We start from the raw sequence: 63189 nt of genomic DNA, 5'->3' as shown, positions 1-63189 counted from the left end.
ATGGAACGCTACAGTTCTTCATGAACATTATATATTTGATTTCAATGTATTTATATTTCAAAGGGTGCTAGTATTAACAAAAATAAATGTCCAAATGATAATAATATCATGATTATGTCTCTTTTGGGACTTAAGGAGTGATATTAAAATTTTGGGAAAAAAGTTAATATCATGCAGACATCGTCGTGAAGATTGGACTTGATTAATTGAACCGAGACTATGACAATATTGAATTTCTCCTCCACGTATAATGGTCACACATTCAAACAGCCGTCAGAGGCAATTTGGCGACTAGCAACAAAATGATCTGAGAATAGATTCTATGCTCATATTTTTAGTGTTTCTTTTGCAAAAGATTAATTATAAACTGTAGCTCACAATAAGCTCTATAGGTATGTAATCATTCCAGCGAATTTAGTAAGGATTGACACAGAATCTTAAACAACAGTGTTGAAAGTACATTGGTATATAAGAATGCTGTCAGTGAAAGGTATAAAGTTTACTGATTTATATGAAATATTTATGCAAAAATATTTACTTTTTCCAAAATTTTATGAATATAAATATGACAATTCCAAGAAATATCCGCGCGGGCTTATATTTGAAATTACATCAGAAGGTTTCTCTTATACATATTGAGAGGGGGGGGGGGGTAGTGTTTCAATTGGTCTTTTTGTTATTGCTTTTTTTTTTAATTAATTCAAATCTTAAACGAAGGAGAGATTTTCATCTCTTGATAGTAGAAGATATATTTAAATGTCATTTACAAGAAATTTACAGAAACTTTAATTATAATTGTCATTATATGTACTTACATTTAAATGAGATAACATGCATACTTATAGCACGCCAAATTCACAAAAATGGGCTAAACATAGTTTCACAGTTGGTAAACTAGATTTATCGACTGTAAATTATAGTATACGGACCGTAAACCATAGTTAACGACGTTAATCTACATGTATATTTTACATCTCTAAACCATAGTTAAGGTCACGATCTATTAAATGAAAGGTGCCTTCAGATTTCTGAAATTTGTTATACAAGTTCTTTCAATGATCCTTTACAAATATAGCTTGGCGAATTTAGGTGTATCGGGGCATAATTTTTAGGTACACTCAACGAAAAATGATACTTTAAACTGTAATTTTCAATGAAAAATGAAGAAAGTCAGGTAAAAATATGGGAGTTTTTTCCTTCCTAGAAAAAGAAAATGTATCAATATTGCCTACAGTCTCTTAGAAAACAGTTTTTCATATCTTCTTGACCTCTTCTTTAAAATGATATTAATTTGAATATAGGTATCGGGGTTAATTTTGACATGATTTCAAATTGAATTCCATGAAAATGTTTCATTTTCTAGGTAATTCTATAATAGCCGTAAAGTACGGGAAAAATTAAGTTTAAATCAATTATGACGTCATAATGGATCTAGCACCAAAAAGACAGTCTAAACTCATTTACTAGATCTTGACCTTAACGCCTTAATCTATGTTTCACAAGTGTAAACTATACTTTAACACCGAAAACAATCATTTGCGATTGCAAAACATAGTTTATCTGATAAATACGGTTTCACGATTTGTAAACTATGGTTTACAACTCTAAACTATAGTTAACGTGTGTTAATTATAATTTACAGTTGTAAACTATAGTTTACAAATATTTCAGGCGCCAAATTCACAAATTTATGATAAATATAGTTTTACAGTTGAGAAACACAGTTTAAGGCCAGAATCCATGGTTATGTATCAGAGATACACAGTTTTCTGTAAAACTATATTTCACGACTCTGAAGTATAGTTTACGATCAAAACTGTATAAAACAATAGTTTTGTCCGTAAATAATAGATAAGTTAATGTAGTTGCAAGATAAGATTTAGATGTAGTTGCATGATAAGATTTAGCTATACAATGATTATTTTCATTGGTTTTTAAATATATATATTTCTTGTTGACATTAAAAGTAAATGTTCTTTCATTTTAAAGCAAATCTAGTTGGAAATAAAAAGAAAATGACAGGAAAATTATTGATTAATTAAAATGCATGTTTTATTTAAAAGAGAAAGATAGGAAAAATTGCATTTTGACGGTTTGTAATCAAATGTTTCTTCACCAGCAACGAAATAAATCACTGACATTTATCCTTGCCGTCTTTCCAACCTTTTGCGCTGATCAAACAAAAATGACTGAGCATTGCTGGTATCAAAAGAGTTGTTGAAAGCTTGGCATAAATTTAAGATTATCAAGAAGAGAAATTACTCAAGTAATTATGTTTAAATGTTTCGTTTTTATATAGAACTTACGGCAATGACACACATTCAGTAATTTCATTTAGCGTTTGGTGCCGCGAGATTTTGAATTGAAAACTATCATTAACAGTTAACAAGTGTTTGGATTCATAAACTATATTTAAAACTCTAATCTTTAGTTTACGAGTGTGAATTATAGTTTATGAAGATACATGTAAACTATGATTGGCAAATGTGAATCACAGTTTAACTCTCAAAACTATAGTTTACGATCGTTAAGTAGAGTTTACGTCTGTTAAATACAGTTTATGAGTATTAATGACAGTTAAATATGGTTTACGACCGAAATCTATAATTATCGAATGTAAAACATAGTTTATCTGATTCTAATTCACGATTTGTGAAACTATGATTAACAACTCTTAATGGTTAACGAATGTAAATTATAGTCTACAAATGAGAATCTATATTTATCAGTAAAAAACTATTGTTAACGTTTATTTACAGACAGATAAACTTATATATAGTTTACAGATGAAAACTACTATAGTTCACAATCGACAAACCTAGTTTATCAACTGTTAAACTATGTTTATCTAATTTAATTTGAATTTGGCGTGCCATACATACTATCATTCTCTCTGATAATCAATAAACGGAACCCTGCGACTATCCTAGGTCGTCTAATCACTGTATAATGTGAAGAGCGCCAAGAAGGTTTCAATACAAACTTTAACCTCCACTAATTAGCCAAAGTTTAGCGCTTGATGAAAAATGATAGAAATAATTAATGATCGAATGAAACCGAGTTTAACACTGAGGATCAATTCAGTGCTATAAAAAGCGACGCTAGTCAAACCTGGAGCCGTTATCAGAAGGAGATCAGGCGTGTCCGCTTCAGTACTCCAAACGTTCAGCCTTTCCGACAAGTTTCACTTATATAAATTTTGTCAATCTTATTAAAATCTGTATCAGAAAGGATATACTATTTTTCAGTGATCATAAGACTATGAAAATGTTTTACTATGGCAACGATGATTTCAAGGAGATTACGTTTTTTTCTCTGATTTTATCATCATATTGATTTCAGGTTATAATGATTACAAGATATTAATGTACGGAAAAAGTCCTGTACCAGAAGCAGCATGGCCAACCTCAGTGCCGAGAACAAAACATTCTATAATGAAAGTCACTTCAGTGAACTGGATTACTTGGAGCAGAATCTCGGGGTCCGGCATCTGGACACGCCCTCTCTTGTTATTCTGACCACTGTGTATTTAAGCATTTTTCTATCAGGGACTGTTGGGAATATATGCACGTGCATCGTGATCGCCAGGAACCGTCACATGCACACGGCTACCAATTACTACCTATTTAACCTATCCGTTTCGGACTTAGCCACGTTGATACTAGGTACGTTTACTTATAATCCCCTGATTTGTTTTTGTTATTTTTGATAGATTGATACAGCAAACAATAACTGATCTATATTAGTATATAACCATACATGTAAGAAATATTGGCATCAAAACAATTCAGCTGATGACCAAAAGGTATATATGCTGACGCTGGATATATACATGTATATATTTTGCGAATATTTCAATTTAATTTTGCTCCTTTTCTCTTTCTCTCTCCTACTCAAATATAACTAAAATGGATCTTTATTCAGCAAATGGATGAATTATTGTTAAATGCCGTCGAGTTCTCTATCAATTTCCGGAGGTTGATGTGATTATAATTTACCGTTACATCTGTGTCAGATCTGAAGCACGCCGCGAAACAGCTAGGACATGCAATCCAAGTATATCAGGCATCGGCACATTCTTTTTAATTATTCAATTAAGGGATCGTTGCTAAAGATTTGATTTAGCACTGAATTTATCTTTAAAATTAAAGTTCATTACTTTATAATAAAAGTGTACTATATGACACTAGGTACGCCATAATAGATTTTAATTAAGTTGTTTGAAAGCAGGATAAGATGCAAAAAATAATTAAATGAGAGTAAAATATTGACAAGTGTTGTTGCTTTTATTATTATACATGTATAATGTCTCCACATTACGAAAACCTTTCTTACAAGCTTATTAGCAATGCCAAGGGTACCTTTTGTGTAGACGAAAAACACCAAATGTATATTCACAAAGTAAACGTTCTATTTCTTGATGCAAGTAATGAACTTTTCAAGCACTCTCAAAGCTCTAGCCATAATTTTGCCGGCTAATGTTTCAAGAACTCAAAGTAATCTATATACATATAAACACATGATGCTCCTTATTATTAGTGTCATTTCAACATCAGAAAGCATCACCTGTAAGCTCTTACAGAATCTTATGTCTTTAGTATCAGCCATAGCTGCTATGTACTCTGAAGCTAATTTTAAAAAGGCACTGTCGAAAATCCTATACCCTATACAAGTATTGCTCTATACCACGAGTATCCTCTGTCCAACGAATATCGCTCTATATCCTGAGTATCCTCTGTCCCACGAATATACCGCTTGATATGACCTATCCTACCTGAATCGTTCTGTCCCAAGAATATTGCTCTGTACCATGAATATCCTCTGTCCAACAAGTATTCCTCTATACCAAGAGTATGCCCTATCACAAACGTATCGCTCTGTCCCACGAGTATTGCTCTGTCTAACGACTATCGCTCTGTCCCACGGGTATTGCTGTCCAGTGAGTATCATGCTGTCCCAAGTGTATCACTTTGTCCCACGAATACCGCTCTGTCCCACGAGTATTGCCCTGTCCCTATACGACGTCAACAAACATCACAACAATAATAAAAAATCCTCAAGACACCGACTGACAATTTATTTTTCATCTCAGGAAGAAAATAATGTGTTTTTATCATCTGTTATTTGTGTACGCTTTCTTCACAATCTGTTCACTTTTAGAGATATTTATCTGATTTGTATCGTGGATTAAAATTAAGATGGCTGCGAGTGAAGGAATAAATATTCCTGGCTGAGCTAGGAAAACGAAAGACCTTTATTACTTTAAACTTTCTTCTATTTTGTACATATTCTCAAATCATTCTTGTTTTCAAAGGAAAGATGCCTAGTTTCATTTTAAACTGAAGATTAATTAAATATGTCAACCGATGTTTAGGAAATAAGTTATTTTTTAAATAGATCATCATTATGAGACAGAATGAGAAACATTTGTTCGAGTTTAAGAAGTCAGTGATCGACATCTATTGCAAAAGTGCTAAATCTCCGATACTAGTACATATATTAAGCACTTATTTAATTCAAAATTTAAAGGAGAAAAACAAAAAGAGCAAATTTTCCCTTTCTAGATTAAGCAAGCATTTGTAATGAAAATTTCTTTAAAATAATAGAGTATAAAGAGTGAGTTTATTGACACTGCATATGTTGTTAATATGTACAGTGGAACGAGCAACGGATGTTGATCATATTACAAGAAGTTACACTTACAAAACTCGAGTTTCATAATTGATAAGTCAAATGTAAAGCTATTTTGTTTTGTTTCATGTATCCCGCCTCCTATCCTGTACCTGTCTATCTTATCTGTTTCTTTTGCAAGTAAGAGACAGGAATTATATACAGCGTAGATGTTAATTTTTACAAGATCTTAATTACCAGGATAACTGACCCTATGACCTTGAGCGTGATGTTTGATTTATTCTAAGATTAATCTACATTTTCAGTGTAAACGGTTTCTTTGATCAATAAGAGATGGGTTTTGATATCAAGCATGAACGTTGCTTGTCATAAAGCCTTTCATAAAACACCACGTCGATGACTTTGTGACCTTGACGTTAGACCTACACTGAAATAAAATCATTTTGCCATAGATATGTTGTACCATGAGAGGAAGAAATCAAATATTTTGAGCAGTTTTATTCTGAAGACTATTTAAGAAATATCAGGGAAATCGACTTTGTGTCCTTACATGTACGTTGACCCATTGAAATTATAGACCTTGAGAAACATCAGAGGTTAAATCAAGTACCACTGAGTAAGGATTCCGTAGACCGGTCACACCGGCCCTGTGCCTATTGTTATAAATCGGATAAACAGAGAAATCCGTCATTATACCCCACGCAACAAGTTGCGTGAGGTATAATGTATTTGACCCGTCCGTCAGTCAGTCAGTCAGTCAGTGTGTCAGTCAGTCAGTCAGTCCTTCAGTCCTGTTTTTTTTTTTGTCAGCGCAACTCCTCTTAAACCGCTGCACATGATTTCGTCAAACTTGGCAGATATTTAGGACACAATGTGTAGATGTGCATATTACCAGGAAATTCCGATTCCGTTATTTTTCTGGGAATTTCGGCACTTTTCAACTTAGATTTTTCGCCATATCTTGAATATAGAGATGAACAGTTTGTTAGTGCAACTCCTCTTAAACCGCTGCACAGAATTTGGTCAAACTTGGCAGATATTTGGTACACAGTGTGTAGATGTGCGTATTACCAGGAAATTCTGATTCCATCATTTTTCTGGGAATATCGGCACTTTTCAACTTAGATTTTTGGCCATAACTTGAATATAGAGATGAACAGTTTGTTAGTGCAACTCTCTTATACCGCTGCACAGAATTCGGTTAAACTTTGCAGATATTTAGTACACAGTGTGTAGATGTGCATATTACCAGGAAATTCTGATTTCATTATTTTTGCCTTAAGAGTTTTGCCTATTATTGAAGAAATTTTCCAGCTAGGTAATAAGGAAATCCACTGGAATCAGCTTTTGTAATGAAATTTTATGTGAAACATGACCTTAAAAGACCCCTATTGATTTTGAGATCAAAAATATTAATGATTTAACACACATACACACAAAATCTTCGATAGTCCCCCCCCCCCCCCCCCCCCAAATTGGTGCTTTGCCTTAAATAATTTCATATACAGTATATAAACAAATTCATAAGACTACATCATAATTTTGTTTCCATCAATTATTTAAATGTGTAAATTGTCATGTGTTGGACATGGACTTACATGTACACTCATTAACAAATCGAAATCACTGAGGAATTTAAATAACAGTTTGTCAGCATAACTCCTGCACTGAATTTCCTGAAACTTTGTAGGTATTTCAGACATAATGTATAGATTTGTATATTACCAAGAAATTTGATTCCATTATTTATCTAGAAACTTCAGCCCAATTAAATTTGTAACATACAAAGATTTGAATGTCCTTATATGCAAGAAGTTTTGATGTGATGATTTTTTGCAAGTAATGCACCTTTTTGAATTATACTGTGTAGTTAAAATGCACTGTGCCATTCATTACGTGTTGCATTGTCGAGTTTTGGGGAGAGCGTGGGGTATGTGAGCTTGCTCATTTTTTCTTTCATTACGAAAATAATGGTCTAAGAATTTATGTGAAAAACGTCTGTAATATTTGACCTAATGACAGATTGTATTTGAAAACAAGGTTATTGTACCATAAAATTTACAAAATGTTGACTTTAAATGCGAGGCCCCTGAATCTTCAACTTTTTTGCCAGCAGCCTGCCTCGATGGGGTCTTTTATTTCGAGCTCATGGGATGAAAAGCAACTTGTATGTGCTTTTGCATGACACAACACCTTTAGATCTTTAAATTTTACATCATGTATTCTGAACAACAAGAGATTTATAATTTACATTTATTGACTGGGTTCGAGGGCAACATGCGTTTTGTCGGACCCAAGAACCAAACTGTTTGCCTGAAGCCGTTAGGCCGCAGGCAAACAGTTTGGTTCGAGGGATCGACAAAACGCATTTTGCCCGAGAACACAGTCAATAAATGTTTTGTTGTACCTTTTACTTTTTATTTTGACATAACATGATGTAAATTTTGTTTACCCGCACCGCGGTTTAAACTTGGTAAATTCCGTAAAGTTCTGTCAAACTCCAACGAATGCAAATAAGATACAGCTGACCCCGCCCATACTGTGACGTAAGCGGTCCAACATCTCATCGACAGGTCCAATATATCGCTCTGCGGTCAAACATCGATTTTTTCTATGACCGCTCAGTAAAACATTGAAAATGTTAGACTTTTTTAGTATAGAATTGTATAGGAAACAATTTTTAATGGATAACAATGGGTATTCTTTTCTACTGAATCTTTTATAACATACATAGTAGGCCTAATAAAATGTGACCTGGCTTCTAACCCTTTTCCAGAAAAAAAGTTGCCCTTTGTCTTTTAATCACGAGTTTTATTCCTTGATATTTATCATACGTATTTATGTCTCAAAATACCTTTTATTTTTAGTTAAATCAAAATTGTTAAGTTCTTAGAACCTTGGTACATTATTTAGCTTGTTTTCCTTGCAAAAGATCTGTTAGAAAAATAATAGAAATACATGTACATGACTGTACTTGTTCTATCCTATTCAAATACAAAAGTTAGATCTACAGAAACGGTGTGTACTTTAGAACATTCGTTTTAATTTGGCATACCAGAATATACTGTAGTACTTGAACAATTTTAAATGCATTTACACTGAACAAACACTGTATTGTCAAAATAAATACAGTTAATTATAGATTGATTTTTTTATAAGTAAAAATAGAATTTAAACTTAAAATATAAATACATTCAAAAAGGTAATGTTTCATTGATTAAGAAAATACATAATTATGATTGTACACGTACTACAAAAAATGACGTCTATATTTGAAAGATGTGGCACATTAAGACGTCTTCAAATATTAAATAGGGCAGATAGTTCCAATATGTATATTGGAGGCTAGGGGGTTCTTTAAACCGCTAAAAAAAATAATCAACTGGAGTAACTCGACAATCAATTGATAAGTTTGATATAATAAGTCTTGGTTCAAGTTGAACACGGTAAACGGAGTAGAGAAAACCAAATAATTTTTAAAAAGTTTTATGTCGGGCCACCTTTAAAATAATGTTCGTTTGCCTTCTCTAGCCTCAGGATAATAAAAAAAAATGGGGTTGGTAGGTAGAAATTCTCAACATCAATGCTGAATTTTCAAAATCTGTTAAAACTGAAGGTATCAAAACAATTAAAGTGGTTGTTGACGGGATGAGAAAATTCAGGAATGATTAAAAAACTATCCTTTCCTGGAGGTTAAAAAAAGTTTTAAGTCGGGTGATTTTTAGTCAGTCGGTCGGGAGAGGGCAAACAAACAATATTTTAAAGATGGCTTCGTGTGGAAGTCTTTTATCTAACTATGATTATTACACTTACATCTTTCATGCGCATTTTATTTACGTCTTTGGTGCGCTTTCCATGCCTTTAATTACATTTTTGTAGTTGATGCGTTTTTGAGACGCGTTAATATATTTACGTCCTTGTTGCACATTGTATGCCTTTTTCAATTTCCTTTTTGATGAGTATCTTATGTCCTTTACTCTATTTATGTGTGTGTACATTTTATGACATTATACTGTCATGTAAATTAGTTGAATCTGATTCGTCGAGAAAGATTTGTTTAAAAACACGATTACCCGCTAAATAATGAAGCTACGCCCTCCAGCATAGCAACAGTAGACATTTTTTGACGACGGATGATATTCCAAAAAATATTAACTGCGCAGAATTTATGCGCGCAAGGTTCACTGTAATATGTATTTGTATAAAACATTCAGTATAATATAATAAATACTGAATGTAGTTGAGTGTCCGTTTAACACATAAATCAATCTTTCAAAGTTTTTCCTATATTATTTTTTAGCGAAACAAATTATGGGGACAAGCACAGTCTTTCAATGTTGCACTCAACTGCATGCAGTATCTATATACTGTTACATTTTTGTTTTTAATGGACATTTTATGCATTTTCTACATTTATGTCTTTGGTGCACATTGTAAGCGTATTCTAGTATTTACGTCTTGTTGCACATTGTATGTTATTACTACATTTACGTCTTTGAATTGGTGCACTTTGATGCGTGTTACATTTTCGTCTTTGATGTGCATTTTATGCGTGTTGCATATTGTCTTTGATGCGCATTCTATGCGTGCACATTTTCGTCTTTGATGCGTATTTTATGCTTGTTTCTATATATATGAAAGTCTTTGGTTTACATTCGTTTATTTGTGTTATGTTTTTTCATGCCAATGTGCACTTTACGCTATATATATATATATATATATATATATATATATATATATATATATATATATATATATATATATATATATATATATATATATATATATATATATATATATATTTCTCTTTGGTCTTTTCAATAAAGAATCGTTTTAGACAGCTAGGCTTCCGAAAGATAGAGATAATACTTGAGCCAGTTGACACAATAATGGATAGAGGTATTGACCTCCTGAAATCACTGTCAGCAGTTGTCTTTCATTGATTATTTTGGAGAAGGCGAAGTAAAGAGCACGTACTCCCTCAACGGCCACTACAGCTGATCACAGGAAGTCTAGCTAAAATGGAGTCAAATGAAAATAATGCTATATTCATGTTAATGTTTAATGCATTAGTGGTTTGTTAGTGAGAAGATTCTGTAATGCAGTCCATCAAAAGATCAAGCCTATATACATGGAGTATAAACTTTAAAGGCTCATCAAAGAGAGTTAAAATTTAATGAAGATATTCTCGGATCTTTTGAAAATCATCACTGTAAAGTGAATTCAAAAGAAAATGTCGTTAAGCCTCTTTCAGATGATGCTCGATAGATATCAGCTAGTAAGAAATGAGAATATGCATTTGGTTTATATTACATGGAATGTTTCAAAGTTGTCATATAAACCTTAGTTATTAGAACGTGCAAAACAATGCTAAGGCCATGGTTAGATTCTAGAGTACAATATTTACAGTAACTGTACGAACTACTTGAAACAGGATAAATAAACATATCAGACTTAACTAGATCCCTGGCATGTTAAAATACATTCATTCAGGCATCCTTAAAAAAATCCAATCCTAGCCCCAAGATTTATCAACCAAACTAGATTTTGACACTGATTTGACGTGTTACAAGTAGTACACTTAAGTACACTTGCTACAAACAAAAATTGGATGCATGGATTGGTAGACATTTTTCGATTTTATTTTTATCGTAAATAATGCAGATATAAAATTCCTAAAATTGCAGTTTTTCAACAGCTCAGAAGTCTTAAACAGTAAAACGCCCTGATCTCATCCACAAAATGTGTACAAATTAGGTGTATATTGTCAGATCTGAAAAGCTTAGAATTGTGCTAATCTGGATGTACGTCGTTGATGTACGTTATAGTATTTGCCTGGCAAGTCGAATAAAAGGCCGTGGTAGAGCCAGCGCGAGATTCTAATTACTTAACGAAATCGGAACTTCAATGACAGCGCTTTTGGACGTTTCTTTTTCACTTGAGCGAAGATCGTGCTTATTTCAGATTGCTGGGAGGACTAGGTTTAAGTGTTGATTGGTTTCATTTGTACAAACTGTCAAATTTTAACACTGTGTGGTTGCCCAACAAGCGAGATTAGCCACGGGAAACAAATTTATACTTAAAACATTTCATGTTGTTCATTTTTCAACATATGCTTTTGAAAAGAACAAACGTGATTACCATAATTTTGGTATGAAGGTTCAAGTACGACGGTAATACCATTTGATGCTAATAGTTCTGACACGGGTGTAACCTTCTTAACAATTATATGAGATTATTATGACATTAATTCTAAGCAGCAGGTCATGTTTTTCTTAATTCTATAAAAATCCATCCATGTAGATTTCGGTTATTGGATAATGTGTTTGATGTAAATGGTCTATTTACCTCAAATAAGACGCTCGAGCGAAGTACTGATAAACTGATATAGACACTCTGACAAATTAAGAAGCAGAAGCGTTATAATGTATATCTGATCCTGTAATATTTATTGCCTCTCTGGAAATATGTGTCCTGTGAAATTCAATTGACATAATGTTAAAGAGTAAAACCGTGAGATAAAGCCCCCCCCCCCCCCAATGCAGCTTTAATTCATTGAATATAATAAATCAAAGTAACGATGGGAGTTTATTCAATGCTACGATATCAAATTAATCGGACTGCAACTTAACCCTATTAACAATTTTTGAAGTAAACAATATGTAGACTTTGTATTTGGTCTGATACCAGCAAATGACTCTGTGATATGCAAGACCTTGATTCAAGGTAAAAGTAACAAGGCGTCTTGTCATAGCTATGGAGAAAAATTAGGTCAAATTTGGCACAAAGTTAGCCGAAGCTTTTGTCCAGAGTATTGGTCATTTCCCTAAGGATAAATAACACTTTTTTTCTTCTAAAATTTAAAATATTTCAGCTTAAATAAGTGCCTATTTGACTAAGGAAATGATATTTATCTACTTAAACAACTTTAAGTTTGACCAAGAAACATGTTTTGGTTAAAATTTAGAAATTTAAAATAATTTTTGAAAAGCTTTACAAATATATTAAGTGTTGATTCTGAAAAGTTTCTGGGAACATTTTCACGAGTCTATGTTTACAAACTACACAGTTAAAAATTTTTTTCATTAGATTTCAATTGAAAGAAATATTGAAAAAAATACATGTAGCAATGTAATTCTTCTGTGTGGGAGATAAGAAAATTTGTTTGTGGTATGTATCTTTAGAACAAGGTTCTTTAATTATAATGGATAAGATCATCTGATTAGATGTTAAAAAATTATGTTTGGTACATTATATGTAACAGAAGATCACAGGAAGCGCCTAGTCTGTATAAAGGTTGTGTTTGTATGGTCAGCAAATAGTAAGCTCTCTTTCGGTCAATGAAGACTCCTGAAGGTTGGTTCCAGAATAAGTCAAATTTTGAAAGTCACAAAATTTACAGTATTCAACGCTTCAAACATGTCCTTTTTTGAAACATGTCCTCCCGATCACGAAGCGAACGCCCTACCACTAAGCTACTGTGACCGGTTATATAGCTGTAGTTTGTTTGTATAGTTGTATTGTCCAGTTAGTATATATAGCTGTAGTTATTTTGTATAAGTCCAGTTAGTATATATAGCTGTAGTTATTTTGTATAAGTCCAGTTAGTATATATAGCTGTAGTTATTTTGTATAAGTCCAGTTAGTAGATAAAGCTATAGTTTGTTTGTATAGTTGTATTGTCCAGTTAGTATATATAGCTGTAGTTATTTTGTATAAGTCCAGTTAGTATATATAGCTGTAGTTATTTTGTATAAGTCCAGTTAGTATATATAGCTGTAGTTATTTTGTATAAGTCCAGTTAGTAGATAAAGCTATAGTTTGTTTGTATAGTTGTATTGTCCAGTTAGTATATATAGCTGTAGTTATTTTGTATAAGTCCAGTTAGTAGATAAAGCTATAGTTTGTTTGTATAGTTGTATTGTCCAGTTAGTATATATAGCTGTAGTTATTTTGAATAAGTCCAGTTAGTAGATAAAGCTATAGTTTGTTTGTATAGTTGTATTGTCCAGTTAGTATATATAGCTGTAGTTATTTTGTATAAGTCCAGTTAGTATATATAGCTGTAGTTATTTTGTATAAGTCCAGTTAGTATATATAGCTGTAGTTATTTTGTATAAGTCCAGTTAGTATATAAAGCTATAGTTTGTTTGTATAAATAAGGTTACTCGGCTATGTTATGGAAGACATTAGTTCACATTTGTGATGCACCGAATGGTAAGTAAAAATTTGACAAGTGACAAAATCAACTTAAAAAAAACTTTTTTATTTAATCAGTTGTTTATTAAAGCATGCAAAATCTCACACCATTTGAGAACAATACTGCCGAGTAATGAGAAGCATATCGTGTCAGAAATGAAGTCACTAGCCTTGACTTGACGAAGTACAAGTGATCCAGAGGAGTGGATCCATGGCTTTAGTAAATTGTTTGTTTGTTTGTATGTTGTTTAACGTCCCTCTCGAGAATTTTTCACTCATATGGAGACGCCACCACTTGCCGGTGGAGAGCTGCAAATTTTGTCCTATACTCGGCACTTACGGCCATTGAGCAGTGAGGGATCTTTTTCGTGCCAGCACCTACTGCGACACGGAACCTCGGTTAATACGGTCTCATCCGAAGGACCGGTCTCCACGTCCCACAGTGGGATTCGAACCTGCGACGTAAGGATCAACTCCTTACTCCGCGACTCTAGAGCAGACGCTCTAACCACTGCGCCACGCGGGCGACGCTTTAATAAATAAAAATATGCTTAAATAAATTTGAAGCTATTTTACATGACTATAGATTGTTTGTATAAGTCCAGTTAGTACATATAGCTATAGTTTTTTTTTCTACAAGTCAGTATATAAAGCTGTAGTTTGTTTGTATAAGTCCAGTTAGTGTTAATATACAGCTATTGTTTTGTTTGTATATTTCCAGTTAGTATATATAGCTGTAGTTTGTTTGTTTAAGTCCATTTAGTACATGTATATATAGCTATAGTTTGTTTGTATAAGTCCAGTTAGTGTTATTATACACTAGACAAAATTGCTAACGCACCACTTATTATTCTTATTTGTGAATTGACCATTTTCCTGATTGGTACAAATATATAAAATATGCCATCTTTTCCAAAACAGTTGGATTGACAAATGTCTTGGTGTCACGTCAAGACCCTTAAAGGACTTTCTTGTCCGAAAACCAATTTCCCGACATGCACTGCGCACCGTTTTTGCCAAGATGTGAAGTTGGTGATTACCGATGGTGGTCCGTGAGGTTGCGACGGGAGCAGTCTCCCACTTAAAAATCAAATGATATACCCTGATTGACTAGCATATCGCTTGGTAGTCATCCAGTGCCTAGGTGTCTCACTAAATCCACCCAACTTCCGGTTGCCCCAATTTTGTGGAACAATCTTGAAGTTATTGTGTGGTGCTTACTTAATGCCGTCTCTATCTATTGTAAACATTTTTATGATTGTTTATTTATTTTCAACAATTTTTCATCAGAGAAATGCATAATGTTTTAATTGTTTTAATTTTTCACGAATTTCTTCAAAGGAACCCCCTGCAGATACCATACTGGCTGCCTTAGCATGCTCCTCTAGAGTCAAACGCCGCATACAGTGTAACTTTTTTCTGAGTTTTTAATTAGTACAAACATAAAGAACACAACCACAAAGAAAAATATAGAAATTTATTCCACCAAAAACGTATGGACATCATTTTAATTTTTTCTATGAAGTGGTTACGCTTCAGTAAACACTGTTGTTATTTGTCAGTTAAAACATTTAAATATCTCATTTTTTATTAAAGTAACATAATTATATATCAAAAACATCATAAACAATTTTTGAAAAGAAAAATGTAAGTTTATTTAGGTGGTGCGTTAGCAATTTTGTCTAGTGTACAGCTATCGTTTTGTTTGTATAAGTCCAGTTAGTATAAATACATGTAGCTGTAGTCCAGTTAGTATACATAGCTATAGTTTTTTTTGTATAACTCCAGTTAGTATATATAGCTATAGTTTGTATAAGTCAGTTAGTACATGTATATATAGCTATAGTTTGTTTGTATAAATCAGTATATAAAGCTATAGTTTGTATAATTCAGTTAGAATATATAGCTTTAGTTTGTATAAGTCCAGTTAGTATCATTATTTAGCTATAGTTTGTTTGTACAAGTCCAATTAGTGTATATAGCTATAGTTTGTTTGAATAAGTCAGTTAGTATCATTATATAGCTATAGTTTTTGTATAAGTCCAGTTAGTATATATAGCTGTTGTTTGTTTGTACAAGTCAGTATATACAGCTGTAGTTTGTTTGTGTAAGTCCAGTCAGTATTATTATATAGCTGTAGTTTACATGAATAAGTCCAGTTAGTATATAAAGCTGTACTTTGTGTAAGTCCAGTTAGTATATATAGCTATAGTTTGAATAAGTCACTTAGTATACATAACTATAGTTTGTTTGTGTAAGTCCAGTTAGTATCATTATGTAGCCTTTGTTTGTTTGTATAAGTCCAGTTAGCATATATAGCTGTAGTTTGTATAAGTCCACTTAGTATAGCTTTAGTTTGTTGCTAGAAGTCCATTTAGTCTGTCACAAAAAATTAACCCTGGTCATCACTTCTTAATGAGAAAAAAAGGTCGCTCATATTTGACGCCCCAATATATAAGTTGAAAAACTTTTTTTTTAAGTGGGCACTTAATTCGCACTTCATTTATCAGATAAAGACTAGAAATACAGTGATATGAAATTATTGCAGTGTTTTTTGTGGGTTCGACCACGATTGAATCTGATATAATTTTCTTAACGATTGCAGTAACTGAATATAATCAATAAATTCAGCAACACAATGTTTTTATACTGAAGTATTACTATTATTTTTCTGTGTATCGAGTTTGGCCTCTTGTTTGAAAGTTTCAGACTTCAGGTTCTAAACGGCTTACAATCATCCGTGTAAAATAATTCGAATCCTCTGATAATCAGTAAACAGTTTTGACTCAAATGGACCGTCTGCAACATTTTGAGACGTCATTAATAAATTATCGAAAAGTTGCACAAGCGTATTAGTACATGTACCACGTAATTTTATTTTAAAGTTGGTAATTCCAACTTTAATCTCGGATTCTCCAACTTTAATCTTGGCTTTCCCAACTTTATTCTTAGCCTTTCCAACTTTGTAAGGCGTTATGCGTTGTATTCATATACTTTGTAACCGGACTCGTGTTACCATTTTATTCGAGGGCTGTCCGGTAAATTCGTGGACATCGCGTTTTTATCGGAACATAATGCACGCACTGAGCTGAATCTTGCAGCAAATGTTTATTTATCATATTTTTTAATAAATTATATTTCAAAATTAGGATTTCATTATGCTTGATTTGCACAGGGTATGGCCCTACGGCACATGACCAAAAAGTCATGCTTTTATTTAATTGATAGGACTGAGGTAAAAATTAAATTATTTTTATTTCCCTACCTATAATGTCGTCATTTGGAAAGTTTCGAGAAATTTGCTTAATTTTTCGCAGTGGTAAACGCAGTACACGAAAATGGCGACGTTTGATGACGGTACGGCGTACCTGAAAACAGTTCAGTTATATGTTGATTGCGTAATGACGCCTTAAGAGACTTAAATATATAAAAAATATCCCTAAGACATTAGAATACAAGCGGAATGGGAATTTTTTTCAAAAAAGGAACTTTTGGCTCGAGTCCCCCGGTAGATCAAAACATACAGAAAATCAGCTATTGGCAATGGCGAAAGACGTTATCATTGCAGACCAAAAAAAAAATTTCCTAAATAGGCAGTGAAAGTGAGAGTACCTTCCATAATTTATTTTTAAAAGTTTTCATAGGGCCCTGTTTGTGTGTGAGATTGGTCCCTCGAATGTTTCTGGAACAAGAAAGGGGAATTTAAGTATGAGCGTCAGTAAAATTGGCAGAATTAAAGTGGGACTTCTCAAACTTTTTATGCAAAGATGAAACGTAAAGTTACTTCAGAGATTGTGAATTTTAGAAAGCAGTGTTGATTACTTTTCACTCTCGACTACTTGTCCACGATTTTACCAGACAACCGTCGTACATAAGCAACTACGATGGAAAGAAACTATTTAATTATGAAATTTTGATGATTCAAGAAGGAATAATTTCATTGTGTTTTCATGTACAGAATATTGATACATTAAGTTCAGTTGTATTTGTAGCATGGAATATAGTGTTGATTAACCCTAATATACTGTACTTGTACATAAATTGGCGTATTCAAAATTTAGCGCAGTCACTAGGTATGGAGTTGTTGGCGTAATCATGAATTAGCGCTATACATGTCCGTGCTGTGTATTGTATATATATATCAATGATTTCTTAGCGTTATTCATAAATTAGCGCATTGTTGTCTGCACCAAAGCCGTTAAAATATGAAACCCACTTTATTAAGTACTTTTATCTCATAATATTAGCGGCAAAATGTTTGATATTATTTTAAATATGTACAGCCAGATAAAATCCAGAATTGTTTATAACCAAGAACAATCAGATTTATTTCAATGTGCAAATGGTGTTAGACAGGGTGAAAATATGTCATCATTTTTATTTTCTATGTATCTAAACGATTTACATGATTTCCTGAATACATCCAATATTGAAGATTTATCAACCATGTCGGAGATATTTGAAAACAAGTTAAATATATTCTTTAAATTATTTGCAATTCTATATGCAGATGACACTGTACTGGTGGCAGAATCTTCTGAAGAACTACAAAAACAATTAGATGCCTTTTATAAATACTGCAAAAAATGGAATTTAAAAATAAATATTGATAAATCGAAAATATTAATATTTAGTAAAGGTAGACGTACAGAAAATTTGCAAATGCAGTATGAGGATAAGTTCATAGAAGTAGTAACAGAATTCAACTATTTAGGAGTTATATTATGCAAATCCGGCTCTTTTAAAACAGCAAAAAAGAAAATAGCTGAAAAAGCAACAAAAGCATTATATGAAGTATTAAAGAAAGGAAGATAACATAACCTATCAATACAGTGTCAACTTGATTTGTTTGATAAAATCGTTCAACCTATATTGTTATATGGATGTGAAGTGTGGGATTTTCAAATAATGCAATCATAGAAAGGGTACATCTAAAATTCTGTAAACTTTTACTCCATTTAAAAGATTCAACCCCAGATTTCATGATATATGGTGAGCTTGGTCGATACCCTACGGAAAATCAAATAAAAACACGCCTGATATCCTACTGGTCAAAATTAATTACTGGCAAGGAAACAAAAATTGCAAATTTATGCTTTAAATTAGGCTTTATTATAAATCAAGAAATAGGAGGAAAAATCAGCTGGTTTGAAAATATTGGAAATATTCTGAATGATTGTGGGCTATCTAATATTTGGCTTGAACAAAGCTCAAATAATACAAAATGGTTAAAGGCGAAAGTTAAACTCACATTAATTGATCAATTCAAGCAAAGTTGGCAATCAACTCTTCAAACCTCACCTAAAGCATTAAATTATAGGATATACAAAGACGAATTAAAGTTTGAAAACTATTTTAATATTTTATCAAAAAAGGATTCAACTACATTTTGTAGATTCCGAACTTGTAACCATCATTTACCAATTGAAAGTGGACGTTGGCTTAATATACCAAGACAAGACAGAATTTGTTCCCATTGTAATCTAAAAGAAATCGGAGATGAATTTCATTACATACTTATGTGCACTTCACTACAAAAAGAAAGAATGCTATGCTTAACAGAAAAACACATAAGATTTAAGAATATAATTAGTTTTAAAAACATCATGAATAGCAATAAACACTGTTTTCTGAGAAAAATGTGTTCGTTTATAAAGAAAATAAATAAAATATGCTCCCCGGTCTATAATTCCCATGCTTCACATTTATAGCAAGGTACTAGTTTTTGTTCTTTATTATTCACGCATGCTATTGCTATGTATTAAATAATCCATTTGTTGTAAGTCTAAATATGCTATTGTAAAATGGTGAAGAGATTCAAATAAATGATTGATTGAGTACATATACAGTATATCAAACACCTAATCACGGTCTCATTTGTTTAAGCTTATTCTCTTATACCAGATATATGTCTGATCTCTCTCAATAGGTATGGTTGAAATCCTGTCATGCACGAAGTTTATGAAGTTAATGAAGTTATCCTCTATAAAATCATACAAGATGGACCAAAAGTAATATAAGGACTTTTAACGTAGGAAGTTATATGTAAGGTCATACGGAAGGTCAAGGTAAAAAAAAAATATACACAGTTCAATTGCTCACCAATTTGTTTCAGTATATTACGTTTGCAGAAACAAAGTTGGTAATAATTTAAAATGAAGGGAAAAAGCTAAGGAAAAAGGTAGAAGAGCTCAAATTAAAGTTCGAATTACCACTTGAAAAAATTTTTACGAGGTACAAATACGCTTCCGTAGAAAATGCCTTACATTAAAGAACATAATTATTCTTCTTGCAACTGCTTAACGAACATGTACTACACGAAAACAACCGACTTCCTTAAGATCTCCTGATTTAGCTTAACATCAACAAACCGTTTGAGACATTGTTCCAAATACAGGAAATATGGATTCAACATTGATATCCTAATTTGCATTATGTTAAGATCTCTATTGTTCAACCGAGGGATAAGTCTACAATACAGTTCGACTCTGAAAATGAAAATAAAACAAGCATTATCTCTCGTGCAATAAAAATTCAAAGTGAGGCACTTGATGCATTTGAAGAGAAGGAGAGAATAAATAAAAATCACTTTTGTATATTTTCAGCTCTTCCTCAGGAGCTTTACATGGTGTGGGAGGCCTATCCCTGGCGTCTTGGTGAGGGTTTCTGTATTATCAAAGCCTTTGTCACTGAAATGTCTGCTTATGCATCCATTCTTACCATTACTGCCTTTACGTTTGAAAGATGGGCAGCTATATGTCATCCAATGAAATTACAAAAACTCTCCAACTTGTCCCGAGCCATAAAGGAGATAATAGTGATATGGATTCTGTCCAGTATCTGTGCCCTGCCTTATCCAATACATACTCGAACGTTTTACGCCTTGGTACATCCTGTGACGTCAGAACCGCTTCTGGCTTCTGTAGTCTGCAGCTTTCCTCCAGAGTGGCGTGAATTGATGCAGCTGTTCCTTCAGTTATCATCTTTTGTATTTTTTGTGTTACCCATGACTCTCATAACTCTCATATATATCCGCATCGGAGTAACTCTTTACAAATCGGAGGTGGTGGGGGTTCAGCAGAATTCTTCAGGAGCAGAATGCCCAGCACGTAAACAAAGAAGAAAAGTGTACAGTGTAACACAGGCTCGCAAGTCCGTACTTAAAATGTTAGGTATAAGAATTTACAGTGAATATTTAAATTATTTATTCTCTTTCAAACTATAAATGCACAGAATGCAAATGACTTGATTTTGGTAACTGTTATTTTAGTTGCTGTGGTGATAGCGTTTTTTGCTTGCTGGGCACCATTCCACGCCCAGCGTCTCTGGACTATCTACATGAATAAAGACCACTGGACACCCGAGCTTCTGGACCTCCAAAATCACGTGTTCTTCCTGTCAGGTAGTACCTATCATAAGAAAAGAAAGGAAGTCATTTATTGTTCTAGATAATAATTTAATTGCGTCAATTTGTGATTTTTTTTTCGTTGTAGGCGTGTTGTACTTCTTCAGTGCTACCATTAATCCCATCCTATACAATCTGATGTCGAAAAAGTACAGACAAGCATTCAGACAAACCATGTGTGGTCGCCTTCGTCGTCACGATCCCCGCAGTACCTACGCTTCCTCTTACAGCCCCTCCCGACAGAGAACGCTCAACTTTGGTTACTCTAAAGTAACCAAGTCCACAGCTGCACAATTTACCATTGAAGAAACGGAAAATACATTTGCAGAAAGTCGTGCATAATTAATGATATTTTTTATTATAGGAAATTAACATAATGAATTGAAACGAAACATTGATTTTTTTAAAGGTAGACTGTCTCTTTTCCATGTCCTGGGGCCCGTTTTACCAAAGAATTTATGACCAAGATCAAAAACTTAAGATAATTGCAAAATTTTGCATAATTGATGATTTTCTTTAAAATTGCTAGCGTAAAAATATCTTACTATATTCCTTTTAAAAAGATTAAAACCATTTTAATATAATGTAAATTAAAAATTTACAAGCAGAATTAAATTTTGGTCTTAGTCGTAAGTTCTTTTGTAAAACGGGCCCCTGAATCGTTTGTTACTGTGAAAACTTGTAAATATGTATCTGTTATTACTAGTTAAGACAGCTATTTTGGAAACTTACTTTTTAATGGAAGTTTCAAATGTCAGATTTAATTAAACTTCACTTTTATTCATTGAAAAACTAAAGGTGGCTTCCTTTTATTTATTTTACAAGTTCAATTTTATAACTTTTGTACTTAATACTTTGAAAGAATTTAAAGACGTCTGTTTTTTAGCCTTTTCATTAGGATTCACCGCTTCCAGCTGAGTCTAAATGAATACAGATATTCATTCAATTTTGAAATATCAACACAATGGTGTATTTTAAAATTCTATACGTACTACTTTTATTTTGACTTTGATATGACCACCATCCCCCAAAACAATATTAATAATGATACCCCTAAAGGCGACGAGTTACCATTGTACGTGTAACATAACCAATTTCTGATATGTATCTCCATGCATAAAATTATTAGTCGAGCTATGCAATCATGAAGTAATATTTTCAAGTACAATGCCATTGTTGGATTCCTTAATGATCATATAATAAAATGGATTTGACCAGTGACAATGAAAAAGGTTATGTGTAATAATATGTATTGTTATACTTATATATAACTAGCTCCTATGTAAATCAAAGTCTAACATTCCTTATGTTTTACTGAACAGTCATAAAAACGTCGATGTTTGACTGCAGAGTGAGATATTGGACCTGTGGACGAGATATTGGACCGCTTACGTCACATTGTGGGCGGGATTAGCTAAATCTTATTTGCATTCGTTGGTATGGAAGCCAGCGGCAAAAGATACATGTATAGCAAAAAGAAAAACAAACAAACAAATAAAAAAATTAGATAAGTAAATAAAAGGTATAACAAAACATTTATTGACTGTGTTCTCCGGCAAAATGCGTTTTGTCGACCCATCGATCCAAACTGTTTGCCTTCGGCCTAACGGCCTCAGGCAAACAGTTTGATTCTTGGGTCCGACAAAACGCATGTTGCCCTCGAACCAAGTGAATGTATGTATAATGATATTACTATAGTAGTAGAAAAGACACCTGACTTATTTTTAAGTTTATTAATTCCCAGTCGGTCAGAAATAGAAATTATGTTCGTGTTTCAATCTGTTATCTAATGCTTTTTTTTTCGGAATAAATAAATGCAAACTGAAGCATTTGATGGGAGTTTTCATAAATCTAACATAGTGATTGTTGCGAGAACCTGGATCAGTTTCTGATATATGTTCCATACTATCTATATGTTATTGCTCTGACGAGGAAGATGTATTGTTTTAGCCTAACTTCTATTTTCTGGATGATATTCGTTTTGTTTTTCTTGTTCTTCTTGCACAATCGGTCTAGCGCGCTGTTCCTGCACTGCTAGGAGACAGATTCCGTAGGTCGAGAGTTCAACCCCGGGTTTGGGCGCAAGTGGGTATCCTTATAAAAGTGATTTCTTTGTGCTTTCTATATTAATATTTCTTCACTGAGGGCAGTTATGTTAGTTTAAGAGTTGTTGTAAAATGTGCTTTATAAATAAAAATTAATTCATTACAATATGTATCGGTAACGATCCTCTAAAAAATGTCCTAATTAACTGTATCTCACTTCCATTTTCACTGACCGTGTAGTGAAGGACAGCGCTGCGAGAATTCCATCGGCATCGAAAGCAAGTTTTTTGACTTGCCTAGATGGCCGAGCGGTCTAGCGCTCTGTTCCTGCACTGCTAGGAGACAGATTCCGTTGAGAGTTCAACCCCGGGTTGGGGCGCAAGTGGGTATCCTTATAAAAGTGAATTTCTTTGTGCTTTCTAATATTTCTTCACTTAGGGCAGTTATGTTATATATGTATATGTATATATATATATATATATATATATATATATGTGGGTGTGGGTGTGAATTTCTTTGTGCTTTTTAATATATATATATATATATATATATATATATATATATATATATATATATATATATATATATATATATATATATATATATATATATATATATATATATATATATATATACATGTATATATATATATATATATATATATATATATATATATATATATATATATATATATATATATATATATATATATATATATATATATATATTGTAGTAATGATTCATTACAGAACAAATCATTACAATAAAAAAAAATCATCATTTAATAATTTAATACACTTCTCAATTTCATCATCTAATATTAGGTTCAGTAGTAAAGGTGTTTTTTCGACGTTTGCCTCTGCTCAATATATTTCTACTGATAAAATTTTATTTACATAAATTTAAAACCGGATCTGTATCATGTAAACATTTATTGAGATATACAAATTAAATATTATATACATATATTTCATAGTTCATACTGATTTATAGATTTACATAATTTTTTGTTCTTGCATTTACATGTATTATTTTCCGCAAGTTTCAATGACTTAAAGAAAAGTTTTTTCTTCACACATCAAATTTGATGTTTGTCAAGCAAACTAAGGGTTCTCAAGATATTGAACGGACAGCTCTTGTTCTACTGTTCGACCGGCGGACAGAGAGTGTAGAGCAATATGCCCTTTTTTCAAAAAAAAAAGGGGGGGGGCAAAAAAATGTTAAAAAACAAATCAAGCTTCTCATTTGAAAAATCATACAAGAAATAATTAAATTTCAATAATCATACAATGTATATATATGTACCTGATAGATATATTAACATCTGTACTTACAAATGAAAAATTATTGCCAATGACCTCTCCAAGGCTGGCAGTGTCAAAAAGTTCACCATTTGCTTATCGAAAACTAAAGAGGGTTTTTCATTTTACGATTATAGCTGATCATGTAAATTTCAGTTATCATCTCATAGGCAATGCAATACTGAAGATGCAAGCAGTAACTCTGTAAAGTATTATATACTGCCAAAATTGGTGGAAAAGGGGGAGGGGGATTTATTAACAATATTTTGTTATTTTTTAACATTTACTGTATGGACCATGCACTACAAAAGATGCTTTTGCTTTTAGGAATAAAGCGAATCTATCACAGCTTGCCAGATTTCAGGAAAACATGCATCTGCACTGTTGTTATGTCATGTGCATAGTAGTTGGTCGATTTAATCAAATCCAGGATACTTTTTGAATGATTAGAAAAAAATCTTTCCAATGAAATTTTTACATTTCCCATAAATCCCTTTATCTCTCTTAACCCTTTAACTACCAGAGATTTTGCATTTTTTTCTGCAAAACTGCCTAAAAATTTCAAATTGAAATTTTAACATTTTCTAGTCACTTTTACATAAAGCAACCTATACATTTTCTGAAAGGTAAAATCTTAAAGTATTTAATTATGCAGAGTAAGATGACGTCGTGGTTGCCATGGCAACGAATGAGACCCATAATTGCCAAAATATGTGTTTTTCTCCCTTTTACATCACAGAAATACAAACAAATTTACAAATAATGTTTCCATAACAGAGGATTTAGTGATACTATTAAAACAAAGCATGCAAACAATTAGTTTTTAGTTAAACTGGCCAATTTTATTTGATAGAAAGAGTTTATACAATTACACAATGTCCGTCATCCTTAAGACTTTGGCTTTACAGCTGTCTGATTGTCGTAATTATATAAGCAATTTACAAATCGCTTTCCCTCCTACAGTTTTTATCTGACTTCAATAAAATTTGGTACACTTTTAGGGTGTACTAAGATACACAATTCTTGATTTTAGTTTTTTTTTTATTTCAATGAACAGTGTTGCCATGGTTACAAAATAGCAATTTTGACAATGGGACTTCCTAACAAAACACGAGTATACTATATATTTAGCAACTTTCAAATCGCTTTCCCTCCTACAGTTTTTGCCTGACTTCAATAATATTTTAGTATTTTTATTTCAATGAACAGTGTTGCCATGGTTACAAAAATAGCAATTTTGAGAAGGGAACTTTCTATCAAAACATGGTTATACTATATTCAATGCCATGGTACACATTAAAATTACAAATATCAACGTTACAAAAATTGACATATATTTAACGTTGGTCGAAGGGAGAGGAGGAGAGATATTGCTGAACATTGTCTCTAATTCGTTTGTTAAATGTTGATTTGATGTCTGCGGAATCATGCGAGAAAATATCTCGCCTTAAATACCCGATTTTTTTCTTTTTGGAAAACCCATGTGTTCTAGAAGAATCAATATTAATGCCCAGTCGTTTTTGACATCAAATGCCCCCCCCCCCTATTTACTTCCAGAAGAGTTTTTTTTATCACTGAATAAAATTACTTGCCTAGTTTCAGAAACTTGCATCTGAGAATTCACAACACCCTGATATGTACTCGAACATACAATATCACTAGTTCATCATTAAGTTTTAAAAGAAGGCCATGGGGAGAGTATGGCAAAGAACTACGCACACTAACTCTCGATTCCAGCCTATATTTTGCACCCCTTTGTTCAATAAAAATGACAATTTTGCCATTAATTTTTTTTCATATTGCAAACAAGATTGAATTATATTACTGTCATATTGTAATTTTTGAATTTACCGGATGGAAGTAGACACAAAAGTACAATATTACAACTTGTCATATTGTAATTTTTAGCTCACCTGAGCCAAAGGCTCAAGTGAGCTTCTCTGATCAAAGAGTGTCCGGCGTCCGTCTGTCGTCTTTAGTCCGTAAACTTTTCACATTTTCGACTTCTTCTCAAGAACCACTGGGCCAATTTCAACCAAACTTGCCACAAAGCATTATTGGGTGAAGGAAGTGCCGCGCCCTCTTTCAAGGGGAAATAATTAAGAATTCGTGAAAATTTGGCTTCTTTTAAATATCTTCTTCTCAAGACCAACTGGGCAGGAAAAGATGAAACTTCATGACATACTGTAGATTCAAATTTGTTCGTATCATGACCCCCGGAGGTAGGGCAGGGCCGCAAGAGGGGTCGAAGTTTTACATAGGAATAAATAGGAAAAGTCTTTAAAAATCTTCTACTGTAGAACAACAAAACCATGATTAGTCATATTATAATAGAAGTATCCTCAGGTAGTGTAGATTCAAGTTTGTTCCAATCTTGACCCCTGGGGGTAGGGCAGGGCCACAACAGGGGGTCAAAGTTCACCATAGTAATATATTGGAAATATCTTTAAAAATCTTCTTCTCAAGAACAGCTAAGCCATTATTAGTCATTATTAGTCATATTAATATAGAAGTATCCTCAAGTAGTATAGATTCTAATTTGTTTAAATCAAGACCCCCACGGATAGGGCAGGGCCACAACAGTGGGTCAGAGTTTTACATAGGAATATATAGGTGTAATGGTTAAGGGGCATTCGTATAAAATGCATTGAAGACCTTAAATAATGGAATGACCTGGCAACCCTTGGAATGGACTAGCCAAACCAAAGAGTATATAAGTCAAAGCTTTGGGAAAGTCAGGCATTCAGAAGTTAGCAGAATAAGTTGGATGCTGAATCAGCAATAAAGAAGTTAAGGTATTCCATCCCTAATAGCAAAAGATTCAATGAAATTGAATACACGACAGAAATGTAGGTGTTTAATACTCAGTATATTTAGACATAATTCACATTTATTACTATTAGCATGTAAGGGTGGGATGTGTCCTAATTTATGACCTTGAATTTTGGTAAGGGTTATCTCCATTTGTTTTTATTTGAAAAATTCAATTATAAAAAAATTATCTGGTAAAAAAAATCGTTTTCAACTGTCATTCTATTTCTAGTGTTTTAAGCATCTTTCCACCACAGTATTTATTAGTATTCTTTTTATTTGAATATTTATTTTTAAAAGAAAAATTCACTTGTCTCCTTAGACTTCAATGCAATCTTTGTTAATTAATTACTGCTTAGTTAATTACATTTTAAATCTTCTTCTCAAGAACCACTTATTATTAGTCATATTTTTATAGAAGCAACCTTAGGTATTGTAGAATCAAGTTTGTTCAAATCATGGGGGCACAACAGAGGGTCAATTAAGTTTTGCATAAGAAAAAATATAGGAATCGTCTTGAAAAAATCTGCTCAAGAACAGCAAAGCCATGACAAGTCATATTATTATAGAAGCATTCTTTGGTCGTGTAGATTCAAATTTGTTCAAATTTAGGGTGGGTAGTGTGGGGCCACAATGAGAGATCAGAGTTTTACATAGGAAAACATAGGATTAATTGATTGTATGTTGTTTTACGTTCCGAACAAGAATTTTTCACTCATATAGAGACTTCACCATATACCGGTGAAGGGCTTCAAATTTAGACCTTTACTCGGCACTTAGGGCCATTGAGCAGTGAGGGATCTTTATTGTGCTTACACCTGCCGTGACACGGGGCCTCGGTCATTAAGGTCTCATCTGAAGGACCCGCAACTTTCACTTCAAAGTGCCGAGCGCTTGGCGAAGGAACAGTTGCTACCTTTTTTTTTTTATCGAATTAGGTCAGTCGCGGCCGGGGCTCGAACCCCTTACCTTCAGATCACGAAGCAAGAGCTCTACAGAATGAGCTATCATGACGGTCGAAAACATAGGAAAAAAATCTAGAAAATTCTTCTGTTTAAGAACAGCAAAGCCAGGATTAGTGATATTGATATGGAAGCATCCTGAGGTAGTTTAAATTAAAGTTTGCCCCCCCCCCTCCCCCTTCAATACTGAACTGATTACTGCTTCTTCCTAGCCAGTGAGCTGAGGTGAGCGATGTGGCCCAGCCTCTTGTTGTATTTACTACCACCCGGTAAATTTAAAAATTACAATATGACTGTCAAATTGTTCATTGCTGTTAATCACAACTCTTTTTATAAGGGGTCTAGAAGATGTATATCCATTGAAATCAGGCTTTAAAACATCAAGAGATTTTAAAATAAATCTCAGATTTTAAAATACTCATAGACATGGATAAATGATCCTTCATTTTTTCCATATGTTTAACTCATGTAATTTATTTGTAAACATACCCCCCACCCCCACCCTCGGGAACAACAAGAGCTTTGGTATGAATTTGTTAAATAATAATTCAAAATTGCTGTAAAAAGGAAAGGGGGATGTTTTAAAAAATATTTTCCGTTGATTTCTATAGTGAAAAACACAAGTTTTTCCAAATTTATAGAACGTAGGCATAGTTTCCGAATACTTCTGACTGTACTTTCATTAACATTTAGAAAATAGTAAAATGGCGGTTTTAATATTCAAAAGCGCATTTTGCTATTTTCGCGCGATGTTCTGGCAAATATTTTACATACTTGCTAGGTTTTATTTTTGTTGTAGCAGTAGATTCCACTTTTCAGTTTCTTCAATACACATGTTGTAATCCAGGCTAATCTGTAAAGGATTAGGCAATGAGGGAGAATTTGTTAGTTTATCCCAAGTTTTCCATTTTTTTATGCCAACCAATGTACTTCTACTTTATAAACAGCCGGAGTCCGAGCGAAAACTGGGTAACATCTACAAAAACCAATTAAAAGCGCGCATTCCTACATGTAGGTATGCAGAATGATGCAGAGTTAACTGCGGCTGACAACTAAAATTTACTCGCATTGAGTCTTGTTTTATTTCCGGTTATTAAGTATGCGTAAACTGTAGATGCTTAAGTTGAATAATCAATATGACAAAAATACAATAAAAAACTGATATATAATCTTGTTGTCATAAATTATTTTATATTGTTCATAAAATCAATTATCCAGTTTGATATAGACTTGTTCTTAACTCTGTGAAGACTGAAAAATGAATTTAACACAAACAAAGAAACTTGAGTTTCCTGTTTGTTTATTCAGAAATTATTTCTATTAATCATATCGTCTTCCTAAACAAGAACTATAAACCATTTCTAATTAATGATGCATTAATTGTTGTCTTTTGTGTTTATTTGAGAAAGAAATTTTAGTGGAAAAAAACATTTTCGTTTTCTCGATAAACGATTAAAAAATCAACGTTGGGGTTCAACAGGGCTTAACTGGTCGCAATAAAATTAACATATTTTTATTTTACAATTTTACAGAGTACCCGGGTACTCGATCGGAAAATCGTCCGAATAACCGATTATCAAATATTGACCGATTTGACATCCCTACTATTAATATAGCAATCTGATTAAAATCAGCTGTTTGTTTGACTACGTTTACGACGTAGTACTTTCGATATATTTTTTCATTGTGACAGTTTTTTTTTTCATCTTTTAATCATTAAAAAAGGATAACTATCTATCCTGTCGCTTTAATAAAAATGCACTTTTCCTTTCAAAGTACACCAAGTACTAAAAAAGAAAGATTTTTTTTTTCATTTTTCAATAATAAATCTTAAGATTACGAAAATGGTAAGGATAATATTTAATTATTTGATTAATTATTTCTACTACATGTAGGACTGACACGAAATTCGACAAGGATTTCTGCAATGGGTGCACGCAATCGGGGTGTTGGGTGAAAGACTATTACTGCATGTATATAATATATCTCCCAGAGCTATGGAAAATTCCTTTTGTTACATGTTTATGGCTCAAAACGTGTTTTAACTCTTCTTTACAAATAATTCATTTTTTAAAAAATCAAAAGAGCCAGTTTGTTTTACACTGAGCTCATGAACGATTTCATTGTGCATGTAAAACGTCAAATGACGTCATAGTGCATTCTGTGTTTTACTCGTAAAAGCACCAATATTCAACAACAAATATCTCTGCAACGGATTCATATACCTTATAATGTCCGAAATAAAAAAAATATAGGGCATATTCCCAGCTTTCAGGTTATAGTATTAATTTTTTATTTTATTGTGTTTGTAATTTAGATAAAGCCAACAGAAGATAGCACAAAATCAGTCATTTATGCGTAGTTTTATCAACTTCCTGCAATGATATGCAATATTCAATTCAAGTTTATGATAATTTCTCAACATCGCACAGAAAAATTTTGAGTAGAAAAAATGTTTAGTTTCTTCTCTAGTTTCAGAAAATATCAATTGTTTTGTTGTAACCCGAATATTTAGAAAACGCCAACAGTTAAATATCTGTGATGCTGAAAATGCGTCCAAATGCGTCTCTGGGGGTTAAAGGGTTAACACCCAAGCTGATTTCCGTAAAATGAGTTTCCATAAACGTATTAACGTGATAAAGATTGCAGAAAAGCATTTATAATTATATGTAAGATTTCGTAGATCTAGAGTTTTTATTGAAAGTGTACAAAGCCGAATCTTTCATCCAATTCTGACTAAGTTTTGTGCAAGAATTTTAAGATGAGGGGCGACAATTGCATATACTAGTATGTCCCTGTGTTAAAAAGGGAACAACTTTAAATTTAGAATGTCTGTAATGATAGTGAAAACAAATGGTCATCTACTAGTCAGAGGCATTTTTGATACTATAAGACCGTAGTATCATAAGAGGTAATTAACTTCTTAGAGGATATCAGTGTATCAAATTTATGTCTGTAAAGCTAGTGGTTCTCAAGATACTAAGCTGAAGTATCTTCCCATGTCTAGTGTTTGACCCTTGTGTGACCGCAAAATCAATAGGGGGCATTTACTCCTTACGGGAAACCAGTGTATCAAGTTTGATGTTTGTCAAGCATGGGATTATCAAGATACTGAGCACTCAAAATCTTCCTATGTCCAGTTTGACCCTTGACCTTTGATCTTGTGACCCCAAAATTAAAAGAGGTCATCTACTCCTAAAGGTACACCAATGCACCAAGTTTGATGACTGCCAAGCAAAGTGTTCTCAAAACAATGAGCAGGCAATATCTTGCTATGTCTACAGTAGTTTGACCTTGGAACTTGGCCTAAACTCAATAGGAGTTATCTACTCCTTAAGGGGTACCAATGTAACAAGTTGAATTTAATCTCTGTCAAGTAAAAGAGTTCTCCAAAAATTTAGTGGCATCGTTTCTTTTCTTTCTTTTCTTTTTTTTTTTTTGGTTTTTGTTCAGTTTGCCCCTTGGACTTTTGACCTCAATATTAACAGAGGTCAACTACTCCTTAATGAGAATCAATGTACCACGTTTGATATCTGTCAAGCAAAGGATTCTCATTATTTAACGGACAATATCTTCCTATGTCAAGAGTAGTTTGATCCTTAACCTTTGACCTTCTGACCTCAAAATCAACAGTGGTCATCTTTTTCTTCAGGGGAACCATTTTACCAGATTTTGTCAAGCAAAGGGTTCTCAAGATATTGAGCTGTGAATATATTCCTATGCCTAATTTGATCCTTGACCTTTGACCTTGTGACCTCAAATCAATAGGGGTAATCTACTTCTTCCGTGAAACCAATGCACCAAGTTTGATGGTTGTCAAGGAAAGGGTTCACAAGATACTGAGCGGTAAATATTTTCGTTTGTCTGGAGTAGTTTGACCCTTTACCTTAGCTTTGACCTTGCAGCCTCAAAAATCCACAGTGGTCGTCTACTTCTCAGGTGCCAGGTAGCAAGTTTGATGTCTGTCAAGCAAAGAGTTCTCAACATATTCAGCGGTCAATACATTCTTGATTCTTGACCTTTGACCTTGTGATCTCAAATCAATAGGAGTTATATACTCCTTAAGTGGAACCAATGTATCAAGTTTGATGTCTGGCAAGCGAAGGATTCTTAAGATATTGAACGGACAATATCTTCCTGTGTCTACAAAAGTTTGACCCTTAACCTCGACCTTGTGACCTCCAAATTAATAGGGGATATATACTTTTCAGGAGGTACCAGCCTACCAGGTTTGATGTCTGTCAATTAAACTAAGGGTACTCAAGATATTTAGCGGACAACTTTTGGTCTACTGATCGACCGACCGACACGTGTAAAGCAATATACATGTACCCCTTTTTCGGAGGGAGGGGGGGCTTAAAATTTAAAAAAAAAACAAAAAAAAAAAACAAGCTTCTCAATTTGATAAATCATACAGAAAACAATTAAATTTCAATAATCATGCATTGTATATACCTGAAATGTATAAACATCTGTACTTATAAATGAATAAATATTGTCAATGAACTCTGATCGGCCGCGGGAGCAGCCGCCAATCTATTTGTGGTTGCACATGGGGAAATGAGACATTATTTTTTAAATGGTTCGATGGAATAATTTCTTGTTGATAACATGCATAAAAATTATGAATAATTTTTTAAAATTTGCTTAATAATAACTAAATGGTTGTAATTACGTTTCAATTTGTTTTTCATTTCTCATAAGATATTTATTAATTTATGATTTTATAAAAAGTTGTTACATGAACTGCTCCCCAACATGGGAGTGTGTAAGATATAAACACAAAACGTAACGAGTTTCTGGATATCAATAAAAGTGACAAAATGATGAATAAATATTGAGAAATTTTAGAAGTAAATTTTGTTTTTACACTACAGTTGCAAATGACACAACGATAATTTTTTCTGCAATTTAGCATTTCTTGTGAAACATATCGATCACAACGAAAACATCGGCATTACCACGTGACAAAGTGTATCAGCACGAGAAAAGTGTGTACGTCCTTTTTGTCAGAAATCATTGAGACATTCATAATTATTAATCTTAGATATGTTATACTTGTAAAAAAATAATTTGTTGATGATAATCCTATAATTCTATTTCTATGACTTTAATAGTTAACAATTCACTGAAAAGTGGCATTTAAAAAATACACAGAAAAGTAAACTATGTGTATAGTTTTGCAAGAAAATTGTATCAAATACTTTTTCTACGTTGAAATTCATTTTCTTTGGACTCTTTCACATGGAAATACTTTAAAATGCTAAACATTTCTGCGGCCGATTTGATGCTTTGCATCAAATTCACTTGTCATCATCTCACATGCGATACAATATTGAACATGCAAGCAGTAACTCTGGTTAAGCCTTTCAGAGTTTATTGACAAAATTTATTCATTTAAGAGTATATATACTGCAGAAGTACATACTGGCAAAATTATTGCGAATTGTTTTATTTTCTACATGCATAGTAAAGTTCTTTATATACTGGCAGCCCTTCTCCACCCCGGTTCCAACGGACCTGTAATCGACTAAAAATGATGATATAGTATCGAATGGCATTCTACTTTCTTCTTTTTGTCCCCCGCTTTCACTGAAAGTGGGACATATTAATTTGGGTCTGTCTGTCCGTCCGTCCGTCCAGCCGTCCGTCCGTCCATCTGCATTTCTGTCTGTCTGTAACACTTTCGTTTCCGCGCGATATCTCAAGAACCCTTTGAGCTTTTGCAATGAAATTTGGCATAGCAACTCCCTATGGCCTAAAGAAGAACCCTATTAATTTTGAGGTCAAAAGGTCAAAGGTCAAGGTCATAAATTCATAAATTCTGTCTGTTTTAACACTTTCGTTTCCATGCGATATCTCGAGAATCCTTTGAGCTTTTGCAATGAAATTTTACTAACTCCCTGTGGACTAAGGAAGACCTCTATTGATTTTGAGGTCAAAAGGTCAGAGTTCAAGGTCGTAAATTTATACATTCCGTCTGTGTATAACACTTTTGTTTCCGGGCGATATCTCAAGAACCTTTTGAGCTTTTGCAATGAAATTTCATACCATAACTCCCTAGGGCCCCTCTCAAAGTGTCCCGCCCCGTTTTTTAATTATTATTTACATCTATTGTATTAAAAGTCGCGTGGCACTATTTTTAGCACAGGGGCTTGTGGAGAGTTATTACGTATAATACAGGTTGTGATCGGATATTATATTCTTATTACATCTATTAGAACTGTTTAGTAAAGGCTAAATTAGACATCATGTATTGATTAAAATTTTGACAATATAAAATGTCAATATAAACATTATATGCGAGTTAATAATCAAGTGCCTCCGTGGTCTAGTGGTATGTTGCTCGCTTAGCAAGCGAGAGGCCCGGGTTACATGTAAATCCCTGGACGATTCTCTTTTTCTTTTTTAATATTTTTTTTTGATTTACTAAATGATACTATTCAACATGTGAAATGAAAAAGTTATGATGTCTGGCGTGTACAAACTCATAAAATCATTATTACAGTGTGATAAATATTCTGTATATAGTATATAAAAAAGAATCTTCTATACACATTTTAAAGAATAAGCAATCAAATCTTTATATCCATATTGGCTTTTTTATAATTTGCTTCAATAATTTATACATTTAATAATTCTACAAATACAGGGGGCAGTGTGACCCCCACCCACCCACCCACCCCCCCCCCCCCCGAACTGCGCATGCTCTTCTTTTTTCCCCTAAGCGGGAGACACAAATTCTCTGTATTAGCTTGTTTAGCCTTTACTAAACAGTTCTAATAGATGTAATAAGAATATAAAGTCCGCCGACAACCTGTATTATACGTAACAAGCTAATTCAGAGAATTTGTGTCCCCCGCTTAGGGAAAAAAGAAGAGCATGCGCAGTTCGGGGGGGGGGTCACACTGCCCCCTGTATTTGTAGAATTATTAAATGTATACATGTATTTTGAAGCAAATTTAAAAAATGCCAATATGGATATAAAGATTTCATTGCTTATTCTTAAATATGTGTATAGGAGATTATTTTTAATATACAGAATATTTATCACACTGTAATAATGATTTTATGAGTTTGTACACGCCAGACATCATAACTTTTTTTTTTGCATTTACTAAATGAGAGTATTCAGCATGTGAAATGAAAATGATATGACGTCTGGCTTGTACAAACTCATAAAATCATTATTACTCATGTGAAATGAAAATGTTATGACGTCTGGCTTTTACAAACTCATAAAATCATTATTACTGTGTGATAAATATTCTACATAAAAAGAATCTTCTATACACATATTAAAGAATATCAAGCTATCAAATCTTTATATACATATTGGCATTTCTTATTTGCTTCAATATACATGTATACATTTAATAATTCTAGAAATACAGGGGGGGGGGGGGTCCGACCCCCCCCCCCCACCCCCACCCCGCCCGAACTGCGCATGCTCTTCTTTTGTCCCTAAGCGGGGGACACAAATTCTCTGAATTAGCTTGTTTATAAATACTCATAGTCTTTATTATGCATACAGTTGTACATTCCTCCAATCTCCTGCTAGCCTGTAGGAATAGTTGTACACTCCTCCAATCTCCTGCTAGCCTGTAGGAATAGTTGTACTCTCCTCCAATCTCCTGCTAGCCTGTAGGAATAGTTGTACACTCCTCCAATCTCCTGCTAGCCTGTAGGAATAGTTGTACACTCCTCCAATCTCCTGCTAGCCTGTAGGAATAGTTGTACTCTCCTCCAATCTCCTGCTAACAGAAAAAAAAGAGAAGAATGTTATAACATAATTGCATGCAGTTCAATTTTACACAGTTCCTTATAGTCCTTGGCATTGTTTCCTCTGCATAAAGCATTTATCTAAGTAGATACATAAACGTTTTGTAGTATTATATTCACATGGGTTAATAATTTCTATAATGGGATCAGTACCACAGTATAATTTATCATCAAAAATATCACAATATTGAAATCGAAGATTGTCATTCACAGGACAGTAAAGTACAAAATTTTTTTCATTTTCAACCAATAATTTACAAGCATAGCATAAACGGTTTTCCTTAGGGATTATTGGTTTACAGTATCTACCTGTTTCAATGAATAGTGAATGTGCACTGATTCTTAATTTTGTTAGCTGTGATCTTTCATGCTTTTTTAAAGGAAACTTTAAGTAATCCTGCAATTTATAATCAGTGCAGTTTAAGATTTTACTATAAAAAAAAGTTTTCCTGAGTTAGAAGATGAGATTTTGCTCAATTGTTCAAAGGTCATATCAACAAAAGTTTTATTTAACTTAAACCTCAAATCCTTATGGGAAATATTATGGGACGCAAACAAATAACAAAAAGAAAAATGACAAATCAATGATCATTTTCTTACATCGTCGCAAATCTGGGGTTTCGTGTCCATTCTATTTCCTCTGTGAGGGTGTGTGTGTGTGTGTGTGTGTGTGTGTGTGAGGGTGTTTGTGTGAGAGTGTTTACGTGTGTGTGTGTGGAGATAGATCATAGAATTGGACACAAAACCTGTGGAAAGAGAGGTAACTCTAAGTTTGCCCCCCTTCCCCCTTCTTTAGTTTGTTACTTATTAAATAATGTATAAATCAGAATATATCACAGACTTTTTTTACGGAGAGTTATTTTGGTTGTCTTTTCACACATAACCATATGGGGTCTTACAGTGACATACCTTATAAATGTTCATTGACGCAGTAAGTACACGGCAAGGTTCTTTGTTTACCTAGTTACAACGAGAAGTGATCCGGGCTATACATAAACAAGGGTAAGTTTCTGATATATTATACCTTTATGATGTAAAAAAAAATACTCCCGATGAGGAAATATATTCTAAACGAAATAAGTAAAATTAGTTCGAAACATGGAGCCCCCATGTGCGGGGAACAACTGATAAATCAAGCACAATAGTTAAACCAGTTGACGGTTTTAAATCCTCATTTTGAATTTAAAGACTGCATGAGACCAATCTGATTTGTAATACAATCACGGCTGCTTCCTAGTGGCGTTATGGAAAAAGTTTTGACATTGTAACTATCAAATTATTTAATAATTAGATCAATATACAAATATATATATATATATATATATATATATATATATAGTATACAAGACTCCTGTGTTTAAAATGGGAAATGAATTCTTTTTAAAGTAACAATAATTGATGAGAAATGATTTATGTTTTAAAATAACAATTATTATCGATGAAAAATGATTTGTGTTTTAAAATGACAATAATATTATTGTTTGTAGCTTTATGTCAAGCAAATATTAACTTTTTAGAAGATCGTTAACAAGGTTAAAAGAGTTGAAATTATCGAACATATCAATATGGTGATACAAAATTTGTACCACAAAGATATCTATATTTGAACTTAAAATTTTGCTCTATAAGACATTCATATTCTGTTCATTGCTGAATGAACCCTTTACTGGACGAAAGTGAGTGGTGCAACTTTTTCAATATATTTCATAGAAAAGCATTTTAATGAATTTTATGTGCATGTACATTCATATATCGATATTCACTTGAGGTGATGAAACACTTTACGACTACAAATACAACTATAAAAATGAATTTATGTGTAGAGTAAGATTTATTTTGGCAAGGGAAAGTAAAAATTCTATTATAATCAATGAAGGGACAGAGGAAACCTCGACTCTTTTACTTATAAGACTGGGAAACTCGAGTATCAATTCTTGCTTGTATGCAGACTGAGAAACCACTTTACTGAAAAGACACTAAAACTTGTTTTTCAGTTACATCTGTACCACAGATGGGACAAGACAAGCTTCTTTGTCTGGTTAGAAGACACGTGGCACAGGCCAGAGTGCAGCCGACTCTCTCGTCCGAACAAGTGGATCTCCTGTTTCGAGAGCCCGGGATATTATCTGGCTACCGACCCTCAGGACAGGGGTTTATTTACTACTTTGCTAGCATTCTTCATATTCACAATGAAACAATCAATATATGGACACATCTTGTAGGCTTTTTCCTGATCCTCTACAGATGGCTGAGCCTGCTTTATGACCCTTCCTCCAGCTCAGATTTCCTTCCGGTTATTACAGCTTTCAGTGTGTGTTGTCTGGCTTATACATTCTGTAGTACTCTAGCTCATACGTTACATTCCAAATCTCCCGGCCTCCATTATCTCTGCTTCCAAATAGATTATGCAGGAATAGGCTTCTATACACTGGGCTGTAGTATATACGTATTTTACGTCAGTTGTTATCACCAGTATTTTGTAACACTGCGGCGTTACTTTCTTCCCTCCGTGGTCATCATGAGTGCAACTGGGTGCCTCTGCTGCTGTATAGCCAAGCTGAAGTACACACGACCTTATCCTTTCCGGAGGAAATTGTGGCAATTGTTTTCCTTCGGTACACAGACCGTGCTGGTGTTTTCTCTCGTGCTTCCTAGATACGTTAACTGTGTAAGCGACCCCCAGTGTCATCTGAGTTCACTTAGCCACCATTCGAACGTTGTGGCTTTTATAACTACGTCTGTGTTCTTCTTCTCCAGTCATGTTCCAGATAAACTCATTCCAGGCAAGGTTGACATTATTGGGCAAGGACACCAGATTTTTCACGTATTATGCACGGTGGGAACGCTTCTGCAATTCGACACAATTGTGTGGGATATAAAACACTATGCCACAATGGACATGATTCCAAGTACATCGGCTATATGTCTTGCAATGTGTTCATATCTTCTCTTAGTTATATGTGTTATTAACACACTCCGTCCGTTTGTTGTAGATAGGATACAAAAGGATCTCAATTTCAAAACTCGACTAAACAATAAATTACAATGAATCAAACAAAGCTCGACTAAACAATAAATTACAATGAATTAAACAAAGCTCGACTAAACAATAAATTACAATGAATTAAACAAAGCTCGACTAAACAATAAATTACAATGAATTAAACAAAGCTCGACTAAACAAAAAATTTCAATGAATTAAACAAAGCTCGACTAAACAATAAATTACAATGAATTAAACAAAGCTCGACTAAACAATAAATTACAATGAATTAAACAAGTGAAACAGCATACGAATGATTTTGTTTTGTATATCAGTTTATGGACTTCATAAACATGGTAATTGATTGGACAATGGACAAAGGGAGATTTTACTGAATTTTCAACATCTTCAATTAACTGAATGGACTGTGGGTTTGAGGAAGTGCTTGTAATACTTAACATATCCCATGTAATTTCAATTCACTATGTTTATCTGTGTCATTTTTATCTATCCACGTTATTTAAAAACAAAATTATTTCCAATCTTCATACAAAACAATTCCACCGCCTTTATCATGTGTTTATGAAAAAAAAATCTTGATCGAAACAAAGACACACAAAATTTGAAAATGAATTTTGTGGTTAAAAAGTTAGGGATCATGATTTTAGAGTGTATAATCGGCTTGGTAGCATATTGACAAGTTCATTTTTTACCCTAACATTCCTAAATCAATATTCCTCAATCAATATGTTTTCAACCAAAAAAACCGTTCTTGGGAAAGTAAATTCGTGGGTAAGGGTGACCCACAAAATCCACGAACATTAGTCCCCCATTGGTGTTCATTGTGTGTGTAACACAGATATACTTAATGTTGTTCAGTGTGAGCCAGTGTAGTGAATGTAGACAAAAGGTTAAAATGAATGTTCATCAGAGTGAAATTGAAAAAAAAAAACATTTCAAAAATTCTCATGAAGTTATTATCATTTTTTGCACGTTAAGGTTATTTCACACTATGCAACGTCATTTAATACAATTAGAAGCCGCGAAGAATTGTTGCTACAAATGTAAATGTCAGTCAGAGTGTAATTTCTTGACTTTGAAATTGCTTTAAGCAGATTGGAAATGTTGCAGAGAGACCACGATAAGGTCCTCCAATGGATACTTCACTTTTTCAAGACTGGTATTTAACCTCCATGGCGCGGAGGAATCAGTAGATTCCAATCTGCTGTACAACTCAGTAACCACTTCAGATTAGCAAATGGAATATGACAGTAAGCACAAATTTTCAAAAACTACTAACCTTAAAACGACCAACCATTCGTCCTCGTTTGAAACAAGAGCACACACTGAACGAAGGACCATCTGCATGTCACCGGACCCATTCTTCACAGATGAGTCACCGTTTTCTACGATGGTCCTGGACGTTTTTGGCCCATGAAAAGATATTGTTGTATTGCAGAACAATTATCTTGGAGGGGGCTCAGTCGTGGTTTGGATGGCAATAGTATCGGCGCAAGAACATACATACACGTTATCCAAGGAAATCTTACAAGTGTTAGATATAGGGTTGATATATTGGACCCTATTGTAAACCATGTGCAGGAGCAATTGGAAATGCTATTGTTTGAACGCCCACACAGAACCCATGTAGTAGAGACCTACTTAACAGAGAAACTATTGAGCGTGGGCGGTCTGAGTTGCTCTCCCGCTCTCAAAACCAATGAGCATGCTTGAAACTTGCTTCAACGTGCAATTTCATCCCGCCCTCAGCTTCCAATAAACTCAGAGGACTGGTACTCATTTTATCAGGAAATGAAAATCGTACCTCACTCAGGTATTTAGATTATAAGGAAATAAAATCATAGCTTACTCATATAATCAGTCACTAACAAAAATCATAGCTTACTCACATAATCAGTCACTAACAAAAATCATAGCTTACTCACATAATCAGTCACTAATAAAAATCACAGCTCACCCACATAATCAGTCACCAACAAAATTCATAGCTTACTCACATAATCAGTCACTTTCAAAAATCATAGCATATCACATTATAAGGAAATACCTATCATAGCTCACTCAGTTACTCAATTATGAGGAAATACTAATCTAGCTCACCCAGGTAATCAAATTTTCAGGAAATGCGAACCTAGCTCACTCAGGTACTCAGATTATGAGGAAATACAAATCATAGCTCACTCAGATATTCAGATCATCAGAAAATTTTAAACATAGAGATTTAATAGGGAATTAATCTATACAACCGAAAACATAACCCCCCCCCCCCCGGAAATACATAAATAAAAATATAATGCTCCAAATGATGAAAAATGATCCTTTTACCAAAGACTAAGATGGTGACTTTTGCAGGCGTATACCGTGCAGTATTGATGTGTTCCCCGAAAGGCTACTCGCCAAATACAATAAGTAATTAGGCACAGTGATAAAGAGGCCATCTTAGTGGGTACGGGTAGCTTTACTTGTACAACCTGACTGTATAAACCCAATAAACAAGATTGAATACAATCATTAATACGTTTTCATCACGGATTATGAAAATAAAATTAAATAAAAATAGACTGTAGAAAGCAAAGAAGGGGAAAAAAAGATAAAATGTGATAAAAAAAAAATCACTTTGAATTTTGAATGGTGATAAATATGCATGAAGTGATTAATAATTTTATCTAATGTGATCAGTTAACTATGAAATTTTAATTTAATTATTAATGGACCAACAACAGCATGGGAGGATGGCATGAGAAATTAAAGAAAATGGGCTCAGCATCTTCGATTCGTGACTAAAGTGTTACAAAGAAATCAAAAACTCTGAAGAGATCCAGAAGATTTAAGAGGCAAGCTCTCGGAACCATACAACCACCAGCTAGGTATGCATCATCAATTTCATGACGTATATAAAAAATCAGTATCCTAACTTAATCATGTTCATTTTCTCTTTGACATCGATTACGCTGAGACAAAAATAAATAATTTTAGCGGTATAATGAGTTTTTGAGCTATATCTATTATTGATATAAAATGTGTTACTAGTATAACGGTGCTATTATTAAACACATAACAGTAATGTATGGAAAGAACATGGAAAGTCTTTTTTTTCAATTAAAATTTTTGTGCTTGAAAAATGTTTGTATTAATTTCTTCTAGTAAATTATTCATTTTAAAATAACTGTATAGTATATACATCTATTGGATACATGAACATGTATTCCAGCTGCTTCAAATATTTAATAAAATTCTGCTGTGTTTACGGAAGTCCATTTCGGACCTATCGAAAATATTTTTGAATCCGCGGATATAACGAAATGTCGAATATGATCAAACGAATTTAATCTTGTTATAACAGATTTCTTGAATTCGTTAAAACGAATCCAAAAAATCGTTATAAAGAATTAAATTCGTTTAAAGAATGCGACAATTCGTTATTTCGAATATGAATTCGATATAACGATTTGTCGAATTCGTTTTAACGACTGAAAATGTATAGCTGTGTCACCCCCTCCCCCCCCCCCCCCCCGAAACTGAAATTGCTTCCTACGGGCCTGTCTGAAAATTAAAACAAACATCTTCAAAGGCATTTTTCTTAATTAATTCCCTGATAGTGATTTTTATGAGATACATATAAACAACTAATACATGACATGTTAATTTTGAAATTGAACCCTTACAATATAAACTGATTTATATATCTGATTGCACTGTAAGACAGAATTTTACCCTATCCGTCAGAAAACCCATCTCGGTTTACAACGAAAAAAGGGGGGGTCGAAATGGAATTTAAGGACTAATGACCTTCTGCTCTAAATTTCATCAATTTTTTTTCAAACTTCCCAACGTTGATTTTCATCAAGAGCTATACAGCATCAGATTCAAATGAAAAATAGTATGAGGTATGAAGCGCTGCTTATTTATTCAGAAATGATTTTTATGTCAGATCATAATATGAAGAAATTTTAACTTAGAGAATAGGAAGAGTAATTTTTCAAATATTTACCCATGTAAAACTTTCCATTGCCCATTGTAGCTCCACCCTACCCCCATGGGTCATGATTTGAACAAACCTGAATATATACTACCTGAGGATGCTTCCATATAAAGATGATTAATCATGGCTTTCCTATCCTTGAGAAGAAGATTTTTAAAGATTTTTTCCTATTTATACCCATGTAAAACTTTGATCACCCATAGTGGCTCCATCATACTCAATGGGTCATAATAAAGTTGAATCTACACTACCTGAGGATGCTTCCATATAAATATGATTAAACATTGCCTTCCTTTTAATGAGATTTTTAAAGATTTTTCCTATTTATACCAATGTAAAACTTTGATCACCCATAGTGGTCCCACCATGCCCCAAGGGGTCATGATTTGAACAAACTTAAAATTAACACTTTGTCAGGAAACTTTCATAAAAGTTTCATCCTTTCTGGCCCTATGGTTCTTGAGAAGATTTTTAAATGACCCCACCCAAGTTTTACTTTTCTTAATTATCTCCTTTTCGAGGAGGATGTGGCTCTTCATTTCACAAACTAGAATCCCCCTTATCCAAAGACACTCTGTGCCAAGTTTGGTTGAAATTGGCCCAGTTGTTCTAGAGAAGAAGATGATATTGTTAAAAGTTTACAACAATGATGACAACAACAACAGACAATGGGCATTTTTATCAGAAAATTTCACTTGAACCTTCAGCTCAGGTGAGCTAATAAATAAATACATTAGATCTATTTCTTTTTATATCTCCTAATTCAGAGTATTACAATAAATGTAAGGTACATGATTAAATCACAAAATGTTTACAAATTTAATTAGCAATTTTTAATGCAGATATTGCAGTCAAAGTTCTATCTCTCTTTATCTCTCTCTCTCTCTGGTCATCTTATTTATTGCACAGAGGAACACAACTTAATATCTGGCAAGATTTGACATGACGTCACAATGTCCACTTTGTCCTCTAGGTGAAACAAGTCATTGGTCAGTTGCTTCATGTTATGACTAACATCCTACAAATACATCAGAAAATTTCATGTTACATGTTCTAACATATGAGCAATTTTCTTTAAAACTTTTATTAGTGTTTATTTCTTCCTTCTTCATCACAAGTAAACCAATCAAAGGATGTTCCATATTAGGGTATATAATTTGAGTTTTTGCTTCAGCTAATCTCTTCAAGATAAACCTCATTATAAGTAATTTTCCCTCTGTACTCAAACAACCAGTATTAAAATGGAAGTAATGCAAAATGAACGAGCCAGTGGCAGTCTGTGGGAAGTTAAATAGTCAAGCTTTATGTTTGTAAGGTACACTTGTATATTTACAAGTTTGCTCTAAAGCCAGTGGAATTTAATTACTTGACCTATTTTTGCATTGTCTAGAGAGGCAGTCTTTGATTGGTTATAAATCATGTACATGTATGTTGTATTAAGAAAGTGGGATGTTTATTCATGTTGCAGAAAATTCAAGGAAAAATTTTTGAAAACTAAAATATGTTGTGAATTTTCAGATTCCATAGCATTGCATTGAAATATGTTAGCCAAGTCTGCAATTAAGCTTTACTGATTTAACATCAATCTGCTTTAGATAAGTCTTATCAATGTCTGGCATATATTTCCTGTTGTTTCTGCTGATCATTTCTTTTATATTCTCAGATTCTCTGATATTTTCTTTTATGGGCAAGAAACTAATTATGATATCTAGCACAGAAAAAATCAACTGCAAACATATAACATGTAACATTTGAGAATATTCTACCAATGAATCATAAGACATCCAAAAAGGAGGTAACTTAAGAGATGAATTTAATTTTTGAGAATTTATGAGGACATGAACTATGACGCTTCACGTCTGCATATTTCATGAAGCGCATTAGCGCTTCATGATGAATATGCAGGTGTGAAGTATGTACTTCATGAATTCTCAAAAATTTCATATCTTATATTACATTATTTTTCTGATGACTTAAAACATACTTTTGTCATCCAACATTCATTTTTGAAAAAAAAGTTTGCACTATTTTTTTACTTCAATCACATCACAATGGAAATATTCTTACTCATCCCACTGTAGTTCATGAGAACATGAACTTTTTCTAATCTTAAGGAAAAAAAATTTTTGGAAATGTAAATATATTGTTATGTTTTCAAAATTCTATATTCCGTGATCGGAAGGTCGTGTATTTGAATCACGGCCATGACTGACCTAAGTTGATAAAAAATAGGTAGCAACTATTCCTTCACCAGGTGCTCAGCACTTTGAAGTGAAAGTTGCAGGTCCTTCGGATGAGACCTTAAACTCTTAGGCCCAGTGTCACAGTAGGTGTTGAAACGATAAAGAACCCTCACTGCTCAATGGCCCTGAGTGCCGAGTAAAGGTCTAAATTTGAAGCCCTTCACCGGTAAATGGTGACGTCTCTATATGAGTGAAAAAATTCTCAAATGGGATGTAAAACAACACACAATCAATCAATCAATCAAATTTCTATTTTCAAATGCTAATACCGCCTGTGACAACACACAATCAATCAATCAATCAAATTTCTATTTTCAAATGCTAATGCCGCCTGTGAACTAGAGAGTTACTGACAGCACAAACTTACCACAATTAGTCTTGTGACCTACAGACTGTACTTACAGTACAAACTTACAATAATCAGTCCCTGAGATTTAAAGAGAGTAACTGACACTACAAAGTTACCATAACAGAGATGTCATTGGCAGAGAAAGGAAAAGGAGGAAATCAATCAGTGTTGGGAAACTGGGGGTGCTATAGGCCCCCAGCAGTGCAGGCCAGAGCCCTGTTGAGGGGTCCAGGAAGACAAAGGTTCTCAGAAGGTCCTAAGGTTTCTTGTATTCAAGAGCTTTGTTGCTGTTGATATTTAATTAATAAATATGCCATCAATATTTGCTATAGTGATCAGTACGTACGTCATTTTAAAAGATATAGTACCTTTACCCCCTCCTCCCCCCCCCCCCCACTCTTGGCCCTTATTTTCTCATAAGATCTGCACTGATCTCAAGAATGACCATTTTGACTTTCAAAGCTGTGGATATCAATGTTTCTGTGGAAAATCACATCCCTGCATAATCAGTATTGAAACCTAAAGAGACTTACTGACAGCACAAACTTATCATGATCAGTGTTATAACCCAGAGAGTGTTATCCGTGTTGTAACCCAGAGGTGTTATCCTTGTTGTAACCCAGAGAGTGTTATCCGTGTTGTAACCCAGAGAGTGTTATCCGTGATGTAACTCAGAGAGTGTTATCTGTGTTGTAACCCAGAGAGTGTTATCCTTGTTGTAACCCAGAGAGTGTTATCAGTGTTGTAACCTAGAGAGTGTTGTCCGTGTTGTAACCCAGAGAGTGTTATCAGTGTTGTAACCTAGAGAGTGTTATCCTTGTTGTAACCCAGAGAGTGTTATCAGTGTTGTAACCTAGAGAGTGTTATCCTTGTTGTAACCCAGAGAGTGTTATCCATGATGTAACCCAGAGAGTGTTATCCTTGTTGTAACCCAGAGAGTGTTATCCATGATGTAACCCAGAGAGTGTTATCAGTGTTGTAACCCAGAGAGTGTTATCCGTGTTGTAACCCAGAGAGAGAGACATTATAAACTCACCATTATCAGTGCCTGTGACTTATGCAGCTGAAGACTTGTATTGTGTAAATCTTTAGCAGACACCAAATACATCTGATGTACAGAATCCACTATGTGTCTCCTCAGGTTTGAGTTTTTCTCTCCTAAATTTTGATTAAACAATAGCAATTAGCAAGGTTCAAACAGATTGAAATGAAGACATCTGAATATCTAATTAATTTAAAACTTTGATTTAAAAACTATGTTTCAGATTTCTGGAATGCTTTTCTTTCATGCATTTTAACATAAAATCATATCTGGGACTAAATTAGGGATGTCAATTTGTAATTGGTCAACCAGTTACTCAGTCCGAATGATGGTAATCGGTAAGAAAATCTGTAACCGATTAATCAGAAAAAATGCATATATGGGTAAATTTAAACACAATGCATACCTATTTAATACTTCATGATATTTCAACATTTAAACTTGTATACATCTACAATAAACTACTTACTCAACTTTTTATGCAGTAAGCTGGAAACAAAAGAAAACTTTTAGTTATTGAAATAGACAAGTATTTGTCTATATGCAAGTATTTTAAGTAAATGCAGAATGTGATTTTTTTTCTTTGAAATGATAATCTTTCCCACTACATTTAACACAAAATATTCCACTTGCACCCTTAGATTGTTTAATCAAATATGAACAAAATTAAACTAATAATATTGGAAAAAAAAGAAAACACATCCATTGACAAACACATAGTTACAAGCAACACAATATTTTACAGAATAATGTTTTGAGCATTGTAAATGAAAGTTTCTCAATAAAAACTTCCTTGAAAATTTATACAGGAAATATTTTTTGAATCATTTAAATGATATGAAGAACTCAGGACCCATGTGTAACAATGCTTACTTAAGTCACCTGGCCCTTCTGTTCTTTACTTGAAAAAAATGTGATCAAGGCCATGAAACTCAGGTGAGCTCAATATCACTTTTCCACTAATATTTCCTCAGGTGAGCTAAAATGACTACACTGAGTGATGTATAAAGGTTTCCTTCCTTCCCTTGGCCTAAATGATGAGGTATATATCTTACCTGTCATACTTGGGTTTACTAGAGTAAAGTTTGGGAGCTAAAGTCACAAGAGGTGCATCTAACAGTCCACTGTGTCCCGTGTCCACTGAAACAGTTACTATAAATCATGTCTAAAATTATCAAATTAAACAAAATTTATTATCTGACACCATGAATATATCGGGGATTGAGGGAATTCAAACTTCAACTTGGGCCAACAACAAAAAAACTGACTGATCCAACAAAATCAACCCTACCTGATCATTTTTATTCAATATTTGTTTCCAGGGAGATACTGATTGTCTTCATCATAAACTCACAGTGCCTTTAAGTATACCCCTCCCCCATTTTAAAATAAATTTTGAGTGAATGGTATAATCTAGAAATGCTACCAAGGAATTCCAAATCCAAAACCAGGTATGCAGTTATTTAGAAGAAAGCAAGTGTTCAATGAAATGAAAAATTTCTTGCCCCATGCAATCAGACAACCTTTATTGTCTATTCATGTATAGTAGCTACTGAACAATTTATTCATTTTACAATGAACACAATGGATAAGATACATTTTGAAACACAAATTTTGTTTAAAATAAAGACCTCTTCAGATTCAGATATTTTTTTTGACAATGTCATTAATGGAGAATGCAAAATTCAAACTTAATCTTGAAGTTTTCTACTCTGAAATTGGGAGATATTTTGATATTTCTGTGTGTGCAATAAACAGTTTTTCATTACAAAATTGCCATGTTAAGAAGGACTTTACCCCAACCACTCCTTAAAAGCAGCTGCAGCAACTTCCTCAAACAATGCTGGGGTGGAACAAGCTACTATTCAAATCATGACCCAAAAATACAGGCTCACATCCAAAAAGCAATTGAATTTGGTTAGTGGAATAGGTAAAGACAGGAAAATGGATGTTCAATCCCCCAAAACAGCCAAAGGGTGATTGCAGAATCTGATTGTCTTTCGTGTTCCCAAGATTCTGTAAATGGTTTTTATTCAAGTGTATCAATCAAAGTGAAATGAATAATAATGAAAGGTGAATTTATGATATGTAGATTGGCATGACAGATTCTCCTACATTTCCTAAGACACATTCTGTTTATAATTTTGTAATAATTTGAATATGAATTGAAATATTTTGTGAAATTGTAAAATATTAATATTATGATGCTAACTTCCTACATTGCTCATTCAATGTTACTGGAGCTGTCCATTAAGTTGAATCTTATTGGACACCTAAAGGTTAATTACTGGACGGAGTACAGGACAATAAGACATTTACTGGACCAAGTTAAACAAAAGATGTCCTCACAAAAATGTTTTAAGAAACCATAAATGTCACAAGTCAGGACATAACACACTTGTATCAATTAATTTTGTATCAACCATCAATTCATACTCCATTGTTTATCAAAAACACTAATGATTGTCTGACTGACAGTTAAACCTTAGACTGATAAATGGTTGCATAAATCCCTTCTAAGTATCAACACAACTTGCTGATTATATATTAAGAACCATCAACTGAGTATAATACAACACTGTAAAAAATCCATAGAAGTATAAAATAAAACAAACTAAAGATGAATTTTATTGCCCAAAAGCAAGAAATACAATGATAAGGGATCAGCAATATAATTATTTTAGTGCTTCTTAATAAATTTTAAACTAGATCTATTCAATTGCCTGTATCTGCCCAAATTTGTAACTTTTATCTTGTTAACTAAACAAAACAATAGTGCTTGAGCACTATTGGTAAACCAACCTTTTTCCCTCTCACATTGGCCTCTCTTGGTCTAAGAAGAACATTTAAGGAAGCTCTAAACACTAATCAAAAAATGCTTTTTGGACTTTGAGAAAAATATATCATATAAAGGTGCACATATTCAGTGTATCTAGTTCATTTTCAACATAGGGTACCTGCCCTATTTCTGCAGGAAAAATGTTCAAAGACAATGAATTATCTGTGAACAGAAATCGCTGTTGTTTACTTACATCAGAAAAATTAATGGAAATGATGTATTTAATTACTTATTCTTAGTCTAACATAACATTAAGAATACTTTAATTCATAACAATTTGTGTCATTAACTGTAGATTCCCATTTATTCTATTTTTTCTTCTAAGGGCAGATCACTCTAACTCAATAAAACTACCCTACAAATAGTACTCTTTAGTGTGCAGTGTTTAGAGCTTCCTTAATGTATAAAGAAAAGGTTTTTTGTCTCATTTTTATTTATCTTTAAATAACAAGTCTACCTGACTATAAAGAACTATGAAGGTACCTTCTGTATAACATATTATAAAAATTCTTGTACAAATCATTATAAAATTGATCTTCAATTACATTACAGCCTTTTTTTTTTTTTTTTATAAATATCTCCTTCTAATTGAATGATAAAAGTCTCCAAGGACGTCCCACATCATTATAAGTCAAATGCTCTTCAAAATTGTGTTTTTTTTAGATTTACAGTGATTAATCATCATAGGTGAATAGCAAAGGGGAATAACTTCTCTTAGTAGAAAACAAATTAATAGAGCCCCCCCCCCCCCCCAACACCAGAACACTTGAACTTGGGGCCACAGAATTCAAAATATTGAAAGATGCACCCTTGCTCTGACATCATACTGTGCACTTAATTTATCTGCTTAACCCCAGGAGCAGAAGAGAAAATTTTCAAAGAAATAATGTATTTTCATTATATTATCAATAGAGCCCCATCCTAATACCAGCACCCCTGACCCAGTGGATATGAAATTCACACTTTTCAAGAGGCATCCTTGCTCAGCATGACTATACACTATGTTTGTTTGCTAAATACCTAGGAGCAAAGAAGAAGATTTTCAAAGAAATAATGCATTATCACTATATAATCAATACAGCCCCACCCTAACACCACAACCCCTGCTCAGGGGCCATGAAATTTACAATTCTGGAAGAGGGACCCTTACTCATCGTAACTATGCATATAGTTTGTTTGCTTAATACCCAGAAGCAGAACAGAAGATTTTGAAAGAAATAATGCATTTTCCCTATATAACCAATAGAGACCCCCTTCCCCAAACAACAGACCAATTAAGGGACCATGAAATTCACAGTTTTGGAAAAGGCACTCTTGCTCATCATAACCATGCACTTGGTTTATCTGCTAAGTATCAAAGAGCAGAGAAGATGACATTCAAAGAATTTAAGCATTTTCACTATATAATCAATAAAGCCCAGGCCTAACACTAGAATTCCTGACCCAGGGGCCATCAAATTCACAATTCTGGAAGAGGCAACCTTGCTCATCATAACTATACAATACATTTGTTTGCTAAATAGTGAATACCAAGGAGAACAGAAAAAATAATTCAAAGAATAAATGCATTTTCACTATATAATCAATAGAACCCTCCCCCTTCCAACAACAGAACTCCTGACCCAGGGGCCATGAAATTTACAATTTTTGAAGAGGCACACTTGCTCATCATAACTATGCATGTAGTTTAATATGCATTTCCACTATACAATCCAAGAGCCCCACCCTAACTTCAGAACCCCTGACCATGGGGCCATGATATTCAAAATTTTGGAAGAGAGCTCAATGCTAATTACAATCATGCAGACAGCTTGACTGCTTGATGTCCAGGAGTAAAGATGAAGATTTTTAAAGAAAGCACGAATTTTGATGGTTTTAGCCCCACCTCTTAAGCCCCAGGGGGGCAGGGACCATAATTCAAAATTTTGTTTCCCTTTACTCAAAGATGCTTTATCTTAAAATTGGTTGAAATTAGTTCAGCGTTCCAGAGGAGAAGCTGAAAATGTTCAAATGTTAAAGGACAACGTACAATGCATTGAACAGATTGAATAGGTCATTTGAGTGACTCAGGTGACCTAAAAAGTATATATATAGTAACTGCTGTAAGCTAGATGCAGATTTGATAAGGTATGTGTGTAAGAATTTTTTTAACCATAAAGGAGATAATTACTCATACTGCAACGGTAATTTGACCGGAATGCATGTTAAACGCCTGCATTATATATTTAAAACAAAAGGCCCATGGGCCACATCGCTCACCTGAGCACACAGGTTAGAAAGAAGCAGAAAACAGTTCAGTATTGAACATGGGGGTGGGAGGAGGACAAACTTAAATTTACAGTACCTCAGGATGCTTCCATATCAATATTACTAATCATGGCTTTGCTGTTCTTAAACAGAAGAATTTTAAAGATTTTTTTCAGATTTACTCAACCGTCATGGTAACTCAGTCCGTAGAGTGCTTGCTCCGTGATCGGAAGGTCGTGTATTTGAATCACAGCTGCCACTGACTTAAGTTGATAAAAAATAGGTAGCAACTGTTCCTTCAACAAGAGCTCAGCACTTTGGAGTGAAAGTTGCAGGTCTTTCAGATGAGACCTTAAAAACCGAAGCCCTGTGTCACAGTAGGCATTGGCATGATAAAGCCCTTACCCATACTGAGTACTCAACGCCTACACATCTGTTATGTATTCAATTTCATCATGTTCATTGAATATGTTGCTATTAGGGTTGAATTATCTTAACTTCATAATTGCTGATTCAACAACCAACTTCTTCATCTAGCTTCTGAGTGCCTGACTTTCCCAAAGCTTTGCCTTATATACCCTTTGGCTAGCCCATTCCAAGGGTTTTCAGGTCATTCCACTATTTGAAGTCTTTTATGCATTTTACTCATTACAAATGCCCCTTAACCGTAACACCTATATATTCCTAAGTAAAACTTTGACCCACTGTTGTGGCCCTGCCCTACCCCCAGGGGTCATGATTTGAACAAACTTGAATCTACAATACTTGAGGATACTTCTGTATTAATATGACTAATAATAACTTAACTGTTCTTGAAAAGAAGATGTTTCCTGTATATTCCTATAGTAAACATTGACCATCTGTTGTGGCCCTGCCCTATCCCCAGGGCTCATGATTGGAACAAACTTGAATCTACACTACCTGAGGATACTTCTATTATAATATGACTAATTATGGCTTTGCTGTTCTAGAGAAGAAGATTTTTAAAGACATTTCCTTTATATTCCTGAGTAAAACTTTAAACATATGTTACATGTATGTCACACAAAGACTATTACATATGGATAAGAAGTAATGACCCCTTGACTTGCTACAGCATTAGGCCAAAAAAAATTATAGTCTTGTTTCCTGCTACCAGCCTGAAAAAAATAGGGTAGGTAGGTTTGAAAATTATTTTTTTTTTTTTTTTAATTTATTTTTTGGATATGAACTAATACAAGATCAAATTAAACATGCCATGGGTCAATATTGTCTTTTAAAATTAAATTTCATGTCTTTTGATGCACAACTCAAGTGGTATTTTATGAAAGTCCAAATTTAAAACACAGAATTTCATTTTTGTGTTAACACAGAAATTGATTATGGTGACAAAACAATGAAATTCCGGAAATTTCCAATTTTTTTCCAAAACTTAAAAAAAAACTTCAGGGTCAGGCGCAAAAAAATAGGGTCGGTCGGGTAGCAGAAAACAAGACTATTATTTTTTTGGGCCTTAGCAGGCTCTATACATTTGATTGGATTTTCTTCATACATGGCTTTGCTACAGAATTAGCAGGCTCTCTACCTTTGATTGGATGTACATGTATTTCTTCATACATGGCTTTGCTACAGAATTAGCAGGTTCTATTCCCTTGATTGGATGTACATGTATTTCTTCATATATGGCTTTGCTACAGAATAAGCAGGCTCTATATCTTTGATCAGGGGTATTTCTCTATACATGACTTTGCTACAGAATAAGCAGTTTCTATACCTTTGATAGGGGTATTTCTCTATACATGACTTTGCTACAGAATTAGCAAACTCTATACCTTTGATTGGATGTGCATGTATTTCTTCATACATGGTTTTGCTACAGAATTAGCAGGTTCTATACCCTTGATTGGATGTACATGTATTTTTAATTACATAGTTTTGTAGTGACAGGGTACGGGATGATACCTGGTTAGTAAATTTCATACCTGGCGAGGTGAATGAAATTTACTAACCAGGTATCATCCCGTACCCTGTCACTACAAAACTATGTAACGAATTTACCCCACCGATGAAATGTTTGTGGTCTGTGGTTTGTAAAATTGTTTTTCTCCGCTATATGTTTCATCACTCATACAATGCCTATTATGACATCACGTTGTGTTACGTAATGTTGTTTTGCGAGTGTTTCATAACGTACTGACAGTTTCGAAGACTTTAAGTAAAGTGAGAAAAAGGTTCCATCTCGTTACTTATGTTGATTAACTTTTTACTTATCAACAGACACCCGCAAACCTCATGAACTCGAATTGTTCGAATTATAACTCCGCATCAACCATGTATTGATTTTCAAGCGACTAGGTATAAGTAATACATCCCCTTCACGTGACAGACTTCAACCAATCGGAAGCCAGGATTTCATCGAAAAATCATCAGAGGTGGGGTAATTCTTCATACATGGCTTTGCTACAGAATTCGCATGCTCTATATCTTTGATAGGGGTATTTTTCTATACATGACTTTGCTTTGTTTATAGGGTGAGTTAACTATGCATTGGATATGTTGGACACATACCTTGCTTCAGACAACTTTAAGTAATAAACTTTCATTGAACCTGAGTCTCCCTGTGTTTTTACTTGTCTTAAAGGTGAAGATTTAAACTTTTTAATGATGCCAATTTTTATTTTCATGTTGTGATAAAAATACCACAAAAATGGCCTTGAAATTATGTCATATTTTGCATCATCAAAGGGTAGTAACCAGAATTTTACGAATTTGCAATTTTTAGACTTGTCATTCTTCTCTTAATAGACTTCAATGGAACAAGTCAGACCTAGGTAAAATTTGTCAATAATTGATAATTTTGAAGAATTTTCAAAAAATTTTACTTCAATGTATGTATAATATTTTTTAGAGTTGTTTTTTACTAGTATGTTTATTTCACCATACATCAGACACAAATTAACCATGCATTGGACACTTTTCGATGCATGGGTAATCACTTCCATTTTCATATAAAACCCAAATGACAGCTCCTTTTCACAGAAATAGAAGATAAAAACTCTAAATTTTCAGTTAAAATACAAGTTATCGATATATGATGACTACAAGTGGACTCAATTTCTTTCTTTAAACTAGATGATGATAACCCACCAGACAAAGGCATGAGTTGCCATATTACTAGCATTGTAAAGCCTTTCTAAGGCGATGTGACGCAACTAAAATCTCTTCACATTTGTGGATTGAAATAGTCATTAAAATTTACCTAGAAGGTTAATTTTTAAATTAAAAAAAATGTTTCGATATCACTAATTTTAAAGCACCGAGATGAAGGTATATTTTTCTGGTTTAAATACGATATGTCCGATGCATGGTGAATATTGTCTGATCCATGGTGAATTCTGATTTATTCTGAAAAAATTGTTGTTTAGAGATATTTTCTCAATAAATAGCACACGATTGTGTCAAAAATTTATATTTTAACCACATACTACAATTGTAAAATATTAATCCACAGTTTGGTAGCATATTGCAATTAATCAAATTTGATTTTGTAATAGATGTCTTAGCAAAGCACATTTTTATAATTTAAATCCATTTTTATACTTTTAACCCATGGCAACAACATTTGAGCACATAAGAACCAAAATATGTTATGGAGAGTTAAAGGTGCTTGGACACAGATTTGAAGTTAATATTTTCTTAAATTTTCTGTATAATTTCATGACTTATATGTTGCTATAGCGTTTCATACTAAAATATAATAAAAATCTTATTTCATCTCGAAGTTATCAAAACTTCAAATTTCTTGACACGTTGGATTGACACATCCTTGCGCTTTCACATATTTTAATTTTATTCTTAATCTTAAGAAAAGTGGCAATTTTGTTGTGCATTAATGAAAAATATTAAAACTATAACCCAGAAAATTCAAAGTAGAAATGTTCGAAAGCAAAACCCACTCACAGTATTGTAAGTCCGTGCTCAGTGGTGTGTGCAGAGTTTAACAATTGAACACACCAGATGAATCGTAAACATTAACAATAACAGAGCTCGTGCCCTGTTTACAAAAACAGTTTACGTTTCACGGGTGTGTTCAATTTGTTAAGCTCTGTACACATCACAGAGCACGGACTGACAATACTGGTGAGCTGGTTTTGCTTTCGAACATTTCTACTCTGATCTTTCTAGATTATAGATGTACTATTTTTCATTAATACATAACAGAATCGCCTCTTTTCTTAAATATTGAGGATAAAGTTAAAATTTGTGTACCAGGGTAAGTGCAAAGATGTGTTAATCAAACACGTCCCGGAATTCGTAGTTCCAATAATTTCCAGATAAAATAAGTTTTTTAATTATATTTTCATGTGAAATGCTATTGCAATATATAAGTCGTGATATTATACAGAAAATTTGAGAAAATATTAACTTCAAATCTGTGTCCAAGCACCTTTAAGAGCAATTTTCTGTAAACACTTGAATTTTTTTTTGGAACGCATGGTCACTGATTTTCATGAAACTTTGCTCATTATAATAGTTACAATTATGATAGTTTGACAACAGAATTTTAAATCAATCAAAGTTTGGTTGCTATGTGCCTTAGTTGTCATGGTAACAGATAAGATGATTTCAACAAAGTTAAGATTTTCGGCTATTTTGAATCTTTATTGGCCCTTCACAAGCACTTAGAAAACCAAATTGGCCATTATCATATGAAAAAAAAACAGTAAACCTTGTTGTCACTTATTATGTACAGTGTAAAGAAAGTTTTTCGAATATATCTCTATATAAGTGGTAACCATGGCTACACTACACTCGGCATACATTTTTTATGCAGAAAAGTGCCCAGTATTTTCTTATTATGGGAGTTACATGACTTAACTCAATTGCCAGTGATAAAGAAACAATAAAAATAGTTTTCCTTACGAAAATTATTGATTGATTGTATGTTGTTTAACATCCCATTTGAGAATTTTTCACTCATATAGAGACATCACCATATACCGTTGAAGGGCTTCAAATTTTGACCTTTACTCGGAACACAGGGCCATTGAGCAGTGAGGGATCTTTAACGTGCTAACGTCTGCCGTGACACGGGGCCTCGGTTTTTAAGGTCTCATCCGAAGGACCTGCAACTTTCACTTCAAAGTTGCCGAGCGCATGGAGAAGGAACAGTTGCTACCCATTTTTTATCGACTTAGGTCAGTCGCGGCCGAGATTCGAACTCACGACCTCCCGATTACGGAGCCAACTGAGCTACCTTGAACGGTCTCCTTATGAAAAGATGTAAGTTATAGCAATATTATTCTAACAATTAAAATATCGGCTGCCATGATAACACATCATTTGTGCCATTGTTATAACCCAGCAAAAAAGATTGGGGTATAAAGGAATCACTGTCTGTCTGTCTCTGTATTCTTTTGTCTGTGCAATCATGATGGGTTCATATAACTTTGTAATGGAGAAAGATTGCAAGTTCATTCTTGATAAAACGATTGTTTATAATCTTGAGGTTGAATTTTGACTTTGTTTAACCCAAGGTCATTTCAACTAGTTCAAGGTCGTTGGCAGTAAATAGTGTAAGATTCGTGTCTGGTCTATAACCTTCTTATGAAGGCACATCGGATATTGATACTTCATACAGAAATTGTTTACGACATGTAGATGTGTCATGTTCTTCATTCAATGTCAGATGATGAAGTTCAAAGTCCTTTATGGAAAAATGTATAATTCATGTCCTGACCACATTTCGTCATGGAGATATGATAATTCTAGCAAGTGAAGACCACTAGCAGAAAAAAAAAAGTTAATTATGTGCCTGGTCTAATTTTCTAATGGAAAGTATTGGATGTAAATACGTCAAAGAAAAATTGATTATGACCTTAAAGTATGTCATGATTTTGACGTAAGGTCATTTGATCAAGTTCAAAGTCAATTTTGAAAAATGTATACATAGTGTCCCGTCTACATTTTGAAATGATTAAACATTGGAAGCCCATACCTGACACAAATATTGCTAAGACTCAGGGATGTGTCTTCATATTTATTCAAGGACATTCTGGCAAGGTCAAGGTGGCTACCAGGAAAAGTGTCAAGTTCATTTCTAGTACATAGCTCTTAATTGAAAAACATTGAACATTCATTGTTCACAAAAAATATTACATATTACCTTTAGGTATGATGTTGCCTTGGTTCAAAGTCATTCCGGCAATGTCCGATGTCACTTTCGGTTAAAAGAGCAGATATATCAGGACCACTGATATTCTCCTTATCAATTTGTATCAACATGTATAATTTTGGAATGTTAAATTGGGGGACATTAATAGGCTGTTCCACGTCACTTTGGTGAATAATCCAAACCATACCTTGCAAAAGTTGTGTCCCTTTCAGCTTTGTGGGTCAACCAAAAGGTCAAAAGAGAAAAAAAACGACCAAACATTTGGGCGTGCTCCGATGCATCCACTGTGTTCAAATTCTTTTCCTTCAATGTATGGGTAGCCTTATCCTGTGGCGATCAACACAGAAGCAAAATTTTTTTCTAGTCAAATGACAAAGTTACAAACCAGAAAACTACATAGCCTACTGTGAGGGTTCTATGCATATTCCCCAAAGATGGCGGCCAAGGGACATAAGTTTTGAAAGTGTGGATTCAAGTGTTTGATTTATATAAAAGTGTTGTGCTTTGCATGCACTATGCCTAAATAGTAGTCAGGGTTTGACACATGGTGCACGAGCCGGAGGTGCATGCAAACCACAACACTATTGTTATTATTATGCTGACTGTTGTATAAAAGTAACAAGAGATGTTTGTAAAACACTTATGCCCCCCCCCCCCCCCCCCCCCCCAAATAATTGGAATTTTTCTACGTCCAAGGGGCATAACTCTGACAGAAATTGCTCGATCGTACCCAAAACAGAACTTGACCTATATATTCTTATGGTAAATCTGTATACCAAATTTCATTTCAGTATGTGCAACCTCTGCGAAAAAAAAAAATGAACAAAAACACTGCAAATAATTGGAATTTTTCTAAGTCCAAGGAGCATAACTGTCAAAAATTGCTTGATCTACCCAAAACAGAACTTGACCTAGATATTCTTATCATACATCTGTATACCAAATTTCATTTCAGTATGTGCAATCTCTGCAAAGAAAATGAACAGAAACTGTTGGTGGACCAACAGACAGACAAACCAACTGACCGACAGATAGCAGCAAAGCAATATGCCCCCCCCCCTTCTTCGAAGGGAGTTTAACAATATTTTTTTCGATTTCCAACGTCTTTTACTAGTTAACATGTTGGTACACCCCTTTTATGATGTTGCTGTGTGCTACTATTACGTCATAATTTTGAGTGTTCCATGCAGACTTTAGATATAATGTACAGAAAGTTTCAAAGAATTTTAATTGAATAAAGGGATAAAAAAATTCTAAGAATCTATTTTTTTTTTTTTTAATTGTTTTGTTTTCTTTTTAGTGTCAAATATTTGAAACTACGGTCATTTACATTAAAATACAGTGTTTGATAACGGCGTCATGTCGGTATCACGTCGGACTGACAATCTTGTTATCATGAGTTTGATCTTTGTCGTCGGTTTCCAGCAATACAGAAAAAGACAGTTGTAGATCAGACATGAATTTTACACTTTTAACTGCTAGTGACCTTGAACTAGCTGAAATGACCTTGGGTAAAAGTCAAGATACACCCTCAGATTATTAACAATTTTTCTATCAAGAATGAACTTATAATGTTTCTACATTACAAAGCATTACAGAGTTATGACCCGGACATGTATGCACAAATTAAAGGACACAGAGACAGACAGACAGGTGATTCCTTTATAACCCATATCTTTATTTTCTGGGTTATAACAAACTGTGGTACTATGCTGTGTCATCTTGGCAACTGATATTTTCATTGTTAGAATAATATTGCTAAAACCTTTTTTATAAGGTCAAGTATTTTGATTTTTTATCACTGGAGACCGAGTTGAGTCATGTAACTCCCATAATAAAGTAGCTGAAAATCTAAATTTTGTTGAAATCATCCTGTCTGTTACCATGACAACTAAGGCACACAGCAACCAAACTTTGATATAAAATTATATTGTCAAACTATTATATATGTAACCATTATAATGAGCAAAGTTTCATGAAAATCGGTGACTATGCATGCCAAAAATAAGCCTGTGGTTACAGAAAATTGCTCTTAACTCTCCATAACATATTTTGGTTCTTATGTGCTCAAATGTTGTTGCCATGGGTTAAAAGTATAAAAATGGATTTAAATTATAAAAATGTACTTTGTTAAGACATCTATTACAAAATCAAATTTGATTAATTGCAATATGCTACCAAACTGTGGATTAATATTTTACAATTGTTCATAAATATGTGCCAAAAGTGACTTTATTTGCTTTGTTGCTATGGAGAATTTGCTGTTGCCAAGGAGATAAGTATCTTTACAATATTTCTTGGTTTGCAAAATTGTCTCGGATATATTTTCTTACTTTAAACTGTGTTTTTGTACTCTCAGATTACAATTTATTAGATTAATAATTTTCACATTGTACAATTTTCCATTTTTATTTATCAAAACATCCATTTTTGTTGCTAGGCAACGGATTGGAATTTTCAAAAAACACACCTTTTTGAATTGAAAGTCCAAAAGAGACATTCCTCTGCTTTTATGCGAAATATTTACAACTCCTGTATTACGCCAGAAGTTAGTTATAAGGCCTTGAAAAGTACCAAAATCAACAAAAATGCTGAATCAGCAAAAAACACAAAACATGCATATTTACCCATGTCTAGTACAGATATATCTCAAATTCCTATTTCTATGTAATGCATTGTGAAAACACTTTAAATGTTTATCTTTACGATAAGAATAAATAAGAAGAAATTCTTAAATATTCACAATCAATTTCAAGCCCAAAAGATTAGTGATTTTTTTGTCCATACACATGGAAAATAGACTGGTTGCTAGGGAAAATTCTTTTGTCATGTTTCCATAGTAACCATGACCCAAAACTTTTTTCACTTTGTATACATGGTTTTTAGCGCAAGACAAATCCATGTGTTGAAAATCATCAAATTCTGACAACCCTCATGATTCACCTTTTGCCTGATTCTTACAGAGACTTGTACTTAAGTTCCATTTTGATAATATTCTGTCAGTAGCGATATCACTAGAACTTGTTGAAGTACGAGGGTGTCCGATGCATGGTGAATTCACCCTACATGTTTTTGTTACAGAATTATCAGGCTCTTTACCTTTAATTGGGGGTATTTCTTCATCTTCTGATTCTGATGCCTCTCCTGAAATAGATACAGCATTCACTGGGTCCTCACTTAGCAGTCTGGCATCCTGGATATAAACAGTTACATAAAATCAATTATTCTAGCAATTCTTTGTAGGAAAAGTATATGAATTATATAATACATGTATATATATAAGAGGCTCATGAGCCACATCAATAGTCTGAGGACATTGGCTTGGAAAAAGCAGAAATCAGTGAAGATTAAACATATATGGAATCATAAATACCCCCCCCCCCTTTTCCTTGGGAAGGGGGGGGGGGCATGGTTTGTTCACACTTGAATCTACATTAACTAAGGGTGCTTTCATATTTGACTAATTATGACTTTAGAAGATTTTTTCAATATTTTTTTCCTATAGGTTTGATCTTCTATTGAGGCCCAGCCCTATAGAAGATAAAACATGATTTGAATCAACTTGAATGTACACTACCTGAGGATGCTTCTGAATTAATATGACTAATCATGGCTTTACTGTTCTTGAGAAGGAGATCTTTAATGATTTTTCCTATATATTTCTTTGTATTACTTTGATCCCCTGTTATGGCCCCTTTCTACTTTTGGGTCATATTGATTTGAACAAATTTGAATCTAATTATCTAAGGATACTTCTGTATCAAGTTCAACTTTGACTACCCATTTTGGCCCGACCCAACCCACAGGGGTCATGATTTGATCAAAATTGAATCTACAATATTTAAGGAAGCTATGCTTGAGTTTCATCTTTTTTGGCACAGTGAGTCTCAAGAAGAAGATTTTTAAATGTCCCCAAATTGTTTTCAGGAATTTGTTTTCACTCCATTTTAGTTCAAATATACTGATCCCTCACAACTCTTAACTATACTGACCCCTCACAACTCTTGACATGACATGGAATTCTTATTAGTATAGATTGAGCATTCTAACAATAAAATGACATTATCGTGTATTAAATGGCGTGTAAATTTGAAGCCAAAAAAGTAAAGAAAGTGTGCTGATTTATTTCATTGTTTGGATTATTTTTTAGGCATATGGAAGTTCCAAAAGGTTTGTGATGATTAATTTGGTATTTCATTCTATTGCAACTCCTTTGTATTCTTCAGAAGTGTTTCAGAGAGGATCCACTCCGTTTTGCTTCATTGCAACGTACTTTAACGGTATAATATAGCCTTAGGGCGTATTCTTACTGGTGCAGTCTTGCCATGTCCAACTAGTATTTGTAAACAAAAAAAAGGCAAACACTGAATTTTACAATCGAGCTACAGACTAACAGAGACATGTAAACAAGTCACCATCTTCTCTTCATATTCTGCTGATTCCTCATCATCGTCCGACTCCGAAGCTTCTCCATCTACTATCGTTCTTATTGCTGGCTCCATTGAGAAAACGCCTTCGCGGCGGCCTTGTTTACATCGAAAACGAAAGTAGTTATAAACACAAACTGGTTTGGTAATCGACATTTATCCGGTTCAAGCATAAGCTTGTCAAAATAAATAAATGAAAACAATAATAACAAATGACGAAACAAAAACGTTTACGCTACAAAAACATTATTCGTAGGGAATCGAAAGCAGTCCTGGAAAATTGAGTATAGAGTATACACTAGACAAAATTGCTAAGCACCACTTAAGGAAATTAATTTATTTTACTTTTCAGAGCTTGTTTATGATGCATGAATATGTTACCAAAGTAGTAAAAAAATGAGGCATTTTAATGTCTTAAGGTATGTCACTCGTGAAATAAGTTATATCAAGGATTTTTCTGTTTTTGAGAAGTATATTTAAATAGTTTTGAAGTTAAAGGTTCTGAATGAACTTTTCTTAAAAGCTAACGAGTTGCATTCCTTATCTGATAAATAATTTTATTATATATTTGTTATATAATACAGGACTTTTGCATCCCTGATATGAACACAGGCACGCGCCCTGTATTACACACCCTGTATCAGCACCCTTTATTTCACCCTTTATCACACCCTTTATTACACCTTTCCGGAACATCTCTGTATTTTTCATTTGGAGTATCTCGGATCTTTTTCTATTTGTTAATGAAGTTTATTTAAATTGTAAT

At 33.6% G+C, this 63189-nt stretch overlaps 3 protein-coding genes across 3 annotated transcripts; 2 read left to right on the top strand and 1 right to left on the bottom strand.

The window, feature by feature from the left end:
- The first annotated feature begins 3397 nt into the window (after positions 1-3397).
- On the top strand, positions 3398-21739 carry LOC133176406 (neuropeptides capa receptor-like). Its single transcript, XM_061311529.1, has 4 exons — positions 3398-3665; positions 20436-21002; positions 21101-21232; positions 21324-21739. The coding sequence occupies exons 1-4, from the start codon at positions 3398-3400 to the stop codon at positions 21575-21577; spliced, it is 1221 nt and encodes a 406-aa protein (XP_061167513.1). The 3' UTR covers positions 21578-21739.
- Positions 21740-38147: 16408 nt separating this feature from the next.
- On the top strand, positions 38148-39196 carry LOC133176452 (membrane progestin receptor beta-like). The gene has a single exon (XM_061311577.1). The coding sequence runs from the start codon at positions 38148-38150 to the stop codon at positions 39183-39185; it is 1038 nt and encodes a 345-aa protein (XP_061167561.1). The 3' UTR covers positions 39186-39196.
- Positions 39197-43855: 4659 nt separating this feature from the next.
- LOC133176389 (biogenesis of lysosome-related organelles complex 1 subunit 3-like) lies at positions 43856-62523 on the bottom strand. Its single transcript, XM_061311510.1, has 6 exons — positions 62412-62523; positions 61096-61189; positions 47812-47896; positions 47226-47245; positions 46751-46872; positions 43856-44140 (listed from the first exon to the last, which is right to left on the bottom strand). Exons 1-6 carry the CDS (start codon positions 62496-62498, stop codon positions 44021-44023), a joined length of 528 nt encoding a protein of 175 aa, XP_061167494.1. The 5' UTR covers positions 62499-62523; the 3' UTR covers positions 43856-44020.
- Between the last annotated feature and the right edge of the window lie 666 nt (positions 62524-63189).

This window comes from Saccostrea echinata, unplaced genomic scaffold (genome assembly GCF_033153115.1).
Source record: "Saccostrea echinata isolate AGI-Se365-2 ecotype Australia unplaced genomic scaffold, CSIRO_AGI_Sech_v1 ptg000075l, whole genome shotgun sequence".
In the NCBI taxonomy this organism is placed as follows: Eukaryota; Metazoa; Mollusca; class Bivalvia; order Ostreida; family Ostreidae; genus Saccostrea; species Saccostrea echinata.
The sequence above is the reverse complement of the archived record's forward strand: the minus strand, read 5'-3'. Positions and strand labels throughout refer to the sequence as shown.

Coding starts and splice junctions, on each gene's coding strand:
- LOC133176406 (XM_061311529.1), top strand. CDS start 3,398: ATGGCCAACCTCAGTGCCGAGAACAAAACATTCTATAATGAAAGTCAC. Junction 3,666..20,435: donor CTTAGCCACGTTGATACTAG/GTACGTTTACTT, acceptor GTATATTTTCAG/CTCTTCCTCAGGAGCTTTAC. Junction 21,003..21,100: donor GTCCGTACTTAAAATGTTAG/GTATAAGAATTT, acceptor CTGTTATTTTAG/TTGCTGTGGTGATAGCGTTT.
- LOC133176389 (XM_061311510.1), bottom strand. CDS start 62,498: ATGGAGCCAGCAATAAGAACGATAGTAGATGGAGAAGCTTCGGAGTCG. Junction 47,246..47,811: donor AGTAAACCCAAGTATGACAG/GTAAGATATATA, acceptor TTTTGTTTCCAG/CTTACTGCATAAAAAGTTGA. Junction 46,873..47,225: donor CTTACTGCATAAAAAGTTGA/GTAAGTAGTTTA, acceptor ATCAAAATTTAG/GAGAGAAAAACTCAAACCTG.
- LOC133176452 (XM_061311577.1), top strand. CDS start 38,148: ATGGGACAAGACAAGCTTCTTTGTCTGGTTAGAAGACACGTGGCACAG.